This window comes from Lissotriton helveticus, chromosome 2_1 (genome assembly GCF_964261635.1).
Source record: "Lissotriton helveticus chromosome 2_1, aLisHel1.1, whole genome shotgun sequence".
Lineage (NCBI taxonomy): Eukaryota > Metazoa > Chordata > Amphibia > Caudata > Salamandridae > Lissotriton > Lissotriton helveticus.
The window spans coordinates 1,378,771,178-1,378,843,266 of record NC_136059.1 but is presented as its reverse complement, the minus strand read 5'-3'; positions in this window follow the sequence as shown (position 1 = coordinate 1,378,843,266).

Genomic DNA, 72,089 nt, shown 5'->3' with positions numbered 1-72,089 from the left:
GATCAGCAGTGGATTGCGGGTGCGCGATATATAGTTAGTGCAACTAACTATATATGGAATTTCAATGGTTTTGTGTGAGTAAAATAAGGTTTTTTAAATGCTAATTCCTAACTATATATGGTCTATAACCTATGGTTTTTTCAGTGAATATATATATATATATATATATATATATATATATATATATGCAAAAAAGAAGGAGAGAACTCTGGGTAGGTCTCAGTTTAGGTGGAAAACAGCTCCTGTTAGAGCACTCTCAACACCAGCGACACTCTAGATCTGCTCACCTCAAATGTCTGTTTTTCTATCAAAGTTTTTAAGCATAGGATTAGACAGTGCTATCCATGCCGAGATAGAAAATGACAAAGTCTTTCGCCATTTAAACAGCAAAGTCTTTAAGCATAGGACTAGTACAGTGCAGTCCTTGCCGAGCTGTCAAATAACAAAAGCCATTTATCACTCCAGGCACAATATTACAGCTTTGAATTGGTAAAATACCAACTCAAGCCAACCTGGAATGAATAAAAGCAACCCCTGACACAGTGTTTCGCTCTAATTAGAGCTCTTCAGAGAGGTATAGCTTTGTCCAGACACAAGGGAGCACCCAGTATTATGTCAAAACAAAACCCTTTCAGGCATAGAGTGACGCATAAATTATGCAAAAAAGAAGGAGAGAACTCTGGGTAGGTCTCAGTTTAGGTGGAAAACAGCTCCTGTTAGAGCACTCTCAACACCAGCGACACTCTAGATCTGCTCACCTCAAATGTCTGTTTTTCTATCAAAGTTTTTAAGCATAGGATTAGACAGTGCTATCCATGCCGAGATAGAAAATGACAAAGTCTTTCGCCATTTAAACAGCAAAGTCTTTAAGCATAGGACTAGTACAGTGCAGTCCTTGCCGAGCTGTCAAATAACAAAAGCCATTTATCACTCCAGGCACAATATTACAGCTTTGAATTGGTAAAATACCAACTCAAGCCAACCTGGAATGAATAAAAGCAACCCCTGACACAGTGTTTCGCTCTAATTAGAGCTCTTCAGAGAGGTATAGCTTTGTCCAGACACAAGGGAGCACCCAGTATTATGTCAAAACAAAACCCTTTCAGGCATAGAGTGACGCATAAATTATGCAAAAAAGAAGGAGAGAACTCTGGGTAGGTCTCAGTTTAGGTGGAAAACAGCTCCTGTTAGAGCACTCTCAACACCAGCGACACTCTAGATCTGCTCACCTCAAATGTCTGTTTTTCTATCAAAGTTTTTAAGCATAGGATTAGACAGTGCTATCCATGCCGAGATAGAAAATGACAAAGTCTTTCGCCATTTAAACAGCAAAGTCTTTAAGCATAGGACTAGTACAGTGCAGTCCTTGCCGAGCTGTCAAATAACAAAAGCCATTTATCACTCCAGGCACAATTTTACAGCTTTGAATTGGTAAAATACCAACTCAAGCCAACCTGGAATGAATAAAAGCAACCCCTGACACAGTGTTTCGCTCTAATTAGAGCTCTTCAGAGAGGTATAACTTTGTCCAGACACAAGGGAGCACCCAGTATTATGTCAAAACAAAACCCTTTCAGGCATAGAGTGACGCATAAATTATGCAAAAAAGAAGGAGAGAACTCTGGGTAGGTCTCAGTTTAGGTGGAAAACAGCTCCTGTTAGAGCACTCTCAACACCAGCGACACTCTAGATCTGCTCACCTCAAATGTCTGTTTTTCTATCAAAGTTTTTAAGCATAGGATTAGACAGTGCTATCCATGCCGAGATAGAAAATGACAAAGTCTTTCGCCATTTAAACAGCAAAGTCTTTAAGCATAGGACTAGTACAGTGCAGTCCTTGCCGAGCTGTCAAATAACAAAAGCCATTTATCACTCCAGGCACAATATTACAGCTTTGAATTGGTAAAATACCAACTCAAGCCAACCTGAAAGGGTTTTGTTTTGACATAATACTGGGTGCTCCCTTGTGTCTGGACAAAGCTATACCTCTCTGAAGAGCTCTAATTAGAGCCAAACACTGTGTCAGGGGTTGCTTTTATTCATTCCAGGTTGGCTTGAGTTGGTATTTTACCAATTCAAAGCTGTAATATTGTGCCTGGAGTGATAAATGGCTTTTGTTATTTGACAGCTCGGCAAGGACTGCCCTGTACTAGTCCTATGCTTAAAGACTTTGCTGTTTAAATGGCGAAAGACTTTGTCATTTTCTATCTCGGCATGGATAGCACTGTCTAATCCTATGCTTAAAAACTTTGATAGAAAAACAGACATTTGAGGTGAGCAGATCTAGAGTGTCGCTGGTGTTGAGAGTGCTCTAACAGGAGCTGTTTTCCACCTAAACTGAGACCTACCCAGAGTTCTCTCCTTCTTTTTTGCATAATTTATGCGTCACTCTATGCCTGAAAGGGTTTTGTTTTGACATAATACTGGGTGCTCCCTTGTGTCTGGACAAAGCTATACCTCTCTGAAGAGCTCTAATTAGAGCGAAACACTGTGTCAGGGGTTGCTTTTATTCATTCCAGGCTGGCTTGAGTTGGTATTTTACCAATTCAAAGCTGTAATATTGTGCCTGGAGTGATAAATGGCTTTTGTTATTTGACAGCTCGGCAAGGACTGCACTGTACTAGTCCTATGCTTAAAGACTTTGCTGTTTAAATGGCGAAAGACTTTGTCATTTTCTATCTCGGCATGGATAGCACTGTCTAATCCTATGCTTAAAAACTTTGATAGAAAAACAGACATTTGAGGTGAGCAGATCTAGAGTGTCGCTGGTGTTGAGAGTGCTCTAACAGGAGCTGTTTTCCACCTAAACTGAGACCTACCCAGAGTTCTCTCCTTCTTTTTTGCATAATTTATGCGTCACTCTATGCCTGAAAGGGTTTTGTTTTGACATAATACTGGGTGCTCCCTTGTGTCTGGACAAAGCTATACCTCTCTGAAGAGCTCTAATTAGAGCGAAACACTGTGTCAGGGGTTGCTTTTATTCATTCCAGGTTGGCTTGAGTTGGTATTTTACCAATTCAAAGCTGTAATATTGTGCCTGGAGTGATAAATGGCTTTTGTTATTTGACAGCTCGGCAAGGACTGCACTGTACTAGTCCTATGCTTAAAGACTTTGCTGTTTAAATGGCGAAAGACTTTGTCATTTTCTATCTCGGCATGGATAGCACTGTCTAATCCTATGCTTAAAAACTTTGATAGAAAAACAGACATTTGAGGTGAGCAGATCTAGAGTGTCGCTGGTGTTGAGAGTGCTCTAACAGGAGCTGTTTTCCACCTAAACTGAGACCTACCCAGAGTTCTCTCCTTCTTTTTTGCATAATTTATGCGTCACTCTATGCCTGAAAGGGTTTTGTTTTGACATAATACTGGGTGCTCCCTTGTGTCTGGACAAAGCTATACCTCTCTGAAGAGCTCTAATTAGAGCGAAACACTGTGTCAGGGGTTGCTTTTATTCATTCCAGGTTGGCTTGAGTTGGTATTTTACCAATTCAAAGCTGTAATATTGTGCCTGGAGTGATAAATGGCTTTTGTTATTTGACAGCTCGGCAAGGACTGCACTGTACTAGTCCTATGCTTAAAGACTTTGCTGTTTAAATGGCGAAAGACTTTGTCATTTTCTATCTCGGCATGGATAGCACTGTCTAATCCTATGCTTAAAAACTTTGATAGAAAAACAGACATTTGAGGTGAGCAGATCTAGAGTGTCGCTGGTGTTGAGAGTGCTCTAACAGGAGCTGTTTTCCACCTAAACTGAGACCTACCCAGAGTTCTCTCCTTCTTTTTTGCATAATTTATGCGTCACTCTATGCCTGAAAGGGTTTTGTTTTGATATATATATATATATATATATATATATATATATATATATATATATATATATATATATATATATATAATTCACAGAAACAGACACAGGTTTCAGGGGTGTTATAATTAGCTGGACATTTCACTCGTACAAAACCATAGAAATGACTCTGTTATAGTTAGTTCTGCTAACTATAACTCGCGCCCCTGCACTGCACTGCTGATGATGTCACATATTACATCCTTCATGACATGGTCAGTGACATCACTGATGACATCTCAAATGACATCACTGATGACATCACTGATGACATCATCCAGTAAATGTGGTTTAGTTTGAAATTTAAATATGTATTATATATATATACCAATCTGCATTGGAGATTGAGTGGATATATAACGGTCTGGATTGAGGATTTAGTAGCAGTCTGACTGTCTGTTTAAGTGAGTAATTAAAAGTGTCTCAGTTAATACATGGATTAGTAACTAAACTATGTGAATGTGTGCATCACTGTCTCTGTTGTTGTATAACATGCTGCATCAGTTGGTCACTAACTACATGAGTGTGTATATTAGTTACTGATTAGTTGGGTGAGTATTTGTATGGGACACTGAGTTTGTGTATGGTTGGATGGGGTGTGTGTAACTCTATGCATAGATGTGTGAATGGTTAATTGACTAGGTGTATAGGTTTAAGAGTGCATGTGGAAACAGTTGTTTGGGTGACTGAGTGTATTTATTTGTGTGTTGGTGAGCGAATATATGTTTTAGTTGTATATCTTCAACAAAGCGAAAAAAATAAAAGGCATTGTATGTGAGAGTTGGTGTATATAAATAAGTATATGTGAGAGTCCGTGATTGTGAGAGTAACTATATGAATGAGTGTATAATTGTAATGGGGATTTTTTAATATATTAACTATGAGTTACTGTGTGTTTGAATAAATGAGGTGTGTGTATAATTGTGTAAGTGAGTAAATATAAGAGTGATTAATTTTTTTCAAAGAGTGAGTATGGTGACTGCATAACTGACTAAGATGACTGCTGATGTGTCAATGTATATATATATATATGTGTATAAGTGCATTTGATAGTGTTCTATTAATTAGTGACTGCATGTATAAGTGATTCTGTTGTTGAATGGGTAGTTGTGTGAGTAGACTTAGGAATCAGTGAGTGGGTATGTAGTAACTGGTATTGGTGTGTAAATGGTTTCAAATATGGTACTCTGTATTTTACAGTGAGTGATGAAAGGTTATTTTAGTGTATGATGAGGTGTATCAGATTGTCACGTGGATGATGTCATCAGTGATGTTATCAGTGATGTCATTTGAGATGTCATCAGTGATGTCATCAGTGATGTCACTGACCATGTCATGAATGATGTAATATGTGACATCATCAGCAGTGCATTGCGGGCGCGTGAGTTATGGTTAGCAGGATTAACTATAATGGAGGAATTTCTATGGTTTTGTATGAGTGAAATGTCCAGCTAACTATAACACCCCTGAGACCTATGGTTTTTTCTGTGAATTTCTAAGGTTTTTTAACTGCTGATTTCTAACTATAACGTCTCTGAAACCTATGTTTTTTTCAGTGAATTTCAAAGCTTTTTTAAATGCTAATTCCTAACTTTAACGTCTCTAAAACCTATGGTTTTTTTCAGTAAATTTCAAAGGTTATTTAAATGCAAATTTTTAAGTGTAATAGTAGTTTTACCTATTTTTAACTGTTTATTTATAAATATTTTATTCATTAAATACCAATATATATTTTTCAGAAAATTGCAAAAAAAAATAGTTTAAATCAAGCTGCAATATTGTTTAATTGTTTTGTTTTAATATATTTATATTATTTTCTTTTTCAATTTTTTTCTGGGTCGCGCACCCAAAGTGTACACATCAGGGTGGGTGCGTGGATTCTAGCTGCCATTTTAGAAAAGTAGTGAAGGATCCGCGTACAGTGTGCGACTGCGTGTTTTTCAGTTACATCATGTACATTAAATATTACGTGATGTGCACGATTGGTATGCGACCAAACCGCGACTCCTTTTCCCGCGCATTCGCGACACATGCGCATTACGGTACGCAACGCTTGACTCCAGTGACATGGAGAGCACGGGACCCACGTCTGGGAGACTTATTTGTTATGAAGTTTCCTCATTTCCTCATTTACTACAGTCTCCTCCGTAGGAAATACTTTCCGTTTTTTTACTTTGGTTCCATCAAGAAGGCATTCAGCTGTGTCACACAATTGCCATAAATTCTGAATATTAGCACTCTAGTTGCTCATTAGATCACTATAGTAAAACTACTGCTCACCACGAAAGTCTGCTGCTGGTATTCAAAGTGTATGTTTCAGTCTGCATGTCAGAATTGTTTAATGAAATAGAAGAGGATTTGAAAGTCACTCAAAATGTGCCCTAATTTTTCTTTCTGCAGCACTAATCATAATTTCCATGGCAAAATGAACCCCTTCATTTTGTTCCTTTGCAAAATAAATGTTTTAAGTGTTACCACTTTATTCCAATCAAGATGGCTTCAGGTGTTCCATACTTGTGTCATAAGTAAGATGTTTAGTGCTCTAGTTGTTCTTTAGAACACTCTGGGACATTCTGTCATTAGGCTATACTTGGGCTACATCTGGGAGATATGTGTGCTACATTTAGGCTCTTAGGTCTCTGGTGGCCATCTTGAGAGACTTATTTGTTATGAAGTTTCCCAATTTCCTCATTTACTACAGTCTCCTCAGTAGGAAATACTTTGGGTTTATACTTTGATTCCATCAAGAAGGCATTCAGATGTGTCACACATTTGCCATGAATTCAGAATATTAGCACTCTCGTAGCTCATTAGATCACTGTAGTAAAGCTACTGCTCACCAGGGAAGTCTGCTGCTGGTATTCAAAGTGCATGTTTCAGTCTGCATGTCAGAACTTTTTAATGAAATAGAAGAGGATTTGAGAAGTCACTCAAAATGTGCCCTAATTTTTCTTTCTGCAGCACTAATCATAATTTCTATGCAAAATGAACCCCCTCATTTTGTTCCTTTGCAAATTAAATGTTTTAAGTGTTACCACTTTATTCCAATCAAGATGGCTTCAGGTGTTCCATACTTGTGTCATAAGTAAGACGTTTAGTGCTCTAGTTGTTCTTTAGAACACTCTGGGACATTCTGTCATTAGGCTATACTTGGGCTACATCTGGGAGATATGTGTGCTACATTTAGGCTCTTAGGTCTCTGGTGGCCATCTTGAGAGACTTATTTGTTATGAAGTTTCCCAATTTCCTCATTTACTACAGTCTCCTCAGTAGGAAATACTTTGGGTTTATACTTTGATTCCATCAAGAAGGCATTCAGATGTGTCACACATTTGCCATGAATTCAGAATATTAGCACTCTCGTAGCTCATTAGATCACTGTAGTAAAGCTACTGCTCACCAGGGAAGTCTGCTGCTGGTATTCAAAGTGTATGTTTAAGTCTGCATGTCAGAATTTTTTAATGAAATAGAAGAGGATCTGAGAAGTCACTCAAAATGTGCCATAATTTTTCTTTCTGCAGCACTAATCATACTTTCTATGGCAAAATGAACCCCCTCATTGTGTTCCTTTTTAATTAAATGTTTTAAGAGTTACCACTTTATTCCAATCAAGATGGCGTCAGGTGTGCTATACTTTTGTCATGAGTAAGGCTGTTAGCACTCTAGTTGTTCTTTAGAACACTCTAGGAAGCTGCAATAGAACACAAAGGAATCAACTGACAGTCTCTGCCCTTGTTAGATGTGCATGTTTTACTGAGAATGTCAGACTTCATTCTCACATGACTGAGAAAGATAATGTGGATTTACAGAAAATATGCTCTCAGTTTAGCTTATAGATCACCTTCCAAATCTCTTTCGGAAAAGCAAGAGAAAATAGTTTTCTCTCAAATTCATGATATCCCAGCAGAAGGCTTTTTCACATGGTAAAATCACCTTAGAACACACCACAATTCCTATAATGAGTATGGTACCATCAACAAATGATTTATAATGTAACTACAGTCTAAAAACCTTCTATTAACTGCAATGCTATTTAATGAGGTGCTATCATGTATATTGATTCAGAAAGGGGGTGGTGATGGACAGAGCATCTGAGTTAAACAGAACACTCATACCCAGTCAAAAGATCAGGGCTTGATCCATCACCGTTTTTTAGCTCACTGCACCATCCCAGTTCAGAACCTGGCTATATGCAAATTAGTCTGACCCTGGCCCAGTGCATCATGGGAACAGGGCAGACCAAACTACCAAGCCAATTCTTTACTGGAAAGGAAACAAGCTTCCGGGGACCGGTTTCTGGCATTACAGCCGTCTTCGGCCCGGCTTGCTTGAATCCTGATGGTGCAGTGAGCAAGGGACTCACATCTGAGCATACCCTGCCACTCCTATAGTGGCCAAAACGATTCAGAAAGGGGGTGGTGGTGGACAGAGCATCTGAGTTAAACAGAACACTCATACCCAGTCAAAAGATCAGGGCTTGATCCATCACCGTTTTTTAGCTCACTGCACCATCCCAGTTCAGAACCTGGCTATATGCAAATTAGTCTGACCCTGGCCCAGTGCATCATGGGAACAGGGAAGACCAAACTACCAAGCCAATTCTTTACTGGAAAGGAAACAAGCTTCCGGGGACCGGTTTCTGGCATTACAGCCGTCTTCGGCCCGGCTTGCTTGAATCCTGATGGTGCAGTGAGCAAGGGACTCACATCTGAGCATACCCTGCCACTCCTATAGTGGCCAAAACGATTCAGAAAGGGGGTGGTGATGGACAGAGCATCTGAGTTAAACAGAACACTCATACCCAGTCAAAAGATCAGGGCTTGATCCATCACCGTTTTTTAGCTCACTGCACCATCCCAGTTCAGAACCTGGCTATATGCAAATTAGTCTGACCCTGGCCAAGTGCATCATGGGAACAGGGCAGACCAAACTACCCCTTTTCTGAATAGTTTTGGCCACTATAGGAGTGGCAGGGTATGCTCAGACATGAGTCCCTTGCTCACTGCACCATCAGGATTCAAGCAAGCCGGGCCGAAGACGGCTGCAATGCCAGAAACCGGTCCCCGGAAGCTTGTTTCCTTTCCAGTAAAGAATTGGCTTGGTAGTTTGGTCTGCCCTGTTCCCATGATGCACTGGGCCAGGGACAGACTAATTTGCATGTAGCCAGGTTCTGAACTGGGATGGTACAGTGAGCTAAAAAATGGGGATGGATCAAGCCCTGATCTTTTGACTGGGTATGAGTGTTCTGTTTAACTCAGATGCTCTGTCCATCACCACCCCCTTTTCTGAATCATCATGTATATTGGTCCCAAGATGGCTACCAACACTTCTAGGATGAAGTGCTGACTGACAATCACGATGAGATGTGTAGTTAGGCTCCACCCATGTGTATATATATTTTATTTTTCCTTTAACATCTAAAAAACTACTAAACAGATTTACACCATTTAACAAACAGGCACGAGTCTGAACCAAGGACTACCTCTTTGCCAGTTCAGTTTGTAGCTGCGACTAAAGGTTCCTATGGGAAATTGCAAGGGGAAAACACGTTTTGGGACCCCCCTTTTTTCTCAGCCCCCACTTGACAAATCACCCCCAACTTTTCAGGAAAGGAGCGGACCGGAGCTCCCAACAAATTATGAAAATTTCGCGAAGATCCGTCAACCGACGCCAAAGTTATTGCAAATAGAATGTTGCGGATTTCCTATGGAAAATAGGTCCTAACTATAACTACCTACTGGCTATGTATACATATATATATATATATATATATATATATATATATTTATATATATATATATATATATATATATATATATATATATATATATATATATATATATATATATTTTCACTGAAAAACCATAGGTTTCAGGTACATCATAGTTAGTTGGACATTTCACTCGTACAAAACTAGAGAAATTTGGCCGTTATAGTTAGTTCACCTAACTATTACTCGCACCCCCGCAATGCACTGCTGATGACGTCAAATATAAGCATGGGCGTAAAATCCGCTCCGATCGCGGATTTTTCGGATTTTCGGCAAATTCGCAATCCGCGAACGCTCGCGAATTTGTTGAAAATCCGTGAATCCGCTCGCGGCGGATTTTTTGCTTGGTTGCGGCGCGCGGCGTGGTGCACGGAGTTCACTTTCCGTCATTTAGCGTTTGCCGAGTTGTTTTTCTTTGCGAGTGACGCGCCATTTTAGATCTTGCTGCGTGTTCCCGCGGGAGTTTGGCGCCCGCGAATACGTAATCGCGGCTTGCCACCTTGCACAGCACACCTCGCGAGAGTTCGCAATTGCGAACACGTAGTTGCGGCGGAAAGGTGTGTAAGCCCTCGGATAAGGGGGGCAACATTGTACTGCTTACTAAGTTGCAATATGAACAAGAAGCACTGCGGCAGTTGAGTGATCCCAATACATACATAAAGGTGAATGAGTCAACATACAATAAGAGCATCCAGGATTACCACGACATGATATTTAAGTGGTACAACAGAAACATGCTAAACGGTGATGAACACTTATTCTTGAGATGTTTAAATCCTACAACCCCGACCTTTTATTATCTACCTAAGATACATAAGGATCCGGTAAATCCACCTGGGAGGCCTATTGTTGCCTCTCAAGGCAGCCTAACTGAAAACCTGTCTATCTATGTGGACTCCTTTCTCTCACCTCATGTGGTCAATTTAAAATCCTATCTGAAGGATACTAAACATTTTTTGAACTGTATTGAGAATATAGTTTGGTTAGAAGGGTATACCATGATGGTCATTGACATTGCCAGCCTATATACGTGCATTGAGCACGAAGAAGGATTAAAGGCTATTTCCTGGTTCCTTGGGAGTAGACCAGTGAAGTATTACGAGCACAACAAAATGTTAATGGAATTTCTAAGATTTAGCCTCATGAACAACATTTTCCTGTTTGGAACCAACCTCTACAGACAGCTTACAGGCGTGGCTATGGGCACTTGCTCTGCCCCAAGCTTCGCGAATTTATTCGTGGGGCATTGGGAAGAGCAGGTAGCTTGGTCCAATACCAACAAAAAATGGAACGAACTGGTGAAATGTTGGTATCGTTACATAGACGACCTGTTCATTATCATTGAAGGATCAGTGGAGCAAGCTGAAGAATATCTGGAGGTACTCAATGATAATGAGAATAATTTGAAATTTACAGGAGAAATCAGCCAAAAGGAAGTGAACTATCTAGACTTGACTGTTTTCATTGAAGGAGGCAATCTGCATACCAAGCTCTATCGTAAAGCCACCGCTGGCAACTCAACGCTACATGCTACCAGTGGGCATCCTAAGAGCTTGGTTCACAGCATACCCTATGGTGAGCTTTTAAGGATAAGGAGGAACAATACTAAGGACGATGAGTTCAAAAAGGCCGCCAGCGATTGTATAAAAAGATTTAAAGCAAGGGGATACAATGCTATAACTTTACAGCAAGCATTGAGCAAAGTTGAAACCCTGAAAAGAAGTACATTGTTGGAAGACAAAGATAAGAACAAACAATCGCAGACTGGGCAATTCAGATTAATAACCACATACTCGAGGAACTCTCATGACATCAAACGCATCCTGCGGAAACACTGGAACATTTTGATGACGGACAATGTCATAAAACATGATCTGCCCTCCTATCCTATGATAACATTTAGAAAAGCAAGAGCATTGAAGGACTATTTGGTCCATAGTCACCATGATGAATCCAAACCTAAATCCAAAATTGAACCTATGAAGGGTTTCTTTCCCTGCGGAAGATGTAAGGCATGCAAGGGAAGTAAACGAGTAACTCAATACAGCATCCCAGGGGTCAAAGAGCCTAAAAGAATTTTGAAATTCCTCACATGTTCCACGCCTTACGTGGTGTACTGTCTATCATGTCCTTGTGGGAGAAGGTATGTGGGCAGTACCACCAACCCAGTAAAATTGAGGATACTGGAGCACCAAAGAGCAATACAGAATGCAGATGCAACTTATCCGGTTGCGAGACATTTTGATAAGGAGCATGCTCGCAACAGGGAATTGCTGACATTTTTCTGCTTAGACTCTGTCCTGGTGAGTGTAAGAGGTGGCGACAGACTCCAGAAATTAAGGCGTTTGGAATCTCGATATATAATTGATTTGCTAAGCAAAACGCCGGCCGGATTGAATATGCATGAGGACTTAGCCGTGCACCTGGGATGAATTGATTCATATTGACTGTAACTTTGCTTCACGTTTATTTACTGTATATATATAAGGATGTATGAACTTCTATTATGTAAATAACTCAATTCCATTAGGGTTGTGCACGTTGTTGAAATCGTAATGGATTTATGCCCATCTTGGGCAATATAGCATAAAGATTGGAGAGAAACCTCTTATATGGGGTATGCCCATACAGGGCGTTAGGATTTGGTTAATTGGTTGAATTTTGTGTAAATATATTGCGATATTGCTCTTTGAATATATATGGGTAATACACATTGCAACCTTTACAATATGGCGACCGCCACCTTATGATTGAATTATCTTTTAAGGTTAGTCCTACCTTTATGTTGATTACCCGTACAACGCGGGAGTTTAAATACAATTGACTGTTGATTCTCAGCGTCTCATACCTGACGAAGGCCGAGTGCCGAAAGCGCTTGTGAGTGAGATTAAAATCTTTGCATCTATCTTTGGAGTGCTGCCTCCTAATTCCCAAGGATTGTGGGGAGGGATTGTCGGAGCTGACATATATATATATATATATATATATATATATTTATATATATATATATATATATATATATATATATATATATATTTTCACTGAAAAACCATAGGTTTCAGGTACATCATAGTTAGTTGGACATTTCACTCGTACAAAACTAGAGAAATTTGGCCGTTATAGTTAGTTCACCTAACTATTACTCGCACCCCCGCAATGCACTGCTGATGACGTCAAATATAAGCATGGGCGTAAAATCCGCTCCGATCGCGGATTTTTCGGATTTTCGGCAAATTCGCAATCCGCGAACGCTCGCGAATTTGTTGAAAATCCGTGAATCCGCTCGCGGCGGATTTTTTGCTTGGTTGCGGCGCGCGGCGTGGTGCACGGAGTTCACTTTCCGTCATTTAGCGTTTGCCGAGTTGTTTTTCTTTGCGAGTGACGCGCCATTTTAGATCTTGCTGCGTGTTCCCGCGGGAGTTTGGCGCCCGCGAATACGTAATCGCGGCTTGCCACCTTGCACAGCACACCTCGCGAGAGTTCGCAATTGCGAACACGTAGTTGCGGCGGAAAGGAACAATCTCGCACTTGCGAAATAGAGATTTTGCAATTTCGCACAAGAAAATCACCAGCAAACAGGATAAACCTTCAGAAAATTATGATTATTATCAGAATCACTCCTCAGGTTGACATTTGCATGGCCTTTTTTTTGCAAGGAGTCCATTTTGGGGGGGGGAGGAAGGAAGTGCCCCACAGTCTCCAACTTCCTGTTCCTGTCCAGCAGGCTCCTCCCAGTGCTTTGTCCATCTCCTGGTCACTTTCATTTGGATCTGGAGCTGGAAGGATTACTTTTTGTGGGTGCTGCTGGATATTTGGATTTGAGGCCTTTTTGACTGTCTTTGGATCACTTTTGGATTAGAAATCAACTTTCACAAGTAAGTTTGTTTGGGGCATTACAGTTGCTGCAAGTAAAATTTTGGAACTTTTTCAGAACATTAAATAAATTATATTGTGGGTAGCCACAGTATCCAGTAGGACCAGGGTTGGTTAGGGGTGCATGATACAACTGTTTTGTTGAATTTAAACACCATTGAGGCCATGGATGGGCTGGGATTGTGCTGATTTTTGTCCTTTTTTTGGGCCTGCTGGTGTGGCCCTTTGCCCAGGGGTGGTGAGTGTTGCATGGGCCTAGTCTTTCTGTGGGGTGTCTTCTTGAATTTAAACATAATTGAGGCCATGGATGGGCTGGGATTGTGCTTATTTTATTGTTTTTTGTCGTTTTTGGGGGGCTGCTGGTGTGGCCTTTTGCCCAGGGGTGGTGGTGCATGGACTGAGTGTGCCTGTGGTGTGGTCTCACTCTCTTTAATGTAAACATCATGGATGGCATTGGATTGTGGTGATTTCTGGCTGTTTTTCTGTTTTTTTGGGGGTGTACTGTTGATGTGGACTGGCCATGTGGGTGGTGGTGGTGGCCATCTTGAGTGCTGGCTGGTACAGGCAACATGTGCTTGGGGTGTAAGGGGCCATTTTGAGGAGAGGCAGTGTCTGAGGCCTGCACTTATTTTGCCTACTTTTCATCCATTATGCCCAGGGGTAGTGAGTGTTGCATGGGCCTAGTGTTTCTGAGGGGTGTCTTCTTGAATTTAAACACCATTGAGGCCATGGATGGGCTGGGATTGTGCTGATTTTATTGTTTTTTGTCGTTTTTTTGGGCCTGCTTGTGGGGCCCTTTGCCCAGGGGTGGTGAGTGTTGCATGGGCCTAGTCTTTCTGTGGGGTGTCTTCTTGAATTTAAACATAATTGAGGCCATGGATGGGCTGGGATTGTGCCTATTTTATTGTTTTTTGTCGTTTTTGGGGGGCTGCTGGTGTGGCCTTTTGCCCAGGGGTGGTGGTGCATGGACTGAGTGTGCCTGTGGTGTGGTCTCACTCTCTTTAATGTAAACATCATGGATGGCATTGGATTGTGGTGATTTCTGGCTGTTTTTCTGTTTTTTGGGGGTGTACTGTTGATGTGGACTGGCCATGTGGGTGGTGGTGGTGGCCATCTTGAGTGCTGGCTGGTACAGGCAACATGTGCTTGGGGTGTAAGGGGCCATTTTGAGGAGAGGCAGTGTCTGAGGCCTGCACTTATTTTGCCTACTTTTCATCCATTATGCCCAGGGGTAGTGAGTGTTGCATGGGCCTAGTGTTTCTGAGGGGTGTCTTCTTGAATTTAAACACCATTGAGGCCATGGATGGGCTGGGATTGTGCTGATTTTATTGTTTTTTGTCGTTTTTTTGGGCCTGCTGGTGGGGCCCTTTGCCCAGGGGTGGTGAGTGTTGCATGGGCCTAGTCTTTCTGTGGGGTGTCTTCTTGAATTTAAACATAATTGAGGCCATGGATGGGCTGGGATTGTGCTTATTTTATTGTTTTTTGTCGTTTTTGGGGGGCTGCTGGTGTGGCCTTTTGCCCAGGGGTGGTGGTGCATGGACTGAGTGTGCCTGTGGTGTGGTCTCACTCTCTTTAATGTAAACATCATGGATGGCATTGGATTGTGGTGATTTCTGGCTGTTTTTCTGTTTTTTGGGGGTGTACTGTTGATGTGGACTGGCCATGTGGGTGGTGGTGGTGGCCATCTTGAGTGCTGGCTGGTACAGGCAACATGTGCTTTGGGTGTAAGGGGCCATTTTGAGGAGAGGCAGTGTCTGAGGCCTGCACTTATTTTGCCTACTTTTCATCCATTATGCCCAGGGGTAGTGAGTGTTGCATGGGCCTAGTGTTTCTGAGGGGTGTCTTCTTGAATTTAAACACCATTGAGGCCATGGATGGGCTGGGATTGTGCTTATTTTATTGTTTTTTGTCGTTTTTGGGGGGCTGCTGGTGTGGCCTTTTGCCCAGGGGTGGTGGTGCATGGACTGAGTGTGCCTGTGGTGTGGTCTGGTCTCACTCTCTTTAATGTAAACATCATGGATGGCATTGGATTGTGGTGATTTCTGGCTGTTTTTCTGTTTTTTGGGGGTGTACTGTTGATGTGGACTGGCCATGTGGGTGGTGGTGGTGGCCATCTTGAGTGCTGGCTGGTACAGGCAACATGTGCTTGGGGTGTAAGGGGCCATTTTGAAGAGAGGCAGTGTCTGAGGCATGCACTTATTTTGCCTACTTTTCATCCATTATGCCCAGGGGTAGTGAGTGTTGCATACTTGCATGTCCCTAGTCTTTCTGTGGGGTGTCTTCAATGTAAACATCATGGATGGCATGGGATTGTGCTCATTTTTCTGTGTTTTGTCCATTTTTTGGGGTGTATAACTGAACTGATGTTCCTCTGTCTTCCATTGCTTTTAGGTGCACAAGAAGACTCAAGAGAACCACCAGTGCCAGGAAGAAGTCCTGCAGCGGTGTGTGTGTGCAGCATAACGTCACGCGACGTCACGTCTGGACACAGAACCCTCTGCAACTCGTGCAACTGCTGCCTGCTGACCTGCTCTGAAGAAGATGGCCCCAAAAAAAGTAACCCGTAGCTCCTCTAGCAAGAAAGGTGCCAGTAAGGAGCAGAAGAAGCAAGTTACCAAGGACACTGGTGTGCCGCCCGCCCCTTTTTTTGGGAGTAAAAAAAAAGTATGCCTGCAGCAGCAGCGGGATCTGCTGGGGACCAAGCTGGCAGCAGCACCCCCGCTCCATTGGGCTCAGTGCCACCACCACCACCACTCCAACTTAAGTCCAAGCCCTTGAGTGCTGCAGAGGCAGCCAGTATAGTTCTTCAATCACCATCGACCAGTGATGTTGGCTCATCGCAAGAAAGCAGCAGCAATGTCCCTCAATCAACACAGGTTGTTGTAGCTCATCTGACGAGTGTTGAACAACCACAGCCGCAACAACAATCACATGTGCAAGTACAAGCCCAAGTACATGTGGAAGGAGAGGCAGCGCAAGGAGATGCACAAGCAGAGGTGCATGGAGGGTCACAAGTGGCCACAATAGTTGTTCCTCCCGAAGTAGGGGCACATCAGGAAATCGACAATCAAGGCGAGGTATCATTTGAGGAAGCCACTCCTCCTGATGATCCTTCATTGTCTTCCACACCCCTAGCAAGGAAGAGATCAAGGGTGGTGTCTACATCTTCTTCAAGCACACCTCCTTCTGATGATACGGATCAAACTTGGGAACCAGCACCACAGCCGTCTGAGAGTGAGGCACACCATGATGCTGTGGAAAAGTAAATTTTGTCATGTTCTATGTCCCTACGTGTCATCCATCATATGTTATGTGTGCATGACCAATATGCATATGTATTCCCCATGTCCGATTCAAGACGCAATTATAGTTGTGTCCACCTCTGGTATGTCATTTCCCAGTTCTCGTGAGTAATATGAGTGTCAGGCCTATGTAAAGTTATGTTGCCACGTTTCTCAGTGTGCACGTTAATTCATTGAAAGTCCCCGTTTCTAGGCCTCAACAGGGCCCGGACACCAGATTCAGCTCCTGTCTCCTGAAGCCTCGCTGAGGAGCGATACAGCCCCCACCTGTATCCTCGACCTTTCACTTACTTCCTGCCTCGCAGTGCCCGGTGCAGCTTGGCTCTGCCTCTGAGTCTGCCAAGACTATGTTATGATTCCAGCTATCAGTTTAGTCCTCCTTCTCTGCATTCCCAAGCTACTGAACTGCATCAATAGTTTCCGTCATTGTCTAGCCTATTCGGCCCCATGTTAAGAGAAATACTGCATTTAATGGTCATTTAATATTCTTCATCACGCACTACATGTAGAATAAATGCATGCTCTAGCCTTAGAGTCTGTTAGCTTTTCCCTTCATGACTTCTAGTTTATATCAACATGTTCCCTAAACATTAGATACCAGATAGGGTTTAGGTACATGTCGCTCCGACCCTCCAGACTTTAGTCTCTGCTCCTAGCACAGAGTTCATAGCCCCCAGCTTCTCCTAGTAACACGTCATTGCCAGTTTGCGCGCACCACCAGGTTAGAGGTCCCGGCTCCTTAGGTAGCCCCCTCCAATGTTTCCGCCCATTCATGACATATTCTGTTACATTTTCATCACATGTCTATGTGCACACCCAGTTACACCCTCTTTAGCCCTTATCTTTCGCGACTGTTTCGCGTCATGCCTCTTGCTCCACCCACTGCTACGCCCATTGCAATGTAATGCTATGTGTTTGCGTTATGTATATATGCTCATGTATTGTTATTAAAAAGTGTTCCCAGTTCCCAGTTCCGATCCTGTTGGTGAGCCATTCTAGACCCTGACCACGGCAGCGCTGCCAGGCTTGCCATCCTATTCCGTGCAGGTTGTCCTGTTCCTGTCCTTATGCTGTAATAAACCTGCAAAACTCCTACTACCTCGAATTTTGACTCTTATTTATTGAGCTATCTGTTATTCATTCATTCATTCAAAAATAGATCCGGTATTATTTATTTATATACCACATAATGGCGCCCGAATAGGGACTTGCCCTTTCCCCACGCGTCGGTGAAGCCACGCCGACCCCCTGACCCTCTGCAGTCGTGACGGAACTCTTCTGCGCAGTGGCAGATATTTCTGCTCAAGTATCCCTCAGGCCCACGGAGGAGACGGAGGAGGCGGTCCAGCATCCAGACGAGACGGTGGAGGAACGCGGCGAGTCCCGACCAGAGCCCAAGCCAAGAGTACAAGGTCCGAGGTATCCGGAGGTCCACCCGTAACTGAAGTCCGAAGTTCGTCGTCATCGTCGTAGCAGTGCAGTCCAGTCCGAGGCCTTCCGTTCTTGCTGCCCGGTGAGTACCGTTACTGGGGTGGTATCTAGACAGGGTCAATTTAAATTGACTCTGGTCTGTGGGTTGGTGGTACACAGTCCCACAAACGAAGTGTCCACTTCGGTGGATGCGGGTCCTGACGTGTCTCTTTAAGAGACCGGTAAGTTTCGTACTGTTTCAGCAGTGCATCTAGTTTCTGTTCTAGTCAGTTCTGTTCTCGAGAAATTTCAAGTGTTCTGTTCGCAATATTTCCAGGTAGTATTCTGTTCGAACTGTTATTTTAAATGTTTTTCATGTATTTTAATGTCGTGGTAAGAATGGGGAATAAGTATCGTGTTTATTGTGTATTGTATTGTGTCTAGATTACAGTTCAGTCATGCCCTTATTTTCCAAGTTACGTCAGTTAAAAACTAGAAAGGGTCTGCTGGAAGCAGCAGTTCCCGTCCCGCCCAGGGACAGTCCAGGTCACTTTATGTATCAGAAACATGGCATAAGTGCCATATTGTATCTAGATTTATGGGTAGAGTATACCAAACAGTTAGAAGAAAAGTATAGATGGCCCGTATCAGGTACGTGGGATGCCGAGTGCATCATGAGAGTAGAGGAGGCATTATGGAAAAAGAAAGCCAGACAATCACAGAAAGATGCCATCGAGCTATGGCGCAAAGAAGCTCATAAAAGAACCGAAAAAGAAATCAGAAAGTCAGAACTAAGTAGAGAATCCCAAGAACGAGCCCAAGAAAGGGAATTAATCGAGATAGGTGAACGAGTTAGAACTGAGCAATCAGACAGACAGAGGAATGCCCTCATTAAGGGTATGTATCCTCTTCTTGCCGAGGGCTTGCCAAAAGCGACCCCGGAGGCATCCAGTAATTTCCCGCCACCGTTAGTTCCGACCAAGCTACGTCACAAACCGACCGCAGCTGATATTTTCATCTCGTCCTATTTGGACGACACAATCCCTGAATATGTAAATCCTGTCCGCGCTCCGCCAGTCCCTGTAAATCAGGTAATTCCTACTCCCCCAGACACCGGGGTGCCCTTAACAGCCCCCCCGGGTCAGCCCGCCATACAAGTCCAGCCCACGTTACAATTACCCACCCTACCAGGACGAAAAGCATCAGTTGATGATTCTAGTTTAGGGGCTGCAGGAGGAGGTCTTCCTCAAACCCCGCCGCCATACAAGCGTTTATCAGCACTCGAATTACATGCTCAAGCATCACAGCGTACTCCTAAAAGTAATAAGTCTGTTGCAGAGATCAGGCAAACCCTTGGCGAATGTGTCTATGACCCAGTTCCAGGCGAGTTTAATATGGTTTTATATTCCGTACGCGTAAGGAGAGTGACCGAGTATCTAGTCACCCTGCCGAATATGAAAGAAGATCTAGATAGGATATATCGTTTCATCCGTACAGGGGATGACCCACAAAGTATTAGTGATGCCATGTCTCAAAGGAAAGCTGAGATCCAGCGTATGATATTAAAGTTTTTAATTAACTGTCTAATAAGAGAACAGGATCATCCGTCTAAAGACCCGGAAGAAATGAAAACTCTAACAAAGTGGAGTGATAATATAGCCGAAGGAAAGCACAATACCATTGGTGCCATGGAAAGTATGTACAAGAAAATCCGTAGAGAGATAATAAAGATACACGAACAGCGTAAAGCAGCACAAGTAAGCGAGAAATAAAGTACCTCTGATCCTGAAGAAGAAGACGATGAGAATACCGCCAGAATAGCGTATGTAGGAAAACCTAGATTTCCAGATCGCCATTTACGTCTAGAACACAAGCCAATTTCCCATCATTCAGCACCAGAACAAGGTTCCCTAGAACAAGTATTCCAAGCTACCGATCACATTCTGAAATCACGAATCGGTTATAGTGAGTTAAGTACTATGCATGAACAAGAAATAGTTCGGTCAGCAGTCCGATGGATTACTGATTCTACCACTTTTCCAGACGAAATAGTGGCACAAATGTTTCTGAAAATGCCCCCAGCCGAGCAGCGACTGGTGGGTATGTATATGATTCAGCACCTCATTACTCTGTATGAGGGTCAACATTCTGACCCAGGCCCGTTACATGATATCCTGAACGAGTTACTCCAGTACAGATGGAGAGGTCTAGGTACCGATTTAATTAGTGTCATTCTAGAACAACGCCATAAATATAGAATGTTCTTGAACCCGCATTTCGTTCATGTCTCACCCCCAGAAAGTAAAACATTCTACATAGACAGACAGAATCCGTTACGAGAAGTCCACCCAGTCAGAGGAGCGGGTGGCGAAATGCAGCGAGTGTTTGTATACACTCCGATCACAAAGATGGAACTTCTAGAGATGAAGAAATTAATTCCCTGTCATGACAAAGATCCAGCAGGGTTCCATAGAGAATTAAAAGATATGCTCCGTATGGGAGAATACACTTACCCAGATATCATTAAAATGTTAAAGGTCCTGTTGCCCGCAGGGGTGTATGAAAAGCTCAAAGAGAAAGAATGGGAGGTGGGAGAGAAAAAGATAGATTGGGCAGTCCTAGAAGCAGAAGATAAGATATGTGTACCAGGTACTGGTCTAGGAGAGAAATGTAAAGAATTACCAGAATTATTGATTCAAGTTTTACCCAGATTATTGACAACTAGAAAAGAAGACTGGGATGCAATCTCAGCCTGTAAACAGAAACAAGATGAAGATATTAGTGATTTTTATTCTAGGTTTGAAAAGTGCTTTAGTATCAACAGTGGTCTCAAGACAAGTAGTGAGTCGTACCCTCACCTTTTCGTTACTAAATTAGTCGAGAATTCAAGTCCACAAATTAAAAACCGAGTTCTGAAAGTCGAAAGTACCTGGCAAGCTAATACTCCGTCCCAGATGCTCCAGATGCTCCAGTATCACCAGAATAGAATCAGAGAAGAACAAGAACACGAAAGAAAACGTATGAAAGACACAAAAATGAAAGTGCTAGTTGCACAATCTGTTCCTCAAGACAGTCAGAAGAGGGGTCTGAATCAAGCCAGTCATCCTGCAGCACCCGTTAAAGGGAACTGCAATTATTGTAAACAGCCAGGTCATTTCATAAACGAGTGTACAGTTCTGAAACATAACATAGCTACTGGTAAGACTAAAGAAAGACCACGTCCGCCTAGACAAGAACAAGTTTCACAGACTCCTCAGTCACAGAATGCACCACAGACAGTTACAGCACCGCAGCCTATTGTTGCAACACAGCATGTTACATCGCAGATGTACCAGTATGCACAGTCTGAGTATCCAGAGTATCAGCAGTATTCATGAAACAGCCTAGAGTGGGAGGTAGGCTTGCCTCTCATCGAGATACCTGTAGATCAAGAAGGTCCCTATGTTCACAGTCAAGTATTAGGGAAAGACAGAAAGTTTTTGATTGATACAGGGGCAAGTAGGACCACAATTAGTCACGCCGAAGTTCCAGGGGCTCCGCTCTCAGGCTCTAGAAATGTTTCCCTTGGATTTTCAGGAAAGCCTATCGTAAATGAGATTTCAAAGCCAGTCACTCTAGAAGTAGGTCCATTGTCCCGCACTACTGATCTGTTACTTACTAAGTCATGTCCAGAAAATCTATTAGGCATTAAGACATTGAAAGAGTTAGGTGCAGTTATATGTTGTTCCCCCGAGGGAATACGATTGTTCCTACGTGACTTTAAGGGTCACTATGTATTACGAGATTTTGATCCGAGATTGTCTAATGTCCCGCAGCATTTATGGGCGCAAGGTCCAACTGATGTAGGTTACATGCAAATCACACCCCATCGTGTGACTCTCAGGCCAGGTGTGGTGTTGCCACGAATCAGGCAGTATAGATTGCCACCTGAGGCTGTAGCAGCCTTATCCAAAATTATAGACGAGCTCATGGCTCAAGGAGTAGTTGTAGAAACTGACTCCAACGTATGCAACTCTCCGATCATTCCAGTCATGAAACGTACTGATCCAAATGCACCCCCAGTATATCGATTAGTGATTGATTTACGAGAACTTAACAAATGTATTATTCCTCAGTACCCAGTTGTCCCAGATATCTCTTCCCTATTGACAGCCATTGATTCCGAAGCCATGTTCTTTACAGTAATCGATCTTAAGAATGCATTTTTTAGTGTTCCCATCCATCCAGACAGCCAGTTTCTTTTCGGATTTTGTTTAAATGGAAGGAGCTATATGTTTACACGAGCTCCTCAAGGTTTCACAGAAAGCCCTAGTATTTACAGTCAAGCACTTAAGAGACAACTAGACAATATTCACATGCCAACTGACACTGCCCTGCTCCAGTATGTCGATGATCTATTGATCACAGCCCGTTCTGAACGTGACTGCGAGCGTGCGTCACTGACGGTTCTGTATTTCCTAGCCGAGATGGGGCACAAGGTGTCCCCTTCGAAGCTTCAATTCTGTGTCCAGCAAGTGGTTTACTTAGGACACTTACTGTCCAAGAGGGGTAGGCAGTTGACACCCGATCGCATCCAGTTGATAGCGAGTCTTCCTCAGCCCAGGACCCAGAAGGAGGTGCGTGCCTTTATTGGCCTTACTTCTTATTGTAGACAATGGATTCCTCAGTATGCGTTTCTAGCCAAGCCACTGATACAGTTAACGACACAGGAGGCAGCCGCACCGACTGTCCTCCCTTGGACATCTGAACATACACTTAGTTTCAACGAGTTAAAGAAAGCTTTATGTCAAGCTCCAGTTCTAGCGACACCGAACTACAGTAAGCCTTTTACACTTTTCGTCACTGAACGCGAAGGTACAGCATTATCTGTTCTCACACAAGATCAAGCAGGACAATACAAGCCGTGTGCTTATTTTTCTAGCACATTAGATCCAGTCGCCCAGGCTTTGCCCGCGTGCCTCAAGTCAGTTGCAGCCACAGCACTAGCTATCAGACAAAGTGATTCCATAGTTTTAGGACACTCCCTGACAGTACAAGTTCCACACTCCGTGGAAGTTCTTTTAAAATAGAACACAAACACAGCACTTGACAATTGCACGTTTAACGGGTTATGAATTAACACTGTTCCAGCCACACATAGAAATCAGACGCTGCAACGTCCTGAACCCTGCTACACTGTTGCCATCAGCTAGTTCAAATTCTGCCGCACACAATTGTGTGGAAGTAGTCAACATTACGACAAAGCCAAGACAAGACCTGACAGACATTCCGTTACTAGATCCCGACCTGACACTTTATGTGGATGGGTCATGTATGAGAACTAGTACAGGAGATTTAGTTGCCGCGTATGCAGTGACTACTGACACTGAAGTTATTGAGACACACCGTATTGACACTCTGTCCGCTCAAGCAGCAGAGCTAGTTGCTCTGACACAAGCTTGTATACACGCCAAGGAAAAGAAAGTTAATATTTACACAGATTCACGCTACGCATTTGGAGTTGTACACGACTTTGGAGTGCTCTGGCAGGAGAGAGGTTTCATGACTTCTCATGGAACCAAAATTCAGCATGGTTTCCTTATCCAAGCTCTGTTAGATGCAATACATTTACCGACATCCATTGCTATTATGAAATGCAAAGCACATACGAAAGTTACTGATATTATTTCCCAAGGTAATGATCTAGCAGATCGCACAGCCAAGCTTACAGCACAGACTCCAGACATTCAAGTTAATCCGACACAGACACAAACTCCAGATCTGACTACATGTATGACAGTCAAAGACCCTACTCAAGATGTCATAGATATCCAGTTACACGCTACTCCCGATGAAATCAAGAAATGGTCTGAACAAGGAGGGGTCCAGACAGATCAAGGATGGGTGACGAAGGGAAGAACCACATGGTTTCTCCCCGACTCTATGGTTCAAGTCATTATTAATACCGCACACAGTCCAGCACATTTAGGAGAAAAAGCTATGTTAGACAGTATCCAGAACATTTGGTTCAACAAGCATTTACGAGCTGCAGCCAAGCAGAAAGTCCGTACCTGTATGATATGTTGTCAGTTTAATCCAGGTAAAAGTGTCCCGGTGGAACAAGGGGGATTCCAGCCTCCTGACCACCCTTTTGAGGTCCTCCAGATGGATTATATTCAGATGGAGCGATGTCGAGGTTTCAAGTATGTTCTTGTAGTTGTATGCGCTTTGTCCAGATGGACAGAAGCATATCCAGTCCCAGATTACACAGCCGCGACCACTGCCAAGCAGTTGGTTCGTGAGTTTTTCCCTCGATATGGACTCCCTAGAGTCGTATATTCTGATAACGGTCAGCCATTCTCATCTGAACTCATGAAGCACGTTTCCCTGTTGTTAGGGTACCAGTGGAAGTTCCATTGTGTACGCCATCCTGAAGCAGCCGGTCTCGTTGAGAGACATAATCAGACTCTGAAAATCCGAATTGCCAAAATATGTAAAGAGAAAGGTGTGGACTGGCTAGTAGCTCTGCCAGTTGCTTTGTTTTATATGCGCATGGTCGCACATTCCAGATCAGGTCTGTCCCCGTATGAGGTCGTTTTCGGCCGCCCCCCTAACATGTGGGGTACTCCTAGACCCCGAAGTATTACTGATGTTTCATGTAATATGCTGACAGATTACCTAGCTTCCTTGATGTCTGCCCTCAACTCATGTCGTTCACAGGTTGCCGCCGCATTTCCAGACAATACCGAGGTGGCCCCGCATGAAATCGTTCCAGGTTCAATGGTCCTCGTACGTAACTTCGACAGATCAAGTCCGCTGGAGCCACGTTGGAAGGAGCCCCGTCAGGTCCTCCTCACCACCCGTACAGCCGTGAAATTGGAAGGACGCCGCGGCTGGGTACACCTTTCGCACGTCAAGAAATTCTACGGATTAAAGCCGGTCTCCAAGAACATTTCCCAGGATTTAAAAACTTGTCAAAACATTGTTCCTAAGGACTGTCCCGCAAATGACATTGACACAACCCCTCCCCTGTTAGAGAAAACTCCGCAGCAGGAGTATAAGCAAAAGCTACGGTCTAGTAAAATAAGTCAGCCAGTTTGATTGTCTAAGTCCTCCCCTAGGTGAAACGGTTAGACTGTTTCTGACATGTATAAAATAGACCCCCATAGTGAGAGAGTTAGTCAAAACTCAATCCGATGTATCGTTTTTCTAAGTTTCATATTATTTCTCAGCCTTTTGACTTCCTGCACTAGTTACGCATTTTATCTGTGTTTTTCAGTTCCTCATGTAAATAAGCATTCTAATGTTACAGTAGAGCACACGTTTAGTGATCTGCCCCCTCATGAATATTCATACCGCCTCGCTATGCGAAACAATACTTTTATCCGCATGTTACATTATTCACACCAGACCAGCAATGCCACTAATTGTTGGGTGTGTGGTCGACTCCCCCCTTTCCAGACGTCAAAGGGAGTTCTGCCACTTTTTCCTTATCCTTTTTCCCATAATGGTTCGTGTGGAGCATGGTCCACGTTAACGTCATCCTCAACAGATATGTCTTTTCTTAACAGCACATGTTTCCCAGACAAGCATGGTCCCCCCCACAGAACAGGTTTAGATCTAGAAAATGAAGTGTACAATTTAGGTAACTATTCGTCGAATTTTATGGTCCTGAATGTTCAGTCTGATACTACTCCAGACTCACCTGCTATTTCAGTGTTACCAGTCAAAGGCGAATTATGTGTTCGTAATTATGGTTCTGTACACGTAGGACATAGTGATTGTACTACTATTGTCAAGTATGGTGACAGTGGGAAATCTATTTTTAAAGCTTCACGTCATTCTTATTTTGTTTGTGGTCAAACTGCATATGTTCGTCTGCCCCTCGATTGGGAGGGAACCTGTTACATTGCCTTCCTACTGCCACCTGTTTTTCTAGCCCCACCTGACTACCATAGGAATTCCTACCTAGTACATACTAGACACAAGAGAAATCTCCCGATTGTCGACTATACTGAAACTGCTGCAGAGCAATTCATTGATATTGATAAAGGTGTTTTCCCTTATTTAGGTACAGTTGTAAATAGTAAGCTAATCCGTAGGTTAACAAGAACCCTTGAAGCTGTAGTAGACGAGACTGCCTCCGCTCTAGGTAACTTAACCGAAGAGCAATCCTTTATGAGAATTGTTGTGCTCCAGAATCGTCTCGTCCTTGACGTCATACTGGCCGATAGGGGCGGGGCCTGTAGACTCATCGGATCCAGTTGCTGCATTTTCATTCCAAATAACGCGCCGTCTGTTTATTCAGCTATAACCAGACTTCATAAAATTGCCCATCTGTTACACCAAGATCCAGGCACCTGGACATGGTCCGGTTGGTTCTGGAATATAATTTCCGCCTGGGGATGGAAAGTCCTGTCCTTTCTAGGTATCGCAATAGCGATCATATTCAGCTGCTGCCTCTGTATACAATGTGGCCCTGCGATTTGCGGCATGTGTGCTACCTCTTGTATTCTTAGTCCCAAGCCCCGTTCTAAATCTCGTTCCAAGACAATTCGAGATGAACAAATGGTACTGTATGAAATGATAGATGGTATCATGAATATTGATGTTTCCTGATGGAAACGTAGTGACAAGGAGGGAATGTGGAAAAGTAAATTTTGTCATGTTCTATGTCCCTACGTGTCATCCATCATATGTTATGTGTGCATGACCAATATGCATATGTATTCCCCATGTCCGATTCAAGACGCAATTATAGTTGTGTCCACCTCTGGTATGTCATTTCCCAGTTCTCGTGAGTAATATGAGTGTCAGGCCTATGTAAAGTTATGTTGCCACGTTTCTCAGTGTGCACGTTAATTCATTGAAAGTCCCCGTTTCTAGGCCTCAACAGGGCCCGGACACCAGATTCAGCTCCTGTCTCCTGAAGCCTCGCTGAGGAGCGATACAGCCCCCACCTGTATCCTCGACCTTTCACTTACTTCCTGCCTCGCAGTGCCCGGTGCAGCTTGGCTCTGCCTCTGAGTCTGCCAAGACTATGTTATGATTCCAGCTATCAGTTTAGTCCTCCTTCTCTGCATTCCCAAGCTACTGAACTGCATCAATAGTTTCCGTCATTGTCTAGCCTATTCGGCCCCATGTTAAGAGAAATACTGCATTTAATGGTCATTTAATATTCTTCATCACGCACTACATGTAGAATAAATGCATGCTCTAGCCTTAGAGTCTGTTAGCTTTTCCCCTCATGACTTCTAGTTTATATCAACATGTTCCCTAAACATTAGATACCAGATAGGGTTTAGGTACATGTCGCTCCGACCCTCCAGACTTTAGTCTCTGCTCCTAGCACAGAGTTCATAGCCCCCAGCTTCTCCTAGTAACACGTCATTGCCAGTTTGCGCGCACCACCAGGTTAGAGGTCCCGGCTCCTTAGGTAGCCCCCTCCAATGTTTCCGCCCATTCATGACATATTCTGTTACATTTGCATCACATGTCTATGTGCACACCCAGTTACACCCTCTTTAGCCCTTATCTTTCGCGACTGTTTCGCGTCATGCCTCTTGCTCCACCCACTGCTACGCCCATTGCAATGTAATGCTATGTGTTTGCGTTATGTATATATGCTCATGTATTGTTATTAAAAAGTGTTCCCAGTTCCCAGTTCCGATCCTGTTGGTGAGCCATTCTAGACCCTGACCACGGCAGCGCTGCCAGGCTTGCCATCCTATTCCGTGCAGGTTGTCCTGTTCCTGTCCTTATGCTGTAATAAACCTGCAAAACTCCTACTACCTCGAATTTTGACTCTTATTTATTGAGCTATCTGTTATTCATTCATTCATTCAAAAATAGATCCGGTATTATTTATTTATATACCACATAAGCGTAAAAGGAAGCTCGTCCAAAGTCTCAGAGTTATGGAGTGTGATGAGGCTCAACAAGAAGTGGCGGATACTGCTGCTGATGAAGACTCTGCCAACGACGACCCAGTCATCATAAAGGTCACTGCAGCCCCAGCGGGCATGCAGCAAACAGACATTTTGACCCTAGCCCGAAGAGCTGCTGAGCGTGATGATGATGATGATGTTGTCGATGAGGAGGCAGTGGAAACACCACAATCATTGGAGTTAAGTAGTACACCAACTCGTCCCGCTTCCATATTTCTTTCTGGCAAGAAGAGACCTCCGTCAACCTCGACCTTAATTAGTGGCGGTGAAAGTGCAAAACGTACAAAAGTTGGGCAATCCAGATCCTCCACTTCATCTGGCATTAGCTTCATGACCACCACCACCAGTATCGCCGCCTCCTCCATGTCCCACAGACACTTCAAGTCCCCAGTTTGGGACTTCTTTACTGTTTGTCCAAAAAATCCAAAGTTTGCCATTTGTACCATTTGTAAGCAAGCAGTTAGTCGTGGTAAGCCAGGTACCAACTATGGTACCGGAGGCCAGAGAGGTCATCTTAGGAGACAGCACACTGTCAAATGGTTTGCGCACCTAGATGCGATCAAGAAAGGCCGAATTCAAGGAAACGTTGATGTTTCATCTGATGATGACGAGGAGGAAGAAGACGTGTCAAACACTTCCCTTACACCCAGTACCCCTGTCAGCAGCACACCCAATGTGAGGCACACTAAGAGTGTTGGAGCGACTGAGACACCAACGCACAAAAGTTCACCAGCGAGCAAAATTGGGTCAACGAAGTCATTATCAGCCCGTAAATGCTTGGTCCAGGGCAACATTAGAACAATGCTTACTTCAGACGTGCCATATGAACGCAACCACCCACTGATGCGTCTGTATAACACTAAGCTGGCTAAAATGCTAGCTGTGGACCTTCTCCCTTTTTCTTTTGTAGAAGCGGTAGGTTTTCTAGAATTAGTGGCAACGCTCTGCCCTAAATGGAAGGTTCCTAGCCGGTTCTATTTTGCCAGAGTTGCGGTTCCAGCACTATATGAAGATGTGCTGGAGGCGATTGGGGCAGCTTTGCAGAAGAGTGCTGTTCACACAATACATCTGACAACAGACATGTGGACCAGTGGCGCAGGCGCTGATTACATGTGCATCACTGCACACTGGGTCTCTTTTTCAGGTGTTAAAGCAAAGCTAAACGCAGGTGTTGACCCGGACCAAGTTTTTAAAGCTGCTCGGAAACATGCAACACTAGCCATGTTTGGCTTGGAGAAAAGTCACACAGCAGAAAACCTTTTGGAAGAGTTTAACAAAAAGGTCTTGAAAATGCTATCCCCCCAAAAACGCATGATTGGGTATGTTTCCACGGATAATGGCGCCAATGTAGTTAAGGCCATGTTTCAGGGTGACTATTTTAGAGTGCCGTGTTTGGCGCACTGTATCAACCTGGTAGTTCAAAAATTCTTGAGTGATAAACACAGTCCAGCGTTCGAGGTAATGGCCACCTGCCGCAAAATGTGCAACCATTTCAGCCATTCTTTTAAGGCCCGGAAGCATCTGAGGAGACTGCTACTTGAACGTCAAATGCCAGTGAAAGCACTCATCCAGGAGGTGGCAACACGTTGGAACTCAACCTTCTACATGCTTGAGCGTCTGTATGAGCAGTATACGGTACTCGATCACTATTTCTTCACAGAGGGTACATCTCAGAAGGAGGACATGCGGTTGGGTGCGGCGCAATGGGACATAGTTAAAAGCCTGACAGACATGCTTCGTCCTTTTGAGTTCTTCACGCGTGCAGTCAGCCAGGAGGACTGTAATTTGGGAAAAGCTATCCCATTGTTGTGCATGCTGGAGCACCAACTGATGGCGGTGTCTTCTGAGTTTGAAAAAGATGAAAAAAAAAAGACCATTTTATTTTGTCTGAGAAATTATTAGAGCGCCTACGTGGTGATGAACGTCTTAAAAACATCAAGTCAGAACAGCATTACATTTGTGCTACTATTCTGGATCCACGCTACAAAAAGGCACTGGCAGGCAAAGCATTCTTTCCTTTTGCTGATGCAGATGTTCAAAAGTACAAACATTGGTTAGCCTTGTCAGCCAAGAGGTTTGAAAAAGAACGGCAGGTTATTGAAGGAGAAGACAGTACATCAGCATCAGCATCAGCAGGCCATCCCCAGTCACAAGAATCCACTTCTGCACCTGTGGCTGGGGCACAAGTGACCTCTCAGCCGTTAAAGGCAACTGGATCATCTGCACCACACACAACAGTATCAGTGGCTGTTGTAGAGGATTGGCTAAGTTTGCTTGGGTATGGTTCTCGAAAAAATGTCAAATGCACAGCAAAAAGTAAGCAAAGTGGAGGAACCGTTGATGACCTTGAGTCGATGGTGCAGGACTATATGAATGACTCAACAGAGGTCTTTCTTAATGATGAGCCATTGCAGTATTGGCATGGCAAAAAACAATTGTGGCCACAGCTCTCCAACCTGGCTATAAACTATTTGTCTTGCCCACTCGCAAGTGTGTCTTCTGAACGTGTTTTCAGTGCTGCTGGTGGCATTGTAACTCCCAAACGGAGCCGCCTCTCGCCCAAAAATGTGGAGCGGCTGACAATGATCAAGATGAATCAGCACCTCATACCACCAGATTACAAAGTACGAGAAAGCACGCCGCATGAAGACGAGGAGGACGGCAACGTAGATGAGGGGATTTGTTCTCTGTTCGGTGGCACTGACCTCATCCTGCCTGAATTCGCAGAGTATGATGACGAAATCTTCTTCTTATTCCCTGACACCGAGCCCTGAAAATGAGACAATGAATCAAGAACTTTCTTTTTCGTCCTTATTCACTTTTATTCCTGTTTGTCTCTCTTTCTTTGGTTTGCACAGTTAATTTAATTCAAACTTTAATCACCTAATCCCAAAAACAAGACCATCAGCAGAACTGTCTTCACTTGTTTGCTTATTGATTTGAAGGTGCCGCAGTCTACATTCCTCAGGTTCACAAGTTCTGAAGAACATGCTCCTCTATCCTCCTCCTCCAGACTGCGATTTCCCTCAAAGCAGAGTGCTGGATTACGCCCAATGAAGAAAGACTCAGCACTTGTGGGGGTGTTGTACTTCTTTGCGGGTGAGTTGACGGATTTGGGCCCATTGCTGTGAAGTTCTAATAATGGACAAAAGTGTTTTGGACCAAATATGAGGTGGAAATTTCTTGCCGTTTTTGCTGACTTGCTTGCCTTTGGGGTGCTCTTTGGCGGGGTTCCGGGTGTTTGTGGGTGATTTTTGGTGTCTGGGAGCACTGCTGCGACAGTCTAATCTTGATTGCATTTGCTTTTCAGGAAATCCGTGGTGGAAAACAGGAGTTATGATGATTGATGATGATGACCTAGCTGCACAGCGCCGCGATTGGACCGAAGGCCGAGAGATATTGTAAGTATGAGATTTAGCTTTTTCGCTGTTTGGGGGTGTTGTCGGGTGGTTTTTTCCGGGTGGGTTGGCGGGTCTTGCCTGTGGCATTCCTGGGAAGGTCTAATACCGGATAGAAGTGTTTTGGACAAAATCCTTAAGGAACAGCCTTTTTTTTGCTATTTCTTCTGTCATCTTGCTCAATGTAGCGTTTTGGGGGGCTTCCTGCTGTTCGTGGGTGGGTTGCGGCCGGGGTCTCTGTCGAAGCACTGCTGCGACAATCTAATCTTGATTGCATTTGCTTTTCAGGAAATCCGTGGTGGAAAACAGGAGTTATGATGATTGATGATGATGATGATGACCTAGCTGCACAGCGCCGCGTTTGGACCGAAGGCCGAGAGATATTGTAAGTATGAGATTTAGCTTTTTCGCTGTTTGGGGGTGTTGTCGGGTGGTTTTTTTCCGGGTGGGTTGGCGGGTCTTGCCTGGGGCATTCCTGGGAAGGTCTAATACCGGATAGAAGTGTTTTGGACAAAATCCATAAGGAAACACCAGTTTTGGCACTTTTTGTAAGTTAGGGTTCGTTAGGGTTAGCCCTAGCAGCAGGATTGCATGTGTTTCGGGGGGTTCTATTGCAACGCAGTTCTGGTGTTGTAGAGCACTGTTGGAGCGATGCTGGCTATGGATACTTTTGCTTGCTTGCAAGTGGTTTGAATACAATGCACGGTCTGTATTTGGGCCTACTGTTACTTTCAAAGTACGTTTTGTAACCATTTTTCTGCTAGGCATCGTTTTTGGAGATCTGATTGGGGTTCTTCTACATTTTTGCGACTGGCTTTAGTAATGGTCTTGGTGGGAGCATTGCTGGGAAGGTCAAATTTTGTTCTAAAACACAGTTTACAGTACACCTACCTTGAGGGGAAAGATCCGCTATAATATTTTGGCCATACTTATTTATCCTTAAAAAGGTGACTCAGACAGAGCACGCAATTTCAAAAATATTGTACTGTCTATTAGGGAAATCAAAGTGTCACTTTTTGAACCACACAGCGTACATACCTTTTATTTATTTATCAGTGGTATTGTAATAGCACTTCCTGTTTTCCGTTCAATAATTACAGGCCGGGTTTCAGTCAACATCCGCCAGGCAGGCAGTGGACAGGGTGTCTTCTGTCAGTGGTCACCAACATTGATGGACGAAGCGTCAGCTGGAATGGAGGAGTGCCGCCAATAAGAGGAATTGTTTGCTGCATGCAACTTACTTACCAAATTCAACAGGACAACTCCAACAACATACGCAATACAGATACAGTATCCATTGTTTTATTCTATGAGTGTGACTGCATGTGCTTAGCTTTAGTTTGTAACCAAAGATTGTCTTTATCTTCAATTATTGTTTGTCCATGCTCTGCTTTTTTTTTCTTCTCTCAACAAAACCTACCCAAAAAGAAACCCCCATTCCCATCCATTTTACAAACCCTAACCCTCTTCCCCCGGGCTGTGTTGTTTTGCTTGATGTCTGACTAAAATGACATCAATAATTCCACACACTTGCTGGGGAGGATAAGGTCATAGCAACAGGCTGGTGAAGGAATACGAGGATATCTTCTAGACTTACTCAGCTTCAGTACTATATCTGCTAGTAGTAGTAGCCAATGTCAAATAAATTCAACGCAAGTACTAGTTATACTTGCAAGCAAATACTTTACCATTTGTTAGGCTACATTATGGCACTGTTCTGTCTGTCACCTGCTATATTCTCGATCGTACCGTAACCATTGTAATGCTACAGTAAGGACAAACAAGGTTTCGTTTTCTTTTTTTCCATAGGCATGCAACTGCCACTGTGTCACACCACTAGTACCACCGCAATGAGGAAATGTCACCCGCCCAGGATTGACAACGTTAATCCCCATTTCACGTGGAGCCAGCCCTGGGCCTAGCCCTAATTTCTAACACAAATTACAGGTAAGATAAGCGTTTGGTGGGAGGTAGTATAATGAAGTATTATTTCGGAGTAGACAAGAGATTGACGGTTGTACTACTAAAGTCCTACGACTGTTCAGGAAAACAAAGTTACTGTTACACCCCCGCCCCCCACCCACCAGACTGAAAAGCAGTAAAAAACAGGTATGGTCAGATAAAGTTTAAAAATATATTTATGTAGCCCTAACAAAATAATCTCCCTCACCCACCCTAACCCCAACGATTGTCTTTGAAACGTCCCAAAACGATCCCAACTCCCAGATCCCACCCCCCAAAAGTCTATAAAAAAAGGGCAAGGGACACTCCACTACTGGAGGGTGCTGGTGCTGGTGCATTTTGCGGCATGGGCATCATACTCCTTGCGGAGGGTGGCAAGCTCGGAGCGGAGGCCCTTAACCAAGTTCTTATACTTCAGGACCTCCTGCTCCAGGTTGGACATTCGGACTCGTAGGCGCCGTTGGCGTTCCTTGCAGCTCCTGTGGGGGGCAGCTGGTATTTCTGTTGCTTGGCGGTGGCGGTTGTCTTTGTTAGCCCGGCTCGGTCCCGCTGGCTTAGTCACGGAGGAGGATGCAGTGGTCCCAGTCGAGGATGTTGTTGTTGCCCCGCTCGACTGCGTGTCCTCCTCCTCCTCCAGGGCCACCAGCCGCCGATATTCGGCGACAGTGGCCTCCAGCCTCCGTTGCCGGGCCATTCTAGCCTGCTCCCTCCGTGTTGTTGATTTGGAAGGAGCAACTATATGAAGAAAGAAAGACATAGTCTGTAACCAATGCTCCTTAGCATTAATAACACAAAGTGATTGAGCCGAAAGTTGGGTCACAGTACAAGTAGCAAATTGAAAGCACAGTACATAACTATTGAGGACAGTATCTATGTAACCTCCCACTTCTGCATCCTTGCTCTAACATTAGTGGTAGTTTAATGAACAAATTCTACGACCACTATGGACTTACATTACAGTCGACTATGACAGTACACCAGTCTTATTCTTCTTCTTCTCTCTTGTTTAGGGAAATTGGTACGTTATCTTATGCAAGCCGGCAGAATGACATGGACAGCACAGTGAACTTGCACCCGAGAAAAAAAGTTGCACACCATGATGAGTGAGACAGACTTGCGTTACTGTACCGGTCCAGTACATGCAGGTGGTGAAGCTATTACTTTTCTATTACGGGTGGCACTGAGAATACTCTGTTACAAGGGCTACTGCCTAATTAATTTACCTTTCACCCTACAGTGCAAATGAGTACTAGAAAAGGAAAATGAAGAAGCTAACTAATTTGATTATCTATCACTTCACATGGGACGTATTTGATGACATATGGGATGACTTTAGGTGCTTTGCTTAATATTGAGTGAACAGTGATACATCCACACATGAATGACGTACTACAAGTAAACTAAAGTTATTAAGAGAGGTACGGAGTGTCCACCGTAATAACCAGATATATGCTGTGATTGCAGACGCAATACAAAGTACTGCTACTATTCATGGTAGTATTGGACACATTTACAATTTCTTTTCCTTGCCTTCCCTGCACTGGAACGGACGTGCGGGTGCGGTGGTACATGCTCTTCAAGGTAACACTTAGTTCATCTGGCGACCATCTACTCTCTCTAGATACACATGTGCTATCTAAGAGTCAGAGAATACCATGCTCCAGGCATCCATTCAGTCAAAGTATACGCACACATACAGTTTCTGTTTCACCCACCCAGGCTGCTGTCCTTCCACCCATCCTTGCTTCATCATTGACCCAGCCATGCACCATACCATATTCTTTCCTTCCAAGCCACCTCGGGGGCCAAGCAAACACATATCGTTCTTCTTTGCCAGCCATCATACAAGTTCGCGTCCCACTTACTTACACCCTTCTTTCGCTTTTCGTTCATCCCATCCATCACGTTCGTCTAAGAACTTATTGGGATTCTTCTCACCAAAAACTTCACAGCTAAGTCGAAGTACATTTCGAGGAGGCTACTACCTGGTTGATTTGTAATACACCCGTGCAGAAAGCACACTATGCAGTCTTCAATCTCAATAAGTAAGGAATATATAGCTTACCTGTTTCCGCCACCACCGTTTGAACCCCCACAGGACCGTCCGCCGGCTCTTGCACCGCCTCCTCCCCAGAGTCCTCCGAGTCCTCGCCCAACACAGCCACCTCCGCGCTGGCCCCGTCACCAGATGTTACACCTACAAAGTACATTTAAGAATGTTAGAATACACCACTCACTACTATATAATATTTGGTCTAGGAGAAATGTTAAAAAAACTGAATACAATGTAATAATTTGTGACTGTCTACTCCAAAGTAAAAATGTCCCTTTTTCCAGGGAAGGCTGTTGTCTTGCTGCACTTTTATGCACAACTGATGAATGCTTGCTTTTGATTTTTAACACGCACCACTTTTTCTCCTAACAGACAGAAGCTTGACTCCTAAGAACACGACCAGGATCAAGTTCAAACCAGGTGAGAGCTCGGCTCCACCACAAGAAATGTGTCCAATTAATCATCAGCACTAAACACTTTTCCGTTTTCAGTTAAATAGTTTTATGACAAAGTAGATTTTAATAAATGTGTTTACTTTTAATAAAGCTTTTAAACTTAAATAGACTCTGTGGTTTTTGTTCCTCCAGACTAGAGTGGATGAGCTAAAGGTTTTGGAATTTTTGCAAGCATGAGTGCCTCTGACACTTCTTGACTGTGCTGTGACTCCGTACTCTCTTGTCCTGCGTACGATAATCTAGAGATCATTGGGGATCAATAATCGGTGACTTCGGGAGCTGAATGACTCTGCCACACTATCTAGTCAGTAAGGAGACAGTGCATAGAGCTATTGCTGAATAGAATGGGAGTCCAATGGAATTGCCAAATGTCCAATCTTAGTTAGCTACACAGACAGACTAATAAGAATAGTCTAGTAATACCACAGGGAGTCATATTCGAGGCAGGATAAGAATTTATATCCAGTCTACAAGAAGATCAAAGACGATTTAGAAAAAATCGAATGAGGAACGCTAGGAAAAAATAGGTACTCTTTATTAAAATGTAAACTTACTGGGGCCAGCAAAGGAGCCCTCGCCTGCCCGATCCTGGCCTGCATCCTCAGCACCCTCCTCCTGTGTCCTCTTGCCCTTGGGGGGAGCTGATGTACAACATGAAAGAAAGAAAGACCAGAAAACATGGATGAGATTTTTCAACCAAATCAAACATTTCAAAAGAACAATAACAAAATATTTTGGAGAAATAGCAAATAGATAGACAACTATTCCACGGGATCTATCTCATGTGGTATACTACGTTATTCGTATTGCCTGATTTGCGGAACGTTGACTTAGAAAGTTCCTATGTAACTCAATAAACAGACTACTAAAGAGGTTTGCCTAGGCCTGGCACTGCAGGCAGCAGTCCGCAGCACGCGAAGTGACAGACAAAGTCCATCCTGCTTGCAGATCAGTGAATACTCAAACTATCAATCCACCCACCACCGCCACTATTTCTTCTTATAGCCATGTGTCTAAAGGAAGGACTGGACTTCAGTCTGTTGGGGCTGATTTAGAAGTCCCTTGCGGCTCATTTTCCTCCATTGTTGCGTGCCTTTTGTGACGCAGCGGCAGAACAAAAGACTCGCCATGGTGTTGGTGCGGCGTATATATTAAAAAAAAACACATATGGGCATATGGGCGATGCATCACGTTGTAAAGCCCTGCGCCATCAGGGGGCGTTCCGGCGCAAGGGAGGGCGTACCTGCGCAGGAACGAATCCTAAAAGTGGCTGAGGGAAATCTACAAGATGTCAATCAGTCACTTTTAGGACAATGATGCATGACTCAAACCCTGCGCGCTTGAAGCCGACGTACGGCTTGATGCAGCATTGGGGAGATAGGGTACCCCAGAGCATTGCTGGAGCTGCGCCATCGTTGGCACGCAACTCCAGCAATGCGCTGCCTTTACGGCACAGATGCGTAAGGCTTCTGTGACGTTTTGGGCCAATGGGTGGTGGTGGCATGGCACACAATTACTGCCGCATCCCTGCTACTTTGCAGGGATGCGCCGGTAATTGAAAATATGACCCTTAGTGTCTAGCATTACGCAGTTCTTATCTTTACACTACACTCATACATAATTTCTCAGGCCAATGAAATGCTTCTGAACACAACATACAAAACAAAGAAGCATAGTAGCAAGCAAGGCTACTGAGAAGGAGAGCAGTGCACCTGAAATGCATAGAAGATTTTGAAATATAATTTACCTCAATGTAATCGGCAGCATTAATGCTCTTGGTAAAGAACAAAGATTTGCAAATAACAGAGCCGGATAAAACAGAGTAGTAAATGAATAGCTACTACTACTCACCAAGCCCGGGGACCTCTACGCCGAGCGCGTCCAGCAAGTCCCGTTCCCGGTCCATGACATCTGTCCAGCGGTGGGTGGCCTGGTTATATGTGCGCCGGACCCCAGAGAGCTTATACATGGCCCGGCACACCTTCTCCCACCGCTTGCGGCGCTCCCGGATGCCATAGCCAGTCCCGATCTTGCCGCCTCCCAGGATCGTCTTGGGGAGGCGGCGCTGGACGTGGAAGATGAGTGCCGCCACTTCCTCCGCGCTGAAGATCTCCCGCGGCACCACTTGCTCCCCCCTCAAATGCCCGCACGGGAGCCGGGCACGGGGTGCGGGACCCTTCCCCTTCTCAGGGTGCTTCCCGGCTCCCTTTACCATGGTCTGGGCAGAAATACAGTTAAATGATAAACAAGAAATAGAATAGTGAAGAAGAAAAGAAAAGAGTTTAAAAAAGTAGTTTAAAAGTAACTAAAAGCAGCAGAAAACACAAAAATATAGAGCTAGAAAAATAGAGGGATAGATAATAAGTAAAATTAGATCAAATAAACTTCAAACAAGCAAAGGATGGCAGAGATTGAGAGAGGATAGAGAAAGCATGCCCAGAACCATAGCAATGAATGAGAAACAAGATGGCCGTGCCCGTTCACGACCGCGTGGGTAAGTTCGCGCGAGATTTTCCTTGCGAGCACGCGCGAAATTGTACTAGCGAGCAGCACACTTTGCGAGATTACACATAGCGGCCGGAAACGGAATTACGTCACGCAAACAAGATGGCCGCGCCCGTGTACGACCGATAGGGTAACTTGGCAAACGTATAGCTAGAAGCGCCTCGCGAACACGCGCAAGATCACGCGAACATACACGTCGCAAAAAAACCAATTTTGTATTCGCACGCATTCGCGGCTTCCAAAATCGATCTCGCACGGATTCGCGCCCCAAAAAACGCGCGAAATTGCAGAAAAAACGATTTTAGCTAAACTGAAAGCAATGAGCAGGTGCAAAAGTTCAAACTTAACATTAGTAACATTCAAGGTAGTGCTTCCTGAGGGGCCCCTCCAGAGTTTGCAACTATTCTATGACCCTGCTATGACCCAAACAGCAGGCTCATAGAATAGCTACAAGTAGACCATAAAGGTCCTGTGAAAAAAAATTTCACTGCAACAAAAAGCAAATTACAGATAAGGAAGGAAGCAGGTGCCAGCCAGACTGGAAGTTTCAAAATTACTGACACATTAATGACCCACAAATTAATTGATGGCAGTTGAAGAAGGGCAGGTGTGCTTGCTTTTTTCAACCACCATAATCTACAGTGATAAATAAACCTAATGGGTGGCAGTGAGGATGTACCAGAGGGTGGCATGAGTGTCCCAGAGGGTGGCAGTGGTGAAACAGAGGGTGCTGTGAACCTGTGATGATAAACCAGACGTAGAAACAACATAGTCGCGGCAGTTGCGAGCCGAAAAGTAAGTTCGCAATTGCGAACTTGTCCCAAAATCGGCGCGAACGCGCGCCAACACAAAAAACGGGAAAATCCGCAAATCCGCTAGAGTTCGCGTATCTTCGCGGATTGCGAATCCGTAAATCCGCAATTTCGCGTACGCGAGATCCGCTAGATCCGCCCATGCTTAGTCAAATATTACATCATTCATGACATGGTCAGTGAATTTCTAAGGTTTTTTAAATGCTAATTTCTAACTATAACGTTCCTGAAATCTATGGTTTTTTCAATGAGTCAGAGTCAGAGTCAAATACACTTTATTCGATTATTTTAAAATCATAAAAGTATGCTATACTATACATTCATTTTTGATCATATAAATACAGGTAGTTAAACAAACAATTTTTAAAAAACAAGATTTACAGAATTTAAAAATTGATAAAAAAAGGGAAAAACATGGATTTGATATACACATGTTTGTCATACAGATCAATGGTTTTAAGAGCATCCGTTTTTGCAATTATAGCTAAATATGCAAATCCTTAAAATATTTTATCGGTCTCTAGGATTATTTACAGTATTATAGTTATATACAATATGCTAGGTACCAGGGGAAAAAATTATATAAAGTTTACATAGTTCGTAAATACATTTTACTAATGGTTCAAGGTCAAAGTTGTCTGCAAACTTTTTTGCTTAGATCGAATAGACATAATCAGGAAATTTGCTACTCCATACATAACCAATGGGGATTCCATAAGTTGCAGGAACAATAAGGCTGGTTTAACCTGCTTAAACATTTGATTTTTCAAAATTGGTTTTAAGAACTTTTCCCTTCCACTCTTAAAAAAGGGGCAAAAGAACACAAAATGTAATATGTCCTGATCAGAAAAGTTATCACATTTGCAGGGAGCATTTTCATGAGGCTTACACCACTTCTCATAATCTCCTAAGAGAAAATGAGCTAAGTTGAAGCGAAATCTTGTAAGGACCCACCGATGAAAAGATTTATTTACTGTAATCAAGTATGGTTGAATAGATAACGAGGTGATCATCATATAGTGGGACCTTACCGTTGGCTTCATGATTTCACTAGCCTCCCTTTCAGCCTCCCTTTTCATAGTATAGTGGGTCTTAACCCAATCTATATCCTCTTTCACCAGACTCTCTGGTTTAAAGCATAGATCGGGACGGCCCAGGTATACTGCGGATTTTTTAATATGTGATAACCACCCGATCTTAGCCGCATTGTCCCTTCCCATACAATCTCTAATAATCTTATGATTTAGTATTAGAGCTGGGTTAAGCCATATCTTAATCCAGAGTAGTAGCGGGGCCAGGGACAGTGAGTCTTCAATATATCCCATCCCCAATTCCTTATGTACAGAAAATGCTGGTGTAGATTGCGGGAGACCCAGTATAGATCGTAAGAAAATATTTTCCTCTCTCTGTATTTCGAACAAATTTTTGTAGCCCCAGATCGACCCCCCATACCTGGCAATAGCCAAGGTTTTGGCTCTATAGATGGACAATATAGCCTCAGGTGGTTTACCGCCCAGTCGTTTTGCAAAGCCCATGATAGCGGCAGCCGATCTCCTGACTGCCGCAGTTTTACTTTTAATTTGTGGTGCCCATGTCCCCCTCTCATCGAACACCACACCTAAATAGGTAAAGACTTTGACCCTGGTAAGCGCGGATCCGTTACATGAGAGAGTTTTAATATTATTCTTACATTTGCCTACTGCCATCACGTGCGATTTCTCTATGTTAACTACCAGGTCCAAATTTTGCATAAACGCCCCAAAGGAGTTTAGTAAGAGTTGTAGACCATTTGGAGTTCTTGACAATAAAACCGTGTCATCGGCATATAATAAAACCGGCAAAGCAGTGCCGCCCATACGTGGTACATCAATAGAGGCTGCTTCCAGCGATTCTCCCAGTGAGTTAACATATAGGGAAAAAAGCATAGGGGCCAAGATGCACCCTTGGCGTACCCCCCTACCAGACTTAAAGAAAGCAGTGCAATTTCCCTCTTGGGACATACGAATACTTGCCCTCAAATTATTGTGTAGTTGAGCCAAGAAATTAACGAGTTCCTTTTCCAGGCCCATTTCCAAGAGAATTGTCCACAGCTTTGACCTATTAACTAGGTCAAAGGCTGTGGACAAGTCCATGAAAGCCAAGTACATCATCCCCTTTGATGCTACTGTGTATTTGATCAGTGTGAGATGTAAATTGAGGCACTGGTCCTCTGTGCCTCTTCCTGAGCGGAAGCCATACTGTGCTTCACACAGGATGTTTTTATTTGTCGCCCATGATGAGATTCTTTCAAGGATAACCTTGCCCAAGATTTTAAACGAGGAATCTAGCAGAGATATGGGCCTGTAGCATCTGGGGTCCCCCCTTTGGCCCTTCTTAAAAATGGGAATTATGGTGGACCTTGACCATGATTCTGGGGCACTTAGCTTATCCACACTGATCACGTTAAAGACATTAGTGAGGACCACTGCCCATATGTCAGGATTGGCCTTGAACATGTCAGCCGGCACACCATCTGGGCCTGGGGCTTTTTGGCCTGCTGTATCTTCAATTGCTTTCTGTACCTCTTTAATAGTAAAGCTGGGTAGTTTCTCCTGTGATTCCAACAGAGTTTGGTCTAGTGGGTCCAGCTCAAGGTTACTGCCATAGATTTTTTGAAAGTGATCCAACCACTCCTGTTCGGGGATATTTACTTGCAGTGGCGCATTATCTTTCCCACTGAATAAGGGGGTATTTACAATTTTCCAAAATTTAGCACTGTCCCTCAACGTGGCCTTATCATACAGTTCATCCCAAGCTTGTTTTTTAATTTCGTTTTTCCGTCTTAGGATATTTAAATTATACTTTTTCCTAAGAATTGCCACCTCTTGTTTGTCTCTGGGGATCTTTTTTAGTGCATTATGTAACTCTCTATGGGATTTGGAGCAACCCTTGTCAAACCACCCCCTTTCCTTTTGCTCCTTACTTTTCAAGTTGCATTTTAGATCATCCGCTACTTGTTTACAAATTGTTTCAAAAGATAAAATTATATTCCCCTCAAACTGTAGTGGGTCCCTACAGATGTTAATTTCGTTGCCCACTTTTTCTTTTAAGGAATATAAGAAATCCTCTGGGATGACTTTGTCCCATTTGACCCGTCTTCCCTGGTCCTTAACACTTAGATCTGTAAATGGTTCTTTGTTTATTCCTTTATTAAAAAACAACATAATATCATCTATCTCTAAAATTACAGGATTATGATCACTAAATGTTGTATGTACCGCATTATAAATAATAACATTTCCCAGCATGCCCGGCGAGATAAATATATAATCAATAATTGTATTGCTATCCCTAGCACTGTACGTTGCCACCCTCTCGTTAATGTCATAGAACTCTGGTTCATATAACTCATTCTCTAAGAGAAATTCTTCCAGGGCAGACCCCTTTACAGAGTGTTCAAAGTGTGAATGGGGAAGCATATCAATATTAACAGTATCTCTATACTGGCAATTCTGCTGGCATAAATGTGTATTAAAATCCCCCATCAGGAAATAATATACAAAAGTTGTTTGACTCTCCTTATATTTACTTAAAAAATCAGTCAAGGAGTTGATGTTGTCAGTTGGTGTTGGGCAGTATATATTATTATAAAGGTTAATATAAACACATTTATATGTGTTAGGCATTGTAATCTCCACCACTAAGTAATTAATGGATGATGTGTTTAAAACCTTTACAGTGCCCCTCACATTCACAGATATCAAGAACAACAACCCCCCCTTATTTCGACCTATGCTCGATTGCTGAGCAGCTAAAAAATGGGAAGTGTATCCATCTAACCAAAAATCACATTCCCTATCCCACGTCTCCTGAAGGGCAACCACATCACATTCCTTTAGCAGACCCAGCCATTTTATATCATCTCTCTTTGAGCGTAAGCCTGCAATGTTCCAACTCATCATTTTCACAGTGTTGCCCTTTTTATTTCCATTTTCCGGGGTCAGTTTTGGCTGTTTAGGGGTTCTGACTGGAGAAGGCAGTCAATCATTTTCCTCTAAGTCTGAGAAGACGGAAAACCTGTTTGTTAAGGTCAACCCAGAGGTTGCTTCATTTCTGTGGCTATCATCAGATTTTGGTAGCATGCCTGTTATTTGCTTGGCCCATGAACTAGAACAAGGAGTATTACTAGAGAGGGCATTTTGAGCAACTTTTCCCGACCCTAGACTGTGTATGGCTGGTCGGGGATAAAGGAACCCTAATGGTACTGCTCTAATCCTGTCCTCTTTTACCTCTGTGGCATCCCAGAATAACCGTTGGGCCTCATGGGGTCTGTTAAAGTTAACAATCAAACAGTCTCCCGCGAATTTCTTTTGCGTGTACCCCACCCAATCAACCCTTCTACCCGTCTGGATACACTGTGATATATTATTTGGGCCCGTACAGTTTGCATCACACCAGGTCTTAATATTGTTCAGCTGTACACCATTTGATTCGAATTCGCCCGGTTTCAATACAGGTATGTTCACCAAGACGGCAACAAAAGGTGTAGCTTCCGGTGGTAAGTGTACTGGTGTTCTTGGGCGCTGTCTCTTAGGTTCTGATGATTTACGTTCTGTCAGTATTGGTACCATAGGCTTATCCTGGGCTAGGTGGGTTTTACTAATAGCTTGGGTCCTGGATAATTTACTGTTTATTTTTTGCATATTTGCAGAACCTTCAGGGCCTAAAGCTGGAACAGTAAGTGTTAGTGGGTTCTGTTTTACATTATCCCCCAGATCCATAGAGGAATGGGATTCCAGGTTTCGATCAGTAGAAAGACGTGTTGAGGTATTTGTCGGGATTACTTGGGGTTCTATTTGTTTTGTAGTTAAAAAGGCATTAATCCTTTGACATTTCCCCAGGATTTCCGCAACACATTCCTTTAGAGTGTCTATTATATCACTCGAAATCTGTACAAGTGTCGTTTCAAGCTTATCCACAAGGACTTTCTCTACCATTGCTTTTATTGAGAATACAAGATTATTTAGTGTAATACGATGTTTTTTACGTGTATATAGTCTTTGAGCTCTTGTTCTTAACCGTTTAAAATGCCTAGTAGCTTGAGGTACAGGTCCCTGTGTATGACTTGACACGTGGTTTGCAGAGTCTAACAGACTGACCTCTTTGGCCTTTTGTTCCATGATTTTTACTTCCTCTTGTGGCACAGTATTAATCAGGGTCTCTATATGTATGGTTGGCTCCAAGGGGATAGGAAGTCTATTTACTGTAGGTGATAGTTGGCTATCCAAAATGTTAGGGTTGATGCCCGGTTCACGTTCTTTATCAGCGATTTCTTGATTCAGTTTCCCCACGGCAGTAGTAAGGTATGACATGATACTGGAAGAGGCTCTTGCAGTGCGTGCCACTTTAGATTTAACTGGGCCCCAGAGTTAGATGTTTGTAATTTACGCTTACCCATTTTGTGAAGCAGATCGAAAAGGGAGGGGGCCCGTCCCGTCCCTGGACGGCCACAGACGGCACGCCCTCTGCCCGGGCTCTGCCCGGCGCCGCCCGCGCGCGTCCCGCGACGCGGAGGGAGCCTCTGCCCTATGAGCGCCTCCGGGCGCGAACGTGGGCGGAAGTGGGCGGTGCAACCGCACTGCTACCTGGGAGCTGTAGTCTCCCCCCTCGGCGGCCGCGCGATGGAACAGGCAGCGGCGGCAGGGGAGACCAACAGCGTGGGATCCCAAGTGCAGCGGTGATCTCTCAGGCAGGTAAGCGATGTAATTAGGTCCCCTGCTCCTCAGCAGCGATGTGTCCAAAACCCCCGCTCCACCGAGGGAGCCTCTGCCCTATGAGCGCCTCCGGGCGCGAACGTGGGCGGAAGTGGGCGGTGCAACCGCACTGCTACCTGGGAGCTGTAGTCTCCCCCCTCGGCGGCCGCGCGATGGAACAGGCAGCGGCGGCAGGGGAGACCAACAGCGTGGGATCCCAAGTGCAGCGGTGATCTCTCAGGCAGGTAAGCGATGTAATTAGGTCCCCTGCTCCTCAGCAGCGATGGGTCCAATGAATTTGTAAGGTCTTTTAAATTCTTATGTCTAACAATGACATGCCTGAAACCTATGGTTTTTCAGTGAATTTCAATGGTTTTTTAAATGCTAATTTCTAACTATAGCGTCCCTGAAACCTATGGTTTTTTCAGTGAATTTCAAAGGATTTTTAAATGCTAATTTGTAAGTGTAATATTTATAAAACCTATCTTTTTTAATGATATTTTGTAACTGTAATATCCTATAATTATTTTCTCTTATTTTTTCCTTTAATTTTAAATATGAAGTGTCTTATGTCTTTTAAAATTTACATATATATATTTTTTGAATAAATATTGGAGTCGCATACCCGTCATGTACCTATCATGTTGGGTGTTCAGATTTAAGCCGCCATATTGATAAAGTCAAGAAGGATGCGCGTTTGGTATGCAACATGTAAACGGTGCCTGGCCCCGCGTAACGTCATAACGTCATATATGTAATTGGTCGTGTCCTGTGCGTGTTTCGTATGTGACGGGTGCGCAGTGCCTGGCCCTGCGTAACGTCATATACGTACTGGGTCGCGTCGGTGTGTGACTCACGTAAAAAATGTTTATGTTTCAAAACTATATATATATAACTTTAATGTATATATGAGGGCAAGACATTCTCTAAACTATTTATCAAAATAATATATTTGTACTTGTAATGAACAAATATTATTTTTAAATAAAATTTTGCAAAGTCGCGCCGGGTGGGCGCTGGTAGCGCGCGGATGGGCTACTCCCATGTGACTTTAAAAGAAAACATTTGATTGATTTATAAGGTTTTCCATTCTAGCAGTTGTAGGACCCCACCCATTTTTCTCATTCTCTCTACAGCATCACTGGAGAGACACGCATGGTGATCAGTGTGAGTGTATTGTGATCGCTGTGAGTGCAGGGTGAATGTGAAAGTGAAGGGCTAGAATAAGGAGTGAATTTTCTGAATGCATTCCCAGACATTTGAAGTAAATCAGCATGTTATTGAGGGCTGGCGTAGGGTTTCAGATGTAAGTTAAACTATTGCTCGGGCCCCAGCCCCCTCCCCCGCGGCCGATCAGACTCAATTGGCAAGGCCAGTTTGTGTACCCAGTCCGGCCCTGTTCAGGGATCGAGGGTGGAGGAAATAAATATTGTGCTCATCCTGCAAGAAACTTCCAGTCTTATGATTAGGGTTGCCAGCTTATTATATTGATGTCCCAGACACTGCAAAAATAAGCAGTTACCTAAAGCCTATTTTCAGTACTTATCTGTGCATACTTCGATCAGGAAATATAAATAGAAAGCATTTTCAATTGTGTTCTAGGACTGCCTGAATGACTCATGACTGATAATTAAAGAGAATAAAGACATAAAAGTCACATTACAAATGTAAATTGAAATCCAGTATTTGTAAAGCGCACAGCTACCCGGAGTCATCCCGGCGCTGGGGGCCATTGGGAAGATTAAGAAAGCTATTGCCCAGAGTCACATGGTTTTGCGCAGACCCCTGCCGCCGGACCCAGGGATTAAACCGTGATCCCCAGCATCCGGTGTCAGTCGCCCTGGCCGCGACGCCACACCTGTGATTTTATTTATATCCCTATTCAGGAGCCCTCGATGGCCCTCGGGAGCACCACCCCACCAGGGCTGTCTCCTGCAGTGTCCCGGGTGCTTTGAAACTGAAGTGAGGGGGCTGCATGGCCCCCCTCCAGGAACCCTCGATGGCCCTGAGGGCTGCCACCCCCAGGGCCGGTGCCCACCCCCTGGACACTGCGGTTTGCTCCCGCCCTGTCATAGCAAACACTGGTTTGGATTTTGGAAGTGAGAGCAGGTTTCCTGATCACACTTCCAAAATCCAAATCAGATTGCTTTGACACAAGGGTAGCTGCATGTCAGCAGCTCCCCGAGTGGAAAAGCAATGCTGGCTCCCGCAGGTGGTGGGGAGCCAGCGGGACAGTGGGGGCATTGGGGCTCCCCCCATTGTCCCCAACTAAAAATGGCCGGCCCCGGGGGATAGGGTCCCCGGGGCCAGATGCGGGCCAGGAGGGGGGCAATGTGGTCCACCTTCAATATTAAAATAATAATAATAAAGAGGCACTGCCCCGGGGATGTGATCCCCGGGGGCAATAGAGGTCTAAGGAGGGGGCCATTAAAAATACATTTTTATTTAGAATGTGGCCATGCCCAGGGGATGGGGTCCCCGGGGCAGAAATTGGCCTCGGGAGGGGGGCGTGCGGCACCCTTCCCGGTTTTTTTGTCAATGAAAAAAAGAGCAGGCTCTGGGGGATGGGGTCCCCAGTTACCCAATTAATGTAAAAGAAGAGGGGGGAAACAGACCCCCTTGTAAAGGTTTTTTAAAGCCGGTATCGCGGCAGAGGCCCCGCACCTCCCTGCAACAATCAGCAAACGCGACCCTTGGCATGTTGTAAGTTGGGGATTTCATTCCCCTTGAATACTGAAGGTCCCTGGGGGCAACTAGCCCACCAGGTACCTCCGGTATGCACCATTGAGCTGCGTTGCACAGAGGTATTCAGAGGCCATGCCTCTTTTTACACCTCTCTGCAACGCAGCTCTGTGATGCTTACTGTAGGTACCTGGTGGGCTAGTTGGCCCCCAGGGACCCTCAGGACTCAAGGGGAATTAATCCCCCAATTTACAATGCACCAGGGGGCACGTTTGCACAAAGGTGCTGGGAGGGGGTGGGGCCTGACATAGCAAGTGTGCAAACTCACCCACTAGCACATTTTAAATTGGGGGATTAAGTCCCTTCAATCCTGAGGGTCTCTGGGTGCCAACTAGCCCACCAGGTACGTCCATTAAGCGCCACAGAGCTGCGTTGCAGAGAGGTGGTCTGAGGCCACGCCCCTTTTTACACCTCTCTGTGGGGCTTACTGCAGATACCTGGTGGGCTAGTTGGAATCCAGGGACCGTCAGGACCCCCCCATGCATTGTTTCATAAATAAGCCCCGGGAGGTGGCGGTCCCCGGGGCTGCGGGAGGGCCACGTGCCCCCGCACATAATGAGCATAGCCCCAGGGAGGTGGCATTCCCCGGAGCTGTGGGGGCTGCCGCTATTATTTTTTGGGCAAGCCCCCGAGACCTGGCCCACCCAGGGGCCTCATTAAAATGAAGCGCGGGAGCCAGCGCTCCATTTTTTTAAAATAGTTTTCGCGGCCCAGCATGAATTCTGCCGACTTGTAGTTTTTGATAGAAAATACATTGTAACTGTTTGGACGTGATTTATACAAAGCCACTCTGCTACATATTAAAATGTTTTAAAACAGTTAACAAATTACTTTGCGCTACACATTTCAAACGATACGCTGTAATAGGCAATGTTGTATAATATGATCTGACAGTCCTCTAACAAAATGTCATTAAATTGGATTGTCGTTTGTTTCCATCTTAAATCTGATGAAAGTTTAACAATACAGCCCCAGTGGGCATACATTTTGTTACAGGCTTTGGTTTTTCAATTCTGCGCAACCTCGCCGGGAGGTGAGGAGTGACGCCGGAACTTCGGGTAAGTCTGGGCTTTAATTGGACATTACCCGAGAAAGCAAAGTTTGTTTGTTCAAGCATATTTGACACATTGAACAAACAGTTACAATGTATTTTCTATCAAAAACTACAAGTCTTTCTTTGTATATACTGAATTTGTAGTTTCACTGCATACCACGTGTGAAATTAGTTAAAAAATGGTCACTCGCCATAGTGCAATTGTCAGTGAACAAGAGTGCGTGGCACTCGAAGTGCGTTTGACTGGTGGCTGAATAAAGAACAGAAAAAAACGCACAAGGCTTCATACTACTTCTATGATTCTGGGAGAAGTTTTGTATTTATTTAAGGGACTCGCTTCCGTAGTGTCCCCCGTGACAAAGCGGCTTTCGTTTTGGAGAAGGAAGTTGTTCAAACGGAAGGACTCTGGTGATATATATATATATACACCACCAGTCCCACCTTTGCCATAAAAATGGGTCAGACACATGCTGAAGTTGCTCTGCAGTAAGTTTAATGCCACCAGTAAGCGCAATGTCTTCCATAACAGCTCCTGGCAGACGCGTTTCGTGGATGCCTTTATCAATGCCGGTTTATTAGCTGGATAGTCCAAAGTGAGGATTTTGGCTGGGTGATGTTTAAATATCTAGGTGAGGAATCCCATTGGCTGACAGATGTAGCAATCGAGAGAGAACAGAGAAAGTTCTGTAAAGTAAGTAGTTTTCCTCTCTCAATTTATCACTCCAAGGTTCCTCTCACTCAGACCAGTGCGTCGATCTCGCCAAAGGAACAAAAAGATCCAAAATCGCAAGCAAGGTATTATGACCTGCCCGTGTATGCAGTGATGTCCTGACGTCGTCAGCCTCTGTACTACTTGCTCCTTTATACCTGCGGGATCGATGGTGGATTCCATCACTGCAGAGCAACTCTATCTGCGGACCAACTGCTGCTCTCTCCCATTTTCCTACACCACAGTCCAGGCCCAGGGAACGCCGCGTTGGGCAGTCCATGCACTCAGCCACAAAGCTGTCGGCAATACGCGGAGCTCCAAACTGAGAGGCATGCCTGATTGCGGAGCCGACCTCCACCACATATACACCACCAGTCCCGCCTTTGCCATTAAAACAGGTCAGACATGCTGGAGTTGCTCTGCAGTAAGCTTAATGCCACCAGTAAGCACAATTAAAACAACGCAATGTCCTCCATAACAGATCCAGGCAGACACGTTTTGGCGGATGCTTTTATCAATGCCAGTTTATTAGCTATATAGTCAAAAGTGAGGATTTTGGCGGGGTGATGTTTAAATATTTAGGTGAGGAATCCCATTGGCTGACAGATGTAGCAATCAAGAGAGGACAGAGAAAGATCCGTAAAGTAAGTACTTTTCCTATATATATATCCTCTTCGGTGCGTCGGATGGCATCCGAACCGCGCATGCTTAGCTTTTTCAGCACTGCGGTGAAATGTCTGCCGTGGCGAAGAGGATATATATATATGTATATATATATTCACTGAAAAAACCATAGGTTAGAGACCATATATAGTTAGGAATTAGCATTTAAAAAACCTTATTTTACTCACACAAAACCAATGAAATTCCATATATAGTTAGTTGCACTAACTATATATCGCGCACCCGCAATCCACTGCTGATCATGTCACATATTACATCATTCATGACATGGTCAGTGACATCACTGATGACATCACTGATGACATCTCAAATGACATCACTGATGACATCACTGATGACATCTCAAATGACATCACTGATGACATCACTGATGACATCTCAAATGACATCACTGATAACATCATCCAGTGACTGTGTGTTTCTGTAAAGTTTAAATATGTTTGATATATTGAAGAATGAGTGGATGTATAAGTGTCTGGATGAAGGATTTAGTAGGTGCGTGACTGACTGTATGAGTGAGTGAATAAATGTGTCGTACTAAATGCATGGGTTAGTGACTAAACTGTCTGAATGTGTGCATCAGTATGTCTGTTGTGATGTAAACTGCTGCATGTGTTGATCATTAGCTATACGAGAGGCTATATGTGTTATTGATTGGTTGCCCAAGTATTTGTATGGGAGATTGAGTTTGTGTGGGGGTGGCTGGGAGGTGTGTGACTCTGTGCATAGATGTGTGAACAGTTGATTCACTAGGTGTATGAGTTCAAGACTGCATGTGGAAAAAGCTACATGGGCGGTTGACTGTGTGCATGAGTGTATTGATGAGTGAATGGATATCTCAATGCTACATGTCATAGTAAGTACATATGTAAAACACAGTACATGTGAGAGTTGGCATGTATAAATAACTGTGCATGAGAGCCACTGAATGTGTGAGTGGCTGTATGGATCATTGTGAACTTGTATCAGGGATTGTATAAGAGAGTAAATATGTGTTAGTATATGTTTGAATAAGTAAGGTGTGTATAACTGTATAGTTGAGGAAATGGAGGTGAGATTGTTTCTTTGCATGACTGACTAGGTGTGTGAGAAACTCCATGGATGAGTGACAGTGTGTGAGTGTCTGTATACACTGAGTGTATCTAAGGTTATATTAGAGTCTGAAGAGGTTTATCGTATTAGCACAAGAATGATGTCAAATGAGATGTCATCAGTGATGTCATCAGTGATGTCATTTGAGATGTCATCAGTGATGTCATCAGTGATGTCACTGACCATGTCATGAATGATGTAATATGTGACATCATCAGCAGTGGATTGCGGGTGCGCGATATATAGTTAGTGCAACTAACTATATATGGAATTTCAATGGTTTTGTGTGAGTAAAATAAGGTTTTTTAAATGCTAATTCCTAACTATATATGGTGTATAACCTATGGTTTTTTCAGTGAATTTTCAAGGTTTTTTAAATGCTAATTCCTAACTATATATGGTCTCTAACCTATGGTTTTTTCAGTGAATTTCAATGGTTTTTTAATAGCAAATATTATAAGCTGTCGAATGTCAAGTACGTGGTAAGTAAAAACATTTTCGTGTTTATGCACACTGATCTGCTTTGAATGCTGCCCCCCCTCATTTCTATTAGGAGTACTCTCTCTTTGCAGATAGTGAAGGGTAGTTAACGCAGGCCTTTGCCCCCGTTGTAATCCGTCGTGCCTGCTTCTCTCTCCATTTGATTGATTGTTATCCAAGCATTTACTGTTTTAGAATTGGTTCTCTTTGGTTCATTCTCTATTTACAAACAAGCAGAGAGTCGCAATACTCTGTTTAGTCTTTGCAGATAGTGAAAAAACGTGTAAAAAAACAAAAGGGATCGAGCAAAATCAGTAGGCCACTAATGGGATCTCTTTTTGACCTCGCTAAAATAGAAACATTAGGAACAACCCCTCATGAGAAATACGAAACTAGTGAGATGAACTGAACTCCACACCATGATGGCTGCAAGACAGCTCGGCTCCGCCACCCACCCCACCCAAAATAACGATAAACTCTATGCAAATATTACAAATATATACAACACACCAGCAAAGTAACAGGGTAAAACATTTTATTAAATAACTATTTACATAACTATTTTATACTTTTTGTTGCCCGATCCGGCTAGCTCAATCGATCGAGCATGAAACTCATGCACTCTGATAGTTCAAAGTTTTAAGGAGTGCTTGTTAGACTGTCTGAAGCTTATTTGCACCTGCTACAGCTTCACTATTCTCAATGTAAGTGGGGGCTGTTTGAGGACGTGACTGCATTTGAAAACAATGTGATGCGGTGCCTCCCTGAAACGCTTGACGGAGGCCCCCGAGGGACGGTGTGATGGCGCGGACTCGGAGGGGGCGCTTGGCTCCGGCCCCCTCCCCAAGTCGTGTAGCCCTGGTGTGGCCTGCGATCGCCCCCGACATAGGTGGCCGGCTCCCGGGGTTAAGCGGAACTTTTTGCCTTTTGGTGACTCTTCCATTCTGGACCTTGTCCCCCAATCCGTTTGACCTGAAGACACGCTGTAGTGGGGCGCCCCTTTACCGTTTCAGTTGCCATTCCGCCCGCTTTTGCTACACTGTGCCTCTTCCGCTATTCAGCTGTTTACCGCCCGCTCTTGCGACTACAGCGTTTCGCTCACCATGTAGTTGAGTTGCTCCCGCTCTTGCGGTGCAGCGATAGGCGGCTGCCACAGGACTCTCAAAATGGCGGCCGGCTCTTCAGATTTGGGCGTGGTCCACTAAAATGGCCCTGCGACACCTTGGAACTCGGACACTTGTCTGCTAGGGCTTGGGCTCCATTCTCGAAAGCATCCCCTCAGCCTTGAAGATTCTACAAAAGTCTTGGGGGCCCCCGACTCCCGCAGGCTTCTGTTGGGGACCGGCTGCCATGATTGCTCGTGGAATGGCCACGACGGAGCTACGAGATGGTGGTGCTCTCATGCTGACGCCAGCTTCAGTCTGAAACATCCAGAAACACTGTAGACTACCAATTCGATCAGTTCCGGTAGCGCCCCAACGTGACCCGGTAGAGAAGAACTTGCCCTCCCCTCTTTGACTGATGGTTCTTGTTACCTGTCCCTTCTGTTGTCATTTAACAGAACTATTTAGCCTGCTGAAAGGGGTTGTGTTCCGACCGCTGGTTGGTGGAGACATTTTGACTATATTCTGGACCTGCGTTGTCGCGTAATGCGTTGTGGAGCTGGGTGGCGGGCGGACCGGAATAACAGGCGGGGAGGCCGTATATATTGCGCTATGACAAGTGTTTTATTGCAGCAGAAGGACAAAGTCCAAATGAGGGAGGGAGGCAGTGTAGAGTCCAAGGGGTGTTTGGCTGATAGAAACGGCAGTGGACCAGGCTCGGCGAGGTTGTTGGGGATCAGGGTCTGCTTCTCCGTGTTCCGCCAGTAGTCTCCTCGGTGTGGTACTGGGGCTCCTTGGAGGCTTGAAAGAAAGGAGAGAAGCGTAGGGCTTTTAATCCGAGTACTCAATCAGTACACCCCACCACCTACACCGGGGAGTGAAGGGTATGGAGAAAAGCCAGTGAGGAGGGGACGGTAGGGGAATGGAACAGGCAAGAAAAAGGTGGGAGGGTTGAAGGCGGGATGGTGCAGGGCAGTGCTCGGTCTTTATACAGTGCGAGTGAGACAAACCTAACTATCCCTGTGCTCGTGCAGTCTAGGAATATATACAAGAGTATTTTACAATTAGCACTATATACACAGTAGGGGACACGGAGAAAGGGTAACAGGTACTCACGTGCCCTGCCGCAACTCTCGTCCGAGTTGCGGCCGCTCTCCAGCTTCCTCCTGAGGACGCCACCAGTCCTCCGTCCAGACGTCCTCTTCCTCGTCCTCGCTTCGGTCCTGCAGTACTGCTCCTCTCTCTCTCCGGGGTCCGTCGCTGTCCGCTGCCTCCTGCCACGAGTCGGTTGCTCCGAACGCCTCTTCTTCGTCCTCGGGGCTTTTTCTACCTTCCGGGCTCTGGTCTGACCGTCCACTTCCGGGGTCAAGGTGGATCGCTTCCGGGTTGCTTGGGGTCGACCCGCCGTCACTTCCGGTGTTACGGGCGGGGGCTTCCGGTCCTTCGGGCTCCAGCGTCGGTACCTGCAGGGGACGAGAAAGAGAAGGTGTCCTGGGTGTCCGGGACGTTAAGTGACCGGGCGCGGGGGACGGGACCCCCGCGCTCGGACTGTGTTGCGCCGAGGTAGGTGCCGCTGCCGCTCCACATCCCCTTTCCCTAGCTGTCTTTCTTGTAGGGGAACTGGGAGGTGGGTATCGGGACAGATAATCAGCGTTGCCCTGTTGCAGTCCTTTCCTATGTAACGTTTTGAACCTAAAGGGCTGTAGGGAGAGGAACCACCGGAGTACTCGGTCATTGTGGCCCCTATTGCGGGCCATCCACTCCAGAGGGGCATGATCTGTGTAGAGTTCAAATTCCCGCCCCTCCAAATAGTACCGAAGGCTTTCCACTGCCCATTTGATGGCTAGGGCCTCTTTCTCTACTACCGCGTAGTTCGCCTCCCGGGGAAACAGCTTCCTGCTGAGGTAGAGGATAGGCCGTTCGACCCCTGTGCTGTCCCTCTGTGAGAGCACCGCCCCTAAGCCCTGATCAGAAGCGTCTGTTTGTAGTATGAATGTTTGGGTATAGTCTGGACTGACTAACACAGGTTCGGTTATCAGGGACTGTTTCAGACGCTCAAAGGCGTGGACCACCAGGGTTGGGGGATGTTGGAGGATTTCTTCTGTGTTCGTGGTTTTCTTCAACAGGTCGGTTAATGGGGCCGCTGTTTGGGAAAAACAGGGGATAAACCTCCGATAGTACCCCAATAATCCAAGAAAGGCACGGAGTTCCTTCCTGGTTCGGGGAAAAGGGATGGCCTGAATGGCCTTGATCTTATTGTCCTGAGGCCGGATGAGCCCTTCCCCTAACAGGTAGCCCAGGTATTTCACACTCTGGGCCGCTAAGGTGGTCTTGGAGGGGTTGATGGTAAAACCATGGTTCCCTAGAGAGGTGACAACGGCTTTTAGGTGGCTTAGATGCAGTTCCCAACTATCGCTGTAAATAACGATATCGTCAAGGTATGCCCCGGCGTACTTGGTATGTGGTTGTAACACCAAGTTCATGGCCCTTTGAAATGTAGCTGGGGCTCCATGAAGTCCGAAGGGCATCACCTTAAACTGAAACAAGCCCTCAGGCGTGGAGAAGGCGGTCTTGGGTTTGTCGGCTGCTTTGAGGGGGATCTGCCAGTACCCTTTGCAGAGATCCAGGGTACTTATATACTTGGCTTTGCCTATTCGTTCCACCATTTCATCTACTCGGGGTAGGGGGTAGGTGTCGAAGGCCGATATCTTGTTCACTTCCCGAAAGTCTATACAGAATCTGGTGGATCCGTCTGGTTTGGGGACTAGAACAATCGGGGAGTTCCAGCTGCTACTGGAGGGTTCTATGATGCCCATCTTCAACATTTGGTTTGTTTCCTCTTGAATGATGGCTCTTCGTGCTTCGGGGATGCGGTAAGGCCTTTGTCTTACTGTCTTTCCTGGTTCCGTGTGGATGGCATGTTCCACTACCGTGGAGTGTCCGGGTAGGGAGGAAAACACGGGTTGTACGGAGAACAAGGCCCGTCTGAGTTCCCGTTTGTTCTGTTCTGGAAGGTCGGGATCAATGCACACATCGAAGGGAGGGGGTGTTGCACTGGACAGTACAGGACGGGGACCCTCCCACTTCTTCAGGAGGTTTACATGATAGATCTGGGTTACTCCTCTGGTGGGATCGGTTTCTATTTCATACGTTACAGGGGTCACGACTCTTAGAACCGGGAAGGGGCCTTGCCACTGCCCTAGCAGCTTATGGTCGGAAGAAGGAAGGAGCAACAACACTAGATCTCCTGGAATGAATTTCCGGGCCTTGGTTCCCTTATCATATTGGTGTTTCTGGGTGTTTTGGGCGGCCACCAGGTTCTGCCTCACGATGACCCTTATCTGTTCAAGGTGCGTCTTTAGATTGTCCACGTATTCAGGAAGGGGTCGGGTTCTGTCGGGTTCGGCTTCCCATGCTTCCCTGGCCATATCCAAGAGTGTCCGTGGGGCTCGACCATACAACAACTCGTAAGGAGAGTAACCAGTACTGCTTTGCGGTTTGCACCTGATGGCAAACAGCGCTAGGGGAAGCATCTCCTCCCACCTTTTGCTTTCGAGGCCTAGGAGTTTCTTTAATGTTGCTTTGAGGGTGGCGTTGTAGCGCTCCACCAACCCATCGGTCTGGGGGTGGTAGGCCGAGGTCCTTATCTGCTTGATGCCTAGGTGGGAGCAGACCTGGCGCATAAGGGAGGATACGAAGGGTGTTCCCTGATCGGTGAGTATTTCACGGGGGAAACCCACCCTCGAGAAGATGGATATGAGGGCCTTGGATATGGTTTGTGTTGTGGGATGGCGTAGGGGTATCGCTTCCGGGAAGCGGGTGGCATAATCGACCAACACAAGAGCATATCGACACCCGGTTCGTGAAGGCAACAATGGTCCGATAATGTCCATGCCTACTCTTGTGAAAGGGACATCAATAAGGGGGAGAGGTTGCAAAGGAACCCTGGGGGGCCGGTAGCGGCTGTTTCGTTGGCATACTGGGCATTCCCGGCAATACTGCTTGATTTGTCCGTGAACCCCGGGCCAATAAAACTTATCAAGGATCGTGCGTCCGGTTTTCTCATCGCTGAAATGACCACCCAGCAAGTGGCTATGGGCCAAGAACAGTACTTTATCGCGGAACAACCCGGGGATAACCAGCTGTGTTGGTTGTTGGGGTCCCCCTTTCCTGTAGAGGAGTCCGTTTTTTCGGAAGAAATAAGGACCTACATGTAGCGGGTCTTCAGCGTCCAGAGCACGGGCCCAGGCCTCCTGCAACACCGGATCTTCCTGTTGCGTGGCGCGGAATTCCCGGTCGGTTTCCCAGGGATGCACGTCTATTTGAGCAGGAAAAGCCATCGCGAACTCTCTCTTTTCCTTTTTCTTCTGTCTTCGGGTCTTGGTTGGTCTGATCACCGGATTCGCAGGAGAAAGTTCATGGGAGAAAGGGGCCTCGGCCCACCATTTCCTCAGGGAGTCTGTGGTGTCTTGGAGCAGCCGAGGAAGACCGCTATAGTCGCTGCCCAATATCGCTTGCTCAGGGAGATTGGGGATCAGGCCCACCGTTAGCAGACTGCCCTTGTCTGTGGGGTTTTGCACATGGACCTGGGTGGTCGGATAGTTCTTGGTGTCGCCATGTACACACGTGATAGCCACGTTGCCTGTCACAGGACCGACAGGATGGGGCAGCTCCTGGGGTCTTAGAACGCTTTGTCGGCATCCCGTGTCGGCCAGGGCCATCATTCCGTGTCCGTCTATCCGCACCGGGCACCGAAATGGAGGAGGGGTGTTGTCCGCGGTGAGACAGGCATAGTTTCTTGCCATCCCTATGTCCATGGGTTCCTCCTTTTGGGGGCAGACGCGAGCAATATGCCCGAACCCACCACAGTGGTAACATTGAGGTCCCGGTGGGTGGGGTCGAGGCAGGATAGGGTAGGGCATCAGGGGAGCGGGGTCAGGTCTCCTGACCACCTGAGGGGGTCGAGGGACCCGGGGATGGTTTCCTGGAGTCATGCGGGAAGGGTGTTCCTCCTTTGGTCGCTGTGTTTCCTGTGCTCGGCTGTAGGCGCTGGCTATCTCTACGGCGCTGTCGAGCGTTAGGCGAGCATGCTGGCGCACCCATTTTTGTGTGGCAGGATGCAGGGAAGCTAAATACTGTTCCAAATATATTTTGGCCAGAATGTCCTCCTTTGTGGCCGTAGCAGGTTTCAACCACCGATTTGTCAGGTCCTGTATACGAAAGGACAAGGCCCGCGGCGTTTCTTGGGGCCCTTCCCTGGCTTGACGCAGCCTCACCCTATAAGTCTCGTCATCTATTCCTAGCCTTTCCAGTATGCAGGTTTTGATATCGGCGTAGGGGGTTTGTCCCTGGATGTTGGCTTGCTGGTAGGCAGCTTGCAGTTCACCTGTCAACAGGGGACCCAGGTAGTGGCCCCATCGATCAGCGGGCCAAGCCGCCGCCTGGGCTAGGCGCTCAAAGTTCGTGAAGAAGTAGTCGGGGTCCTCTCCGGGTACGTACTTCTGTAGAACGACTGAGGGGAGGGAGGTGGTTGGTCTTTGTTGCCCCATGACTGTAGTGAGTTTCTCAAGGGCTTGGTCCTGTGCGCTTCCCTGTCCCTTCAGCACGTCATGTAGTTGTCCTCGATCATCTTCGGCCGTCTTGAGGAACTTCTCCATCATTTTTCCTAATTGTTCCTGGCTTTCGGCCAGATGCTTGACAGCGGCCTCCATGCCTCCGGGATATCCCACTTCTGACACCACTTGTGGAGCTGGGTGGCGGGCGGACCGGAATAACAGGCGGGGAGGCCGTATATATTGCGCTATGACAAGTGTTTTATTGCAGCAGAAGGACAAAGTCCAAATGAGGGAGGGAGGCAGTGTAGAGTCCAAGGGGTGTTTGGCTGATAGAAACGGCAGTGGACCAGGCTCGGCGAGGTTGTTGGGGATCAGGGTCTGCTTCTCCGTGTTCCGCCAGTAGTCTCCTCGGTGTGGTACTGGGGCTCCTTGGAGGCTTGAAAGAAAGGAGAGAAGCGTAGGGCTTTTAATCCGAGTACTCAATCAGTACACCCCACCACCTACACCGGGGAGTGAAGGGTATGGAGAAAAGCCAGTGAGGAGGGGACGGTAGGGGAATGGAACAGGCAAGAAAAAGGTGGGAGGGTTGAAGGCGGGATGGTGCAGGGCAGTGCTCGGTCTTTATACAGTGCGAGTGAGACAAACCTAACTATCCCTGTGCTCGTGCAGTCTAGGAATATATACAAGAGTATTTTACAATTAGCACTATATACACAGTAGGGGACACGGAGAAAGGGTAACAGGTACTCACGTGCCCTGCCGCAACTCTCGTCCGAGTTGCGGCCGCTCTCCAGCTTCCTCCTGAGGACGCCACCAGTCCTCCGTCCAGACGTCCTCTTCCTCGTCCTCGCTTCGGTCCTGCAGTACTGCTCCTCTCTCTCTCCGGGGTCCGTCGCTGTCCGCTGCCTCCTGCCACGAGTCGGTTGCTCCGAACGCCTCTTCTTCGTCCTCGGGGCTTTTTCTACCTTCCGGGCTCTGGTCTGACCGTCCACTTCCGGGGTCAAGGTGGATCGCTTCCGGGTTGCTTGGGGTCGACCCGCCGTCACTTCCGGTGTTATGGGCGGGGGCTTCCGGTCCTTCGGGCTCCAGCGTCGGTACCTGCAGGGGACGAGAAAGAGAAGGTGTCCTGGGTGTCCGGGACGTTAAGTGACCGGGCGCGGGGGACGGGACCCCCGCGCTCGGACTGTGTTGCGCCGAGGTAGGTGCCGCTGCCGCTCCACATGCGTCATATGACGCGCCGTGTTAGCGCATCCGGAAGTGCTCCAATGCGCGAAGCGCAGCTTCCCGGAAGCGATCCGGGGCGCGGCGCGCAGCGCGTAACGTAAGCATAACAGGTCATGTGACTTGTTAATAAACTTTTCATTGGTTAATTTTACTTTTCTTATTCTAATGATGAAAGGCTTGGTCATATGACCTAAAAATTACACTTTTTATTACTTTCGAACATTATTTTTTCTTAAACATATATGTTATAATGTTCCAGGCTAATGTACTTTCCCGTAAAATTTACAACTGTCCTGCAAGTAAAATATATTCCTTTTTCGAGAAAAAGGGCGTTTCTTCGACCCATGACGGAGCCGTTGAGCAAAAGAGGCTCGGCCTGCTGTCTTAGTCGCCGATACGCCTGAATATCAGATTCTTATCGATCACTTTATGTTGCAGGAGTAGAAAACACAACAGCCCTTGACCATTTATCTTTACTGCGTACCTGCGTATTATACCTTTTACCCTTCATGTAATTGACTGCTTTATTTCACTTGCCTTTTACTGATTCGAAAACAGTGACTATTATTAAAAACTTTACCAATGTAAATACTACTACCATGTTTTCTTTTAAAAACCTTTATTGTGAAAATGTCAGTATACAAATACGGGCCTATAACCACGTGGGCCGGCCACGGAGCAAACTGTAATCGTATATGATGAGGAGACATTTACACTGTAGAGGAACGTAACGGGCGGGCCATTAGGTTGCAAGAACTAAGGTGTCTAACAGTTGCGGAATCGGTGGACGTACATTTTATAATTAAAAAACGACAGGGCCAGTTACAATAAAATTATCTAGATATACATTTGCGGGCAAGTACCATGGGTGACGTTAATTCGAACTTTCAATAGTACAGTAATCAATAACACATCAGAACTTAATATCAATAGGGATGTCGAAATATTCAATCAATTCTCGTCCCCGCCCGCCATGTGCTTCAAAACTGCATACGTATCTCGTGATATCAAGGTTGTGCAACCAGTACACAACAAGGAGTTACGAGTCCCATTTATTCCGGCGCCATTTTGGGCGAGGACGGGCAGGTCCAGGATATAGTCAAAATGTCTCCACCAACCATCGACTATGATGATGTTCATATGCTGTATTTATTAGAGTAACACTCATCTGTCCACATGAAATTTATTTGCCACAATTACCATAACTATATTTTTTTTCGGTTCCTCTGGAGAGTACATCGTGGCAGATGAGGCAGGTAACGTACCGGGCATTTACCTTTTTTGCATGTAGAGGAAAGGAAAAAAAATTCGAGCGTCCGAGTTCTAAGGTGTCCCAGGGCCATTTTAGTGGACCAGGCCCAAATCCAAAGAACAGGCCGCCATTTTGAGAGTCCTGTTGCAGCCGCCTGTCGCTGTAGCAGCAAGAGCAGGCTAAACTCAGCTAGACGGCGCTCCATTGAAGTAACATAGACTTGCTGAGGATCTTTCATCTTTTCAACACACACCAGTGCGGCAACTTGCTAGACACCACCTCGGTGCCATCCTGATCTCGGCGCCCCACTGCAGATGAAGTGCCTCCACATGGAGGGAGAGACTCGTTTGCGCCGCCTCCCCCCCGCTTCTCAGAACTCTCAACTATGACACCACCTCGGTGCCATCCGGATCTTGACGCCTTGTGCTGGTTCCGGCCTATTCACACATCGGTCCACTACTGACGCCACCTCACAGGCCAACGGGGCGCCCCACGCCGACTTTCGGCGCAGCATTGTAGGATGGCCACACCAGTGCGGCAACTTGCTGGACACCACCCCGGTGCCATCCAGATCTCGGCGCGTTGTGCTGCCTTCGGCCTATTCGCCGCAAGTGCGCACGCAACTCAGCTGCATAGCAAGTGAAACACCAAGGGGCGCCCCACTGCAGCCGAGGAACCTCCATCTTGGGGGCGACGCACAGCATCACATTGCTTTCCAATGCAGTCAGATCCTCAAACAGCCCCCACTGACTGACGCGAACTCACAGGCCAACGGGGCGCCCCACGCCGACTTTCGGCGCAGCATTGTAGGATGGCCACACCAGTGCGGCAACTTGCTGGACACCACCTCGGTGCCATCCGGATCTTGACGCGTTGTGCTGCCTTCGGCCTATTCGCACATCGGTCTGCTACTGACGCCGCCTCATCTTGGGGGCGACGCACAGCATCACATTGCTTTCCAATGCAGTCAGATCCTCAAACAGCCCCTCACTGACTGACGCAAACTCACAGGCCAACGGGGCGCCCCACGCCGACTTTCGGCGCAGCATTGTAGGATGGCCACACCAGTGCGGCAACTTGCTGGACACCACCTCGGTGCCATCCGGATCTTGGCGCGTTGTGCTGCCTTCGGCCTATTCGCACATCGGTCCGCTACTGACGCCGCCTCATCTTGGGGGCGACGCACAGCATCACATTGCTTTCCAATGCAGTCAGATCCTCAAACAGCCCCCACTGACTGACGCGAACTCACAGGCCAACGGGGCGCCCCACGCCGACTTTCGGCGCAGCATTGTAGGATGGCCACACCAGTGCGGCAACTTGCTGGACACCACCTCGGTGCCATCCGGATCTTGGCGCGTTGTGCTGCCTTCGGCCTATTCGCACATCGGTCCACTACTGACGCCGCCTCACGTGCCAACGGATTTTCTACGCTTTTTATAGCCCTATGCCGCATAACAGGTCATGTGACTTGTTTATAAAACTTTTCATTGGTTCATTTTACTTTTGGTTTCCTAATGATGGAAGGCTTGATCATATGACCTAAAAATACACTTTTCATTGGACTAAAACATTTTTTTTTCCCAAACGATGAAAGCCCCACCTTGTTTCTGGATGTTTCAGACTGAAGCTGGCGTCAGCATGAAAGCACCACCATCTCGTGGCTCCGTCGTGGTCATTCCGCGAGCAATCATGGCAGCCGCTCCCCACCGGAAGCCTGCAGGAGTCGGTGGCCCCCATGACTTTTGTAGAATCTTCAAGGCTGAGGGGACGCTTTCGAGAATGGGGTCCAAGACCTAGCAGACAAGCGTCCGAGTTCCAAGGTGTCCCAGGGCCATTTCAGTGGACCAGGCCCAAAAAGGAAAGAGCCTGCCGCCATTTTGAGAGTCCTGTGGCAGCCGCCTATCGCTGCACCGCAAGAGTGGGCGCAACTCAGCTGAATGGCGGATTTTGGCACAGTGTACCAAAAGCGGACGGAATGGCAACTGAAACGGTAAAGGGGCGCCCCACTACAGCAGACGAGCCTCCACCTGGGGAGGCCCGTTCACGCCGCCTCACCCCCCCCCCCCCGGGGCGCCCCACGCCGTTATTCGGAGCAGCATTGTAGGATACCAAAACCAGTGCGGCAACTTACTGGACATCACCTGGGTGCCATCCACATCTCAGCGCGTTCTGCTGCCTTGGGACTATTCGCACAACAGACCGCTACTGACGAGGCCTCCCCCCGCACCCCCCGGGACGCCCCACGGAATGGCAACTGAAACGGTAAAGGGGCGCCCCACTACAGCAGACGAGCCTCCACCTGGGGAGGCCCGTTCACGCCGCCTCCCCCCCCCCACAGGGCCGCCCCACGCCGTTATTCGGAGCAGCATTGTAGGATACCAAAACCAGTGCGGCAACTTACTGGACATCACCTGGGTGCCATCCACATCTCAGCGCATTCTGCTGCCTTGGGACTATTCGCACAACAGACCGCTACTGACGAGGCCTCCCCCCGGGACGCCCCACGCCGTTTTTCGGAGCTGCATTGTAGGATACCAAAAACCAGTGCGGCACCCAGGTAACATCACCTGGGTGCCGTCCAGAACTCAGCACGTTGTGCTGCCTTGGGACTATTCGCACAAAACTCAGCTACTGACCATTGTTGCTTCTTTTTTCTAAAAAATGTTTAAATGTATTTACTGTTTTTGTTGCGTTGTATATATTTATAAGTTATTAAAGTTTTATAATCCTACTACTTTGTTGGAGTGCTATATATTTTTCATGTGACACATAATTGTAAAAACTTTGATGTACAAAGAGGCATCCCTGGAATCTTCCGCTTCAGGCTCGGTCCCCTCCCCAATCACAATACAGGATGGTTTTCAGATAGTAGGCACGCGTGTGGTGTGACGGATCTCATCGGGTGGGGGCCTTGATCTACTGTAACTCCTTTGAAGAGGGGTGATTCTTTACAGCTGGGGCCATAAACTACATCTGCATGGCTAGGTGATAGCCTGGGACCGGCCTGGACAATCGGACACAGAGGAAGAGGAGTGTCAGAGGGTGCGGTAGTGAATAGGGCGAAAGGGAGGTGTCGGGCGGGCACAGGGTGTGATTCTCAAGGAAGAGCAGCGCAGATGGGGGGAGGTTTATTGCCCATGCATAAGACAGAGAGCGGGGGTGACCAGTGCCTGGGGGAGATGCTTGCGAGGGTGGGGAGCCATGCTAAGGATCGACAGCGTGCAGAGAGTGGGTCTGGTCAAGGCATCTAAAATGGCTGCCGTGCACGACAAAAGTGTGGCATTTGAAAAAAGGCAAGATGGCGCAGACAATGTTTATCAACACTTCCTGATTTCCTTCGAATCGAACGTTAACAGACGTTATCTCTCCCACACTACCGGTCCCCCTGGGCTTAAACGCCGAGATGGTAGGGACTGCATCCCGTGGAGATAGGCCGAGACGTCACTCAGCAAAAAAAAAAAAAAAAGTCTATAAACATACAATAAGTTAAAAGTCAATCATTCTTGTTTCCTTGTAGTACGCTCCCCAGTCCGCTTTCCGTTACGCGTACCGGGCGCACCCCACGAAAAAAACAGATTTTTTTTTTTTTTTTGCCCCGCGGGGCCCTTTTAAAGCCTCCACATCAAACCTAGGGGGTCAGGGAGGATCTACTATGCCCCCTTATGGCCATTTGCCCCTTCGCTTTGGCCTCCTCTTGTCTCTCGATCCTACCGAGAGACAAGATGGCGGCCGCTACGGACTGTTTGGAATGTTTACAGACACCGGAGAGCCAATCAGCTTCGCATCGCAATGCTCCGTAACGCGAAAAGTACGCGAACCGGATCGCTGCCCGGAGCGCTGTTACAGATATATATCTTTTTTTTAACGTTAATTTCTCAAAATCCACTGGAGCACATATATTGAGACCTAGCAAAGGCACATCGGGCTACCAGTCCCTACAATTTTGCCAAGTTTCGTGCAAATCCATTCAGCCGTTCGGGCTAAAAAGTGAGGCCAACCGCCCTATGGAAATTAACATGGGAAAAACGCGTTTTGGGACCCCCCTTTTTTCTCGGCCCCCCCTTGTTGAAACCCCCCCAAATTTTCAGGGGCTGCTCAGAAACAAAATGTTCCATTTTCCTGAAAATTTCAGCCAATTCCGTCCACAAACGCCAAAGTTATTAGACATAGAATTTTCAAAAATCCCATAGAGAAAAAATCCTAACTATATATACCTACTGGCGACCGCCAGTAGGTAATATATATATATATATATATATATATATATATATATATATATATATATATATATATATATATATATATATATATATATATATATATATATATATATGTTATGTTATGTTATCGTAGGTTTTATTAAGCGCTCAGCTACTCTATATATCTATATATATATATATATATCCAACTCCTCCGTTTGGCGCGAAGCATAAGTGGCCGCTTGCAGTTGAGTGGGCTGTGAAATAAACACCGTTTTTTTGAAAACTAAGCTGGCCTGGACGTCGTTCTTGAGAGACTGGAGAACGTGTGCTGTGAGATATATATATATATATATATATATTACATCCGCCTCGCCGCTGCCAGTTTGAAACTGACGAAGGAAAGAGCCGATACGCGTTTTTCCTGTTGTGTGCAATAAACCGAAATGGTTTAACTTACTGCGAGTGCTGGTTTTCTGACTCTGGTCAGGGGAGCTATAATATATATATATATATATATATATATATATATATATATATATATATATATATATATATATATATATATATATATATATATATATATATATATATTCACTGAAAAAACCATAGGTTATAGACCATATATAGTTAGGAATTTGCATTTACAAAACCTTGAAAATTCACTGAAAAAAACATAGGTTAGAGACCATATATAGTTAGCTGGACATTTTATTGACATAAAACCAATGAAATTCCATATATAGTTAGTTGCACTAACTATATATCGCGCACCCGCAATCCACTGCTGATGATGTCACATATTACATCATTCATGACATGGTCAGTGACATCACTGATGACATCTCAAATGACATCACTGATGACATCACTGATGACATCTCAAATGACATCACTGATGACATCATCTAGTGTCTGTGTGTTTTTGTAAAGTTTAAATATGTTTTACATATTGAAGAATGAGTGGATGTATGGAAGACTGAGTGTGTGTGTGGCTGGCTGGGAGGTGTGTGACTCTGTGCATATCAATGTGTACTTGTATCAGTGATTGTATAAGAGAGTAAGTATGTGTTAGTATATGTGTGAAAAGTATGGTGTTCTGTGTTTAACTGTATAGATGAGGAAATCGAAGTGTGATTGATTCTTCACAGGACTGACTAGGTGTATGAGTGCATATGATAGTGTTGTAATAATGAGTGACTGTATGTATGAGTGATTGTATGGGTGAATGAGTGAATGTGTGTGTAGACGTAGGAATCAGTGAGTGCGTATGTAGTAACTGGTATTGGTGTGTCATGATGTCATCAGTGATGTCATTTGAGATGTCATCAGTTATGTCATTTGAGATGTCATCAGTGATGTCATCAGTGATGTCACTGAAGTATGGTGTTCTGTGTTTAACTGTATAGATGAGGAAATGGAAGTGTGATTGATTCTTTACAGGACTGACTAGGTGTGTGAGTAACTCCATGGATGAGTGGCAGTGTGTGAGTGTCTGCATAGGTGTATCAGTGCATATGATAGTGTTGTAATAATGAGTGACTGTATGTATGAGTGATTGTATGGGTGAATGAGTGAATGTGTGTGTAGACGTAGGAATCAGTGAGTGCGTATGTAGTAACTGGTATTGGTGTGTCATGATGTCATCAGTGATGTCATTTGAGATGTCATCAGTGATGTCATCAGTGATGTCATTTGAGATGTCATCAGTGATTTCATCAGTGATGTCACTGACCATGTCATGAATGATGTAATATGTGACATGATCAGCAGTGGATTGCGGGTGCGCGATATATAGTTAGTGCAACTAACTATATATGCGAATTTCAATGGTTTTGTGTGAGTAAAATAAGGTTTTGTAAATGCTAATTCCTAACTATATATGGTCTATAACCTATGGTTTTTTCAGTGAATTTTCAAGGTTTTGTAAATGCTAATTCCTAACTATATATGGTCTATAACCTATGGTTTTTTCAGTGAATTTCAATGGTTTTTTAATAGCAAATATCAAAAGCTGTAAAATGTATTCTTCTTTTAAAGGAAAAATATATTTTATATGTATTTAATATAATTTTTTTATGTCTATAAATTTTTTGAGGGAACAAATTTATCAACTATCATGCTGAAGAAGAGTGTGGGGAAAAAAAACAAAGAGGAGGACTAAGAGGAAAGAACAATCAGTTCAAAAATACAATTGCTTTAAAGCATGAAGTGCTTTTCCACACATTTACATTTAAATAACCCATATTAGAACATACAAAATATCTACAGAGGAGACGGTGTACATTGAATTTTAGACTCTTCATTGGTACCTACATGTTGGTACTTACATCACCCACACAACACAACAGCTCTATTCAGAGCTACCCTACCTCAAAGCACTCTAAAATATTATTTTACTATTTCCCTTGGTTTTCCCCTTGTTACGCTTTCCGGAACGCTACCCGGTGCGCGGACCGGGCGCTAACCGTGTGTGCGTGTATTTTTTTTACATATATGGGCCTCCTCAGCCACCCTCAGAAAACCTAGGGGGTCAGGATATGTCTCCCGTGCCCCCTTATACCCATTCCCAACATTGTTTATCCTCCATCTTGTGACTAAATTCGTCCGAAACACAAGATGGCGGACTCCCGTTACGCTACCGGTGAGCTACCCGGTTCGCGTACCGGGTAGCGCTTCCACCGCGAAAAATCGAAAAAAAATGTATTTTATTTTTTTGCCCCGCGGGGCCCTTTAATAGCCCCCACATCAATCCTAGGGGGTCAGGAGGGGACTACCTTGCCCCTTTCATTCATTTTCCCCTTCGTTTATTTCCACCTCTTGTCTCTCGATCCTACCGAGAGACAAGATGGCGGCCGCTCCGGACTGTTTAGAATGTTGAGAGTCACCGGAGAGCCAATCCGAAGTTCCGTTACGCGTCTGGTACGCGAACCGGGGCGCTAACCGGGACGCTGTCACAGATATATATATTTTTTTGAACGTTAATTTCTCAAAATCCATTGGAGCACATATCTTGAGACCTAGCAAAGGCACATCGGGCAAACAGTCTCTACAATTTTGCCAAGTTTCATAGAAATCCATTCAGCCGTTCGAGCTAAAAGTGAGTCCAACCGCCCTATGGAAAACTCAATGTTAAAAACACGTTTTGGGACCCCCCTTTTTTCTCGGCCCCCGCTTGACGAAACCCCCCCAACCTTTCAGGGGACGCTCAGAAACAAAATGTGCCATTTTCCTGAAAATTTCAGCCAATTCCGTCCATCAACGCCAAAGTTATTCAACATAGAATTTTCAGAAATACCTATTCAAAAAAATCCTAACTATATATACCTACTGGCGACCGCCAGTAGGTAATATATATATATATATATATATATATATATATATATATATATATATATATATATATATATATATATATATATATATATATATATATATAACATTTCCATGGCAAAATGAACCCCCTCATTTTGTTCCTTTGCAAATTAAATGTTTTACGTTTTAACACTTTATTCCAATCAAGATGACTTCAGGTGTGCCATACTTTTGTCATAAGTAAGACTGTTAGCGCTCTAGTTGTTCTTTAGACTCTGGGACATTCTGTCACTGGGCTATAGTTGGGCTACATCTGGCTGATATTTGGGCTACATTTGTTTTTTTTTGTCTCTGGTGGCCATCTTTGGGCTACATTGGGCTACATTGGGCTACATTGGGCTACATTGGGCTACATTTGGGCTCTAACATATATATAGCCCAATGTAGCCCAATATATATTTTTCAAAGTTAATTTTCGTAAAAACCACTGGAGCATATATCTTGAGACATAGCAAAGGCACATCGGGCTACCAGTTCCTACAATTTTGCCAAGTTTTGTGGAAATCCATTTAGCCGTTCGAGCTAAAAGTGAGTCCAACCGCCCTATGGAAAACTCAATGTTAAAAACACGTTTTGTGACCCCCTTTTTTCTCGGCCCCCGCTTGACGAAACCCCCCCAAACTTTCGGGGGACGCTCAAAAACAAAATGTGCCATTTTCCTGAAAATTTCAGCCAATTCCGTCCATCAACGCCAAAGTTATTCAACATAGAATTTTCAGAAATCCCTATTCAAAAAAATCCTAACTATATATACCTACTGGCGACCGCCAGTAGGTAAAATATATATATATATATATATATATATATATATATATATATATATATATATATATATATATATATATTACCTACTGGCGATAGCCAGTAGGTATATATAGTTAGGACCTAGCTACCATAGGAAATCCGCAACATTCTATTGGGAATAACTTTGGCGCCGGTTGAGGAATTTGCGTGTAATTTTCCAACATTTTGGCCAGCTCCGCTGCGCTCCTTCTCTGAAAGTTTTGCGGGGATTCATGAAGTGGGGGCTGAGACAAAAGGGGGGTCCCAAAACGTGTTTTCCCCATGTTAATTTCCATTGACGGTCTGACAAGGCTACAGCCGGAACCGCTGAACGAATTACACCAAACTTGGCAAAATTGTAGGGACTGGTACGCAGAAGTGCCTTTGCTATATTTGGTGAAAATTGTTCCAGTGGTTTTTATGAAAATTAACTTCAAAAACACATATATATCTGGGCGGAGCCTAACCACACATCTCATCGTGAGATCTGATTGGCTGTCAGCACTTCATCCAAGGAGTGTTGGCAGCCATCTTGGGACCAATATACATGATAGCACCTCATTAAAAAGCATTGTAGTTAATAGAGGGTTTTAGGACTTTAGTTACATTATAAATCATTTGTTGGTGGTACCATACTCATTTTAGGAATTGTGGTGTGTGCTAAGGTAATTTTACCATGTGAAAAAGCCTTCTGCTGGGATATCATGAATCATGTTTGAAAGAAAACTATTATCTCATGCTTTTCCCACAGTGGTTTGGAAGGGGATCTATAAGCTAAACTAACAGCATATTTTCTGTAAATTCACATTATCTTTCTCAGTCATGTGAGCATGAAGTCTGACATTCTCAGTAAAATATGTACATCCAGCAAGAGCATAGAGCAGAGCAGAGACTGTCAGTTGATTCCTTTGTGTTCTACTGCAGCCTCCTAAAGTGTTCTAAAGAACAACTAGAGCGCTAACAGTCCTACTTATTACAAAGGTATGGCACACCTGAAGCCATCTTGATTGGAATAAAGTGGTAACTCTTAAAACATTTAATTTAAAAAGGAAGAAAATGAGGGGGTATATTTTGCCATAGAAAGTATGATTAGTGCTGCAGAAAGAAAAATTAGGGCACATTTTGAGTGACTTCCCAAATCCTCTTCTATTTCATTAAAAAATTCTGACATGCAGTCTCCCAAGATGGCCACCAGAGACAAAAGAGCCCAAATGTATCCAAAATATCACCCAGAAGTAGCCCAAGTATAGCCCAATGACAGAATGTCCCAGAGTGTTCTAAAGAACAACTAGAGCGCTAACAGTCTTACTTATGACAAAAGTATGGCACACCAGAAGCCATCTTGATTGGAATGAAGTGGTAAGTCTGAAAACATTTAATTTAAAAAGGAACAAAATGAGGGGGTTCATTTTGCCATAGAAAGTTTGTGATTAGCAGCAGACTTCCCTGGTGAGCAGTAGCTTTACTACAGTGATCTAATGAGCAACTAGAGTGCTAATATTCAGAATTTATGGCAAATGTGTGACACATCTGAATGCCTTCTTGATGGAACCAAAGTAAACAAGCATTGAAAATACAATAGATCTCGCCCTCGTTTAAGTTAAAGCCATTCTGTTTGTAATGAGGTGGCTTTTTAGCTTTGCTTTTATTAGTGTTTTTAAAACTTTCATGTAAATAACATGCATATGTATGCATATATGTATATGTATGCATGCATTTATATTTGTATTTATATAGATATGCAGATTATATATGTTTATATATGTATGTATACATATATATACACATACATAAATGCATATGCATATATATATGTGTATATGTGTGCGTGTAGAGAGAGGTAGAGAGGTAGAGGTGTAGAGGTAGAGCGGTAGAGGCAGAGAGGTAGAGACTAGTAGAGAGAGAAGTATAGAGAGGTAGAGAGAAGAGAGTGAGCAATAGAGTAGAGAGTGAGTAGTAGAGAGTAGTAGAGAGCAGTAGAGAGAGTAGCAGAGAGCGAGTAGTAGAGAGCAGTAGAGTGAATAGTAGAGTGAGTAGTAGAGAGTAGTAGAGAGTGAGTAGTAGAGAGTAGTAGAGAGTAAGTAGTGGAGTGAGTAGTAAAGAGCAGTAGAGAGTGAGTAGTAGATAGTAGTAAAGAGTGAGTAGTAGAGAGTAGTAGAGAGTGAGTAGCAGAGAGAGAGAATAGTAGAGAGTAGACGAGAGTGTAGTAGAGTGAGTAGTAGAGAGTAGTAGAGTGAGTAGTAGAGAGTGAGTAGTAGAGAGTGAGTAGTAGAGAGTAGTAGAGAGTAGTAGAGAGAGAGTAGTAGAGAGTGAGTAGTAGAGAGTAGTAGATAGTGAGTAGTAGATAGTGAGTAGTAGGGAGTGAGTAGTAGAGAGAGAGTAGTAGAGAGTAGTAGAGTAGTTGAGAATAAGTAGTAGAGAGTGAGTATTAGAGAGTAGTGGAGTAGTAGAGAGTAAGTAGTAGAGAGTAGTGGAGAATATTACCAAAGTTTGGCACAGCACCACTTGCACAATAAGTCCAATCAAATCATATCACTTAGAGTCCTTATTGAAGCGCTGAATCTTGGTGTATATTCAAATGCTTTTATTTTTCTTAAGTTTATGTACCACAGCCAGCTGACACGTTTCGTTCTGTACAACAGAACTTCTTCAGGGCGTTCTTATTTTCTTCAAGTTATGTCGGTATCCTGTTGTCATATAACTAGATATTTCTTCCAAATGTTAGACGAGACGTAAGTACATTCTTATTCAAAGTGACTAGGTATCAATTTTACCCACACAATTCGGGCAGA